The sequence below is a fragment of the Mustela nivalis genome (assembly GCF_964662115.1).
Source record: "Mustela nivalis genome assembly, chromosome: X".
Taxonomy (NCBI): domain Eukaryota; kingdom Metazoa; phylum Chordata; class Mammalia; order Carnivora; family Mustelidae; genus Mustela; species Mustela nivalis.
Window position 1 is genome coordinate 34,352,453 of NC_139040.1, and position 72,089 is coordinate 34,424,541.

Sequence of the window (72,089 nt, forward strand, 5' to 3'; positions counted from 1 at the left end):
ATCACTGTCTTTTGTTGCCTGATAAACAATGTCTTAACATTATTTCATAGGTTTTGTATTTCATTTTTGGTTATTTGAGTCAGGTGGGTTGATATGACCCCTCTTACTTCATCTTGTCTTGAAGAAGAAGTCTTCACATTATTTTTTGCAAGACATTTTAAAATATTTTCCATGGGTATAGATTTCTATTGATAAAATTGATGGTTTTTTTTCCCTTCAGAATGATGCTTTTCTAGTTTGCATAGTTCTGATAATAGGTGAGCTGGTATTTTTATCTTTGTCCTTATATATAATGTCTTCTTTTCCCTCTGGCTGCTTCTGAGACTTTTCTTTTTATTCCTTACTTTCATTCTTAATGCTTTGATTATGGTATGCTTGTGCATGTGTGGGTGTTTGTGTGTGTGTGTGCATGCAGAGGGGGTGTTTTAAGAGATATTATTTTTTAGAGCCATTTTAAGTTCACAGATCCTACAATGCATACCCTCTTCTATTACTAACATCCCCCACCAGAGTGATACATTTGTTATAATTGATGAGCCTACATTGACACATTACAATCACCCAAAGACCTTGGTTTACATTATAGTTCACTCTTGGTGTTGTACATTCTGAGTTTGGACAAATGTATAATGATATGTATTTCTCATTATAGTATTATGCACAGTATTTTCATTGGTCTTAAAATCCTCCATGTTCTGCCCATTCATCCTTGCTAGGGGCTTGTGGAAGATCAAGGCTTCTTTTATTTAGTAATATGCATTCAACCTTGGTGTGGTTTTCTTCCTGTGTATACTGGCTGAGAGTCTTTGAGTTGTATGCTTTCACAATTTTTCTAACCTCACATGCATTTCCTTTTTCTCACTTCAATTTGTCACCAATTCTCACACAAAGTGACCTAACTTTTTCCTGCTATTGGTATCTAGATTGGAAATGCTACCTAGTCAAATTAGTATGACATTATATACACAAAGGACACCAAATAAAATGTAAAAACTCAATTGCTCTTGAAAACATGTCATAAGGTAAAACCAGCATTTAGAAAATGGGGATAAAAAAAAAGAAAGTAACTAACATTAATTATATATTTAGCCCATCCCAAATATTGTGTCACAATATTATAGTTATTATATCATTTAATTCTTTTATTAAGACTTCATTAATTTAGGGCACCTGGGTGTTTCAGTCAGTTAAGCATCTGCCCTCAGTTCCAGTCATGATCCCAGGGTCTGGGGATCAAGCCCAGCATGGGGCACCATTCTTAGCGGGAAGCCTGCTTCTTCTTCCTCTCCCACTCCCCCTGCTTGTGTTCCCTCTCTCGTGTGTCTCTCTCTGTCAAATAAATGAACAAAATCTTTTTTTAGAAAAATGTTTTATTTATTTATTTGACAGATAGAGAGAGATAGCTAGAGAGGGAACACAAGCAGGGGGCGGTGGGAGAAGGAGAAGTAGGCTTCCTGCTGAGCAGGGTGCCCAGAACTGAAAGCACACACTTAATGACTGAGCCACCCAGGCACCCCATATCATTTAATTCTCATGACAATCTTATCAGACAGGGGGTATAATTTTTTTACAGGTCATCAATAAGATAATTGTGGTTTGGAAGGTTGAATAAAACCTAACTCATAAATTCAGAAGCCAAGTTTTGAATCTAGACCTATCTGATTTCAAAGTTCATACAATTTTTCTCTAAGTCATATTAACAAGTTCCTGTGTTCTGAAAGGGCATTTGTCCTTTCAAAAAAGTTTCTCAGACAATATAATGTCTTTACATATCTAAAACTTTAACATTTCCATGTGCAATTAGTCTTGACAAACCTGAGAATTATATTCTTACAAACTCTTTATGGAATCAGCACTTAGTTGATTTGCAGGTCAATGGTTTAGAAACCTATATAAACAGTCTCAAGGACTCTATTTAGGGGTGCCTGGGTGGCTCAGTGGGTTAAATCCTCTGCCTTCGGCTCAGGTCATGATCCCAGGGTCCTGGGATCGGGCCCCGCATCGGGCTCTCTGCTTGGCCGAAAGCCTGCTTCCCTTCCTCTCACTCTGCCTGTCTCTCTGCCTACTTGTGATCACTGTCTGTCAAATAAATAAAAAATTAAAATAAATAAATAAATAAAATAAAAATAAAAAAAGAACTCTATTTAAATAGCATCTGGGTTTTTTTCCCCCCAGACAAGATCAACTACAGTATAAAATGTTTAAATAATCCATTATAGGCATTTGCTTACAAAATTGTTGGAAAACCTGCAAAGACACACTCTGGCTGTATCCACAGAAATAAGTTCCAGAATATCTTAAAACTGAAGATAGAAGGTAGAAGGTAGCCTCTAGGATTACTGAATTCAAGGGCACACTATTACAACTCTGATACAGGAAATAGGAAGCCATTGGCACTACCACCACAACTCCACTTCAACTCCCTGGAGTTTGCAAATAGGCCCAGGAACTTGCACTTGGTCATAGCATCTATTGAAAGTCAGCATAGCCTGAGGGGTAATAGCCTATCCTAGAGCCCTGTAACTGAAAACAAATCTGGCTTCTACCACTTACTACTTCTCTAATCCTTTCCTTCCCTGTGGCCCAGATTCATCATCTGCAAGTTGAGGATATTAGCTCCTAGGATTACCAAGTATAGTGTAAGTGTCTGACATTAAGGTTTTGATTTTTCAGGTATCCATTTCAAAAGTCATCCATCTTGAAAAAACACATTGCCAGCTGCATGAAACAGCAAAACAACTAGATAAAGAGTTAGGTCACCCCAACCTATGAAGTTCCCTCTTTCAGAAACCCTGAGTAATTTAGATTATTGCTTACTGGCATGATCCTGCTTCTCACTTCCTCCATTCTAAATCCTACTCTTATACTTTAAATTAGACAATAAAGCATGAATCCCAAAACCTTGGAGATCCTACCTTCAAGCCCTAATAAACTCAGAGTTCTAGTTTGTTTGTTTGTTTGTTTCTTTCTTTCTTTCTTTCTTTCTTCCTTCCTTCCGTCCTTTCTTTCTTCCTTCTTTCCTTCCTCTCTCTCTCTCTCTCTCTCTCTTTTTCTCTTCCTATACAACTTCACTGTGTAGCCCACAGGTGTGCCATGTATCCTCCAAAACAAATAATAAATCTTGTTCTTCAAAGTTTCCTGATGATTTTTACTGAAGTGCATCCTGTAATTCTGGTAAAAACAAGCACCAGTCCAGCCCCAACATTAGCCACAGTGGGAGAAGTATCTCTGAGGGATTTCTGCGAGTAATATGGGCCAATACTTCAGGGATTCCCACCCAAAAGCATCACTATCAATAGCCTGGGACTGACACAACAACAAGACAACTATACATGTAAAGAAAATATCATAATAATTAAACCTTATATATATTTTTTTTCTTTTTTCAATTAACATATAATGTATTATTTGCCCCAGGGGTACAGGTCTGTAAATCATTAGGTTTACACACTTCACAGCACTCACCATAGCACATACCCTCCCTAATGTCCATAACCCAACCACCCTCTCCATAAGCCCCCTCCCCCTGGCAACTCTCATTTTGTTTTGTTAGATTAAGAGTCTCTTATGCAAACCTTATATATTTTTATCTTTTTCATATCTCACATCTAAGTAAGATATTTTTTTTAAAAAGTCAATTTTTTTTTCTTATCAGTACAGCACATTGAAAGCACACGTTTTTTTGGTTTAACTCACCTGGGTTTCCATATCAGCTGTGCTTCTTACTAGTTTTGTGTTCTTAAACAAGTCTCTTAATGTCTCTGAATCCAGATTACCATGCCTGTAAAAAGGAAATAATAATAGTACTTGTATCTAAAGTCTTTAGTGCAAGGCCTCAAAGATTATAATAATATAATAAATGTTAGCATCTAAAATTATTGAGTCTGTATAAACATTTTGCTTTGGATTTTAAACCAAAAAATTCTCTCAAATAAGTATTCTTAGATAAAAGTCCAGAAAGCTCTAAGATTTTGACTGCAATGTCTACTAGGGATACTTAGTATTCAGTTTAACAAAACACCAAATGTTGTTGCAATAACAAAGTCTAAATATAATTTTCCTACCAATTACCCTTGAGTGACACAAAATGAGAACTATTTCTACAAGAAAAATTCCAAGAGAAGGAATTGGCATCAGAAAATCCTGCAAATAGTGGTGCCTGTGTGTCTCAGTTGGTTAAGCATTGGACCATTGATTTTGGTTCAGATCCCCACCTTAGGGTTGTGGGATCGAGCCCCATGCCAGGCACTGCACTCATTCCAGAGTCTGCTTGAGATTCTCTCAAGTGTCCCTTTGAGCCCTCACATTTTATGAGCATGGTATGAATCGGAGTTCTGAGTTGAAAGCAACTGAATGATTTAAGCCAGAAAAGTAGCTTAAGAAAATAATTAGTTCACAGAATCTTAAAACAAAAGATGTTACAGGCTTAAAAAATAAACAACGATGTGGCTGTAATCACAGGCAAAATCCTTCACAGAACTTGTGCACTGAGGGCACCACTGTCACTGTCATTGACCATCAAAGCTTGTACTGATGCTGGCATCACTCTTGCTAATGCCCCTGGACACAGGCTGCTATTAATGTTACCATTAACATGTATTTCCCATTCTTTGTTGCATTACGTCCCTAGTGCTAAATACTAAATTCAAGGAAGATGCATTTAGTTGACTGAGTTTGTCTGCCATTAAGATTCATAAGATAAGGTTTTCCTCAAACACAGAAAGGATATTTGGATGCTGGGGACCCAAAAATTGCCCACTACAATGAGGATCTCCTTAAGTAAATATATGTATAGTTTCCTATGCCATTCTTGTTCTCAATACTGTTGTAATTCATGCAACTACCAACACAAGAAAATGGTAGAGCTTAAAAAAGAGGCTCTCCTTACATTAGAATAGGAGTAAGTAAAATAGATTTCTGAGCCTTCTTACCACCACAGTAATAGAAGTCTATTTACTTCCATTCCTTTTACCTAATACATCATATCTGGTTACTGTGAAAAAATTTTAAAGGCATACTGAAAGGCAAAAAATACAGTGTGAAGAGACAGAACAAGCGCCAGAACCACACTCAGATATGAAAAAGATAATGGAATTAGCAGAATGGGAATTAAAAAAAATAACTATGACAAAAAAACTAATGGCTCTAATGGATAAAGTAGCATTAAAGGTCAGATGGCAATGTAAGCAGAGGAATGAAAATTGTATGAAAAAAGAAGAAATAACAGAGATTAAAAATACTAACAGAAATGAATGCCTCTGATGGACTTATTGGTGTACTGGTCATGGCTGAGGAAAGAATCCCTGAGCTTGAGGAATGTCAATATAAACTGTTAAGAAGAGCAGAAAAGAAAAGGCTGAGAAACATGCCACAGAACTGAGGGACAACTCCAAGAGATATAACATATGCATAATGGGAATACCAGAAGGAGAGGGAAAAAATAGAACTAATATTTCCAGCAATAATGACCAAGAATTTCCCAAAGTAATGTCAGACACCAAAACACAGATACAGGAAGCTCAGAGAACACCAAAAATAACTGCACCCAGGCATATCACATTCAAATTATAGAAAATAAAAGATAAAGAAAAAATATTGAAAGAAGCCAGAGGTAAAAAATAATAATACTCATTATAATGTACTTTTAGAAGAGCAAAGACAAGAATATCTGACTTCTCAAAACCATGCCTTTAAGAAGAATGGAATGAAATAGTTAAAGTATTGAGAAAAAAAATCCATCAACCTAGAATTCTATACAGTGTGAAATTATCCTTCAAAAGCAAAGGAGAAATGGACTTCCTCAGACAAACAAAAACTGAGGGAATATGTTGCCAGTAGCCTGTCTTGCAACAAATATTAAAAATTCCTCAGAGAAAAGGAAAGTTATATATCACAAATGAATTAAAAATATCACTACAGACCCCATGAACATTAAATGTATATAAGTGAATATTATTAAAAGCTCTATGCTTAGATATTTGAAAATCTAGATTAAATGAACCAATTCCTTGAAAGACACAATCTGCCCAAACACAAAAATAGACAATATGAATGGGTCTATATATATTTAAAAATTGTACTAAGAATTAATAACTTCCCCAAGGTAAAAAACCAGGTCTAGATCAGCTTACTGATGAATTCTATCAAACATTTAAAGGAGAAATTATGCCAATTATCTACAATCTCTTTCAGAAGATAGAAACAAAGAGAATATATCATAATCATTCTATGAGGCCAGTGTTACTGTAATACCAAACTGAGATAAAGCCATTTCAAGACAAGAAGACTTCAGATCAGGGCTCTCTGGGTGACCTAGTCAGTTAAGCATCTGCCTTCAGCACAGGTCCTGGTCTCAGGGTTGGGAATGGAGACCCACATTGGGCTCCCTGCTTAGAGGGGAGTCTGCTTCTCCCTCTGTTCCCCCTACTTGTGTTCTCACACACTCTCTCTCCTTCTGTAGTTTTCTTCCTAAGATTTTATTTATTTATTCAAATAAATAATTTAATACATAATAAATATCAAATTATTATAAATTATCAAATAATAAATGTATTTGAATAAATAAAATCTTAAAAAGAAAACTACAAACCAGTATCTCTCATGAACATAGATGCAAAAATTCAACAAAATTTGATTTAATTGTACACAATGTATTAGAAGAATAACATACCACAACCAGGTGAATTTATCTCAGGTGTGCAAGGTTGGTTTAATGTTTAAAAGTCAATGTAATTAACCCTATCAACAGGCTAAAGAAAAAAAAATCATACGATCATATGAATACATAAAGAAAAGGCATTTGACAAAAATTCAACATTCATCAATGAATAAAAACTCTCCACAAACTAAGAAGGGAATTCCCTTAACATGGTAAAATAAAAATAAACTACCCCCAAACCTACTATTAACATCGTATGTAATTGTGAGAAACTAGAACCTTTCTCACTAAGATCAGGAACAAAAAACAAGAATGTCCCTTCTCTTATTTTCAACATCATACTGAAAGTTCTAACTAATGAAATAAGACAATAATAGAATATTAAATGTATACTGATTAGGAAGGATGAAATAAAATTGTCTTTATATTTAAAGTTGAATTTATAGCCTATTAGTCAGAAGTACTGATAATAACCTGGGACTGGCATCTGAAATGAGGGGAAGTCTATGAAATTAAGCTCTTTACTTGTGGAATCTACCACTAACTCCAGATTGATCGTGTCTGAATTGAATCGAGTTATAGGACACTCAGCTGTTGTCAGAGACTGAGAGAAGTGGTGTTAGAAAAGATACCATATATATGGTGTCAGACGTGTTGTAAGTAAAAGTATATACAATCCAGCAAACTATTTTGTGCATATCAACAAATTGATTCTAAAGGTTATGTGAAGAGTAAAAATCAGGAATACTAACACAATACTGAAGAAAAACAAAGTTGGAGAAATTACACTACTAGTCTTCATGACTTTCTAGAAAGCTATAGTAATCAAGATGACCTGGTACTTGTGAAGGAATAGACAAATAGATCAATGCAATAGAATAGAAAGGCTAGAAATAGACCTACATAAATATGGTCAACTAATTTTTGACTAAAAAGCAAAGTCAATACAATGGAGCAATGATGATCTCTTCAACAAATGATGCAGCCAGAAATGAACATCCACATAAAAAAATGAATCTAGACAGATTTCATACATTTGACAAAAATTAACTCAGAGTGGATAATAGATCTAAATGTAAAATACAAAACTACAAAGCTTCCAGAAGATAAAGAAAAAACCTAGAGGACCTTAATTATGGCAGTGAGTTCTTAGACACAACACTAAAGGTATGATTCATGAAAGAAATAAGTAATCAACTGGACTTCATTAAAATTTAAAACTTCTATGAATGACACTGTCAAGAGAATGAGAACACAAGCCAGGGCGCCTGGGTGGCTCAGTGGGTTAAGCCACTGCCTTCAGCTCAGGTCATGATCTCAGGGTCCTGGGATCGAGTCCCACATCGGGCTCTCTGCTCAGCAGGGAGCCTGCTTCCTCCTCTCTCTCTCTCTGGCTGCCTCTCTGCCTACTTGTGATCTCTATCTGTCAAATAAATAAATAAGATCTTTAAAAAAAAAAAAAAAGAAAAGAAAAAGAACACAAGCCAAAGGCTGGGAGAAATTATTTGCAAAAAATGTATCTGAAAAAGCACTGTTATCCAAAGTACACAAAAGAACTCTTAAAACTCAACAATTAGGAAACAGACAACCTGATTAAAAAATGGGCAAAAGGGGCGCCTGGGTGGCTCAGTGGGTTAAGCTGCTGCTTTTAGCTCAGGTCATGGTCTCAGGGTCCTGGGATCGAGTCCCGCATCGGGCTCTCAGCTTAGCAAGGAGCCTGCTTCCCTTCCTCTCTCTCTGCCTGCCTCTCTGCCTGCTTGTGATCTCTGTCTGACAAATAAATAAATAAAATCTTTCAATAAATAAATAAAATGGGCAAAAGACCCAAGTAGACACCTCACCAAAGCAGGTATACTAATGGCAAACAAGTATATGAAAAAATAAACAACAACATCAGATAGTATCAGGGAGCTGAAAATTAAAACAATGAGTTAAAACTATACAATTATTAGAATGGCCAAAACCCAAAACATTGACAATATCAAATGCTGGCAAGGACGTGAAGCAACAAGAACTCTCATTCATTGCTGGTGGGAAGGCACAATGGTACAGTCACTTTAGAGGAAAGACAATTTGGCACTTTATTATACAACTAAACATTCTCTTACCATATGTTCCAGCAATCACACTCCCTGGAATTTACTTAAATGGTCTGTAAATTTATGTCTACAAAAAAACCTGTGCATGAATGTTTATAACAGCTTTATTCATAACTGTCAAAACTTGGAAGCAGCTGAAATGTCCTTAATTAGGTGAATGGAAAATAAACTATAGTATATACAGATAATGGATTATTATTCAACAGTAAAAGGAAATGAGCTATCAAACCATAAAAAGAAGTGGAATCTTAAATGCATATTACTGAATGAAAGTGATTTTTTGCTCAAATTTTCAATCTCTGCTATTCTGAAGATGCATCATTTAGAAACAGGTTCTTAAAAAATTACCAAACACAATTTTAACAGTATCATTTATATTTGTAATAATGATAGCTCTTGCTCAACTACAAAAATACCATTTTTATTCATATAAACCAGTGATTCCATTTATTTGGACTTCTCTGGATTAAAGATAAAAAAACATTTTTCAACTAGTCATTTTTGGTTGGTGGAGAAAAAACAATAACTGCTTAATTTCATTTGAAAAGTCCTTTCTATTTTTCAAAGAACTTCCATATACATTAATCTCATTCGAATTTAAAACATTTCCATAAAGTATGCAAATAAACTATTACCACCATCATTATGTAGAGATTTCCAATGACTTCCAAGTCATATTGCAATTCATAACAAAGTCTATATGTAACCCAAGTCTAGTGCTTTTTTTTTTTTAACCGTAATAAAACCTGGTTTAGACTGGCAAGTTTCTTTTCTTTTCTTTTTTCTTTTCTTTTCTCAGTGATCCAAGATTCATTGTTTAGACTGGCAAGTTTCAAGAAACAGAAAGTTACAAAAAAGAAAAGTCTTCCAGATGCTATCTAAATCATAAAAACCCAAAGACGTGAACTTTAATGTGTAGCCTATTTGGATTCCTCATCACACCAAAAAAGAGTAGCTACTACAGATGTAATCCCTAGAGAGATCATTGTTGAAGCCATGAGGGTAGATACCTTCTCTAAGGAAGATGGAAAGAAATCAAAAAAGAAATTTAGAAAATATCCATCTTGCTTAATTTTGTTGATTTACTCTTCTTGCACCTAGATTAAATAGCTAGCAAATGTTAGAACTTCTTCAGTTAGTCTGAGGTTATGAATAATTTCATTTTTTGCTACTTAAATCTGCCATTTATTTAATACAGAATTTCCTTATTGAGCTCTATTTTAGGGTTTTATAGTCGGCAGACTTTTTCAGGTGTTCCCACAAGATTCCTATCTTCTGGGTATTCAATTAAACACTACACTAATGACAGCTATGAGGGAACCTTACATATTAATTAATATGTAACATATAAAATCAATGTTGCCAATCAATAGACCTTAAGTAGAGTATCCTAGATTATCCAGGTAAGCTCAATGGAATCAAAGGGGTCCTTAAAAACAAAGGAAGAAAAACAGAATACAGGCAAAAGATATGCCTCAAAGCAGATCATATAGGAGAGTCAAAGATATTTTAATCATGAGAAAGCCTCAATCCACTGTTACTGACACCAAAGGGGACAAAGAGATAGAGAATGTCAAGGTCTCAAGAAGCTGAGAACAACTGCCAGCCAGCAGCTAGGAAAGAAATGAGAACCTTAGTTTCCCAGCTGAATGAAATTGAATTTAGCCATCAACCTGAATGAGCTTAATGCATACTCCCTTAGAGCCTCCAGAAATGAAGACAGCATGGTCTGGCTCTTTTGTTACAGCTTCGTAAGTCTTCAAGTAGGAGAACTATCTTCTCCACACTGCACCTGAACTTTGGGCCTACAGAAGTGTGAGATAATTTTTGTTTGTTTGTTTAAAACTCCTAAATTGGGATGCCGGGGAGGCTCAGTCTGTTAAGTGCCTGCCTTCAGCTCAGGTCATGATCACAGGGTTTTGGGATGGAGTCCCATATCCGGCTCCTTGCTCAGCGTGGAGACTGCTTCTCCCACTACCTGATGCTTCCCCTACTTGCTCTCTCTCTCTCTCCACCCCCCCCCAACAAAATCTTAAAAAATAAAACCCTTAAATTTGTGGTACTAAAGCAACAATAGAACACTAAAAGAGCTGTGAATTCTATAGTAAGAGAGACATGGTCAGTTCCCTATATATTTTCCCCATGCATTACCCTCCTCATCTGCTCTCTGTGCTTGCTCTGACCCCTCCAAGAAGAGAACAATACTTATTTCATATAGTTATAATGTAGCATCAGTACCTGCATTAGTCAGCATTCTCCTGAGAAACAGAACCAATAAGATATATACAGATATATGTACATGGAGATTTATTATAGGAATTGGTTCACATGGTTGTAGAGGCTAAGTCCAATGATCCACAGTCTATAGTAAAGCTGGAGAACCAGGAAAGCTGGTGGTGTAATTTGGTCTGATTTCAAAGTGCTGAGAATTGCAGGGGTGGGAGGAGCAATGGTGTAAGTCACAACCTGAGTCTGAAAGTCCAAAGAATCAGGAAAACCGGTGTCTTAGGGCAGGTTTGTTCTGTTCATGCTCTCAACAGATTGGATAGTACCCATCCAGATGGATGAGGGTGATCTTTACTTAGTCTACTGCAAACACCTGGGAGATTTTTAAAACTCCTAAACTAACAGTTAAGTAGCACCCAGACCAATTAAATCAGAAACGCTGTGGTCAGTATATCTAGGGCACCCCAGGGAATCCAATATGCTGCCAAATTTGAGAACTACTGGCCTAGTGTTAATTTATGTATGTCTACTTGTTAAAATCAAATTCATTTCTTTGCAGGTCTACTACAAATACAACTTTTTCAAAGAAGTTTTTTCCTCAAGTTCTTAAGAGAATGTAGTATCTCATTATCACTGTTTATATTTTTTTTCTGAGGCATATTTTACTAAGCCACTTAGTAAATTTATTATCAATTTATTATTTATTTATTAACAATTTATTATCACAAAATTTCTATAGGTCTCTAGTATTATCACTCTGGTCCAAATTACAGTCACCCCCACCAGTCTGTTAACAATAGTTTCCAAAGTAATTTATCTTTTTTGCCCCTCACTCGACCCCCTCCATACTCTACCTGGCAAACTGAATCACCATTTCACCATGTAAATATGATTTTCACTCCCTTGGCTTTAAAAAACAAACAAGCAAAAACCTTTCGTTGGTTTATCATAGTTCACAGGTCCTTGCATAATTTTCCTCTCCTTGTCTACCATTTTACAGACATGCTGGCCTTCATTTAGGCAAAATTCTCTGCTCAGGTCTTCACATGTCAAAACTCAAGGTGTCAGTTGGGGCTGCATTTTCATATGTCAGTTGGGTCCTCTTCCAAGTTCATTCCAGTGGTTGCCACAATCCAAAACTTTGTGGTTGGAGGAGTAAAGTCCCTATTTTCTGGCTGTCAACCAAGGGTCACTCTCAACAACTAGAGACTGCTCACAGGTCATTTCCATGTGGATCCCTCCATCTTCAACCAAGCAGCAGTGCCTTCAATTCCCATGAGGTCTGAATCTCTGACTTCCTCTTCTGTTACTATTTATAAACAACTCTGCTTTTAAGGGACTCCAATAATTAGCCCACCTGGATAATACCCTTACTTTAGAGTCAGCTTATTAGAAACCTCAACTACATCTGCAAAATCTCTTTTGCCACATAACATAATTATGCCAGGGAGAGTAGCTCATGGGGGCCATCTTGGAATTCTTCCTAACATGCTTGGTATTACACATATTTATATATTTGTTTTTTAGTGGGAAGATGTTTAGCAGCAAAAAACCAAATTTTGTATTTCTTTTTATCCACAACTCAGTATGATTCTATGAACATAGCTGTTCAATAAATACTTGTTGACAAATAACAAATTATAGTCAACTAAACTAATGACAAATTATGGTCAACCTGCTAGCTTGTGAAATATGAACATATTCATTCTTGCAATAATCATTCCCCCAAATCATACGCTGTGTCAGATTAATTGTAGCAGCACATCTAAGATTTGCAATCCAAACAATCCAGTTACCAAATATGGTCACCAAGTTGAAAAATGGTGGTATGAATTCATTTGCAATCTATTTAGTAAATATATTCCCTGAGGAAAGCTATATTTTGATTATCTTATAAAAATAAATAACAAAAAAAAAGCTAGGCTGTCATTCATATTAAGTACATGCAATAAACCACTGTATTTATAAAATTATCAGCTATCCATTTTCCCAAATATAAACGATGCATGACTTTTATACATATTTGCATTGCATACTTCAAGGACACATGCTTTCATGTTCATGTATTACAGCTTAAATGGATTTACTTTAAACTATTATGCTAGCAACATAAGCTTACAATTTTAAAATTCAGAAACGTCAAACTTCTAAGAGGATCAACATTTGGAAAGGCAAATGCTTCAGAACAAGATTACCCTTGTCTCTTTACTCTCTCTGGGCAGTTGTTCTGCTTGCTTAGAAATCTGCATATATTTGAGAATTTTTATGGCACCACATTGCATTAAATGCTATCAAGGGATAACATTGACACCTGTTTATTCACAGTGGGATTTTTTAAAAACTTTAAATAGTAGCTTTTCATAAGTAACCTGATCTTCCAAGTAACCCGATCTTCCACAACCTGAAAATGAAATAAACCAAGAGGAGGCATTTTCCTAATTTGTTTTAAGCTACAAATTAAAATCATTACTCCCATTTGCCTATCACTCTCCTTTGTTATTTGGGACACCTTCAATGGTAAGGCCATACAAGTTAATGAACTTTTAATTTAAAGATTTAATTTAGAAAACAAAACTGTTAGTCTGTTTATCTCGTCTATTATAAAATGATTTTGTTGTCATGATGGTTTAAATACAATTGACATTAACTAGGTTTGGCTATACTCACAAAACTTGCAATTCCCACAGTGTGATACTATGGGGATTGGTTTTCAACAGACTGTGAAAAAACTCAAAACCAGTTTTTCTGTTTATTGATTTTTTTGATCCAAATTACGATTCTCTTATAATTTGGTTTCATACTTTATCAGCCTTCCTCACCTGCCCTCATTCTGAGTTTTACTTCTCTTCCTCCCTTCACTTTTTTTATGTTCAGAGCTCAACTTTGAATTCTTCCTGTTTCCACCCTGAAACCAGAAGAAAGATATCTATTTCTAATTTATAAGGCCATCTAATATCAAAATTTTTCATCCAAAAAGAGAACAACACTGTAACAAAATCTTGCATTTTCATTTAAAGTCATAGAAGTATTTGATATTATAGGTGTAATTTTTATAGTATCTGCCTAACTTCTTTTATTGTACTAGAATTTTTCTGCATTAAATAATGTACCAATAGCATACCAATGGTATTTGCTTGAAAAGCATTTTGACCGGAAAATGGGCTCAGGCCCATTGTAACATAGTATCATCTAAGTGCTTTATAAGCACTTCTCTAATTCCAACAATCCCACTAGGTAGATACTACATTAGTTATGTCCGTTTTACAGAATGGAAAACTGAGAATAGGGGAGAGAAGAATTTGTGGAGGTCACACAGCCAATAATAGTGAAACTAAAATTTGAACCCAGGCAGCTCACCATCAGAGCTAGTGCCACTACTATACATTGCGGCCTCCTAATTTTGTTGAGAGGTCAAATGCTTATAAGCATGCAGATAACTGTTTCCCCATAGTGAGGCAATAAAACTTCTGTGTTTACATAAATGTATACTTTGCCTCTGCAACTTTTTTCACATGAGGATGTTAGAACTACTCAAAGACATAAATCTTGCATTACTTATTGATAGTTGAATTAAGAAAATAACCCAGCAATTATCAGCTAAAATTTAACAATGTGGAATCATAATATAGACAGGAATGGCCATATTATATATCTTCATTGTCAATAAGAGCAATGAACGAACACTGGTGGTCATTTCCTTGAATTTATAATTGATTTCCAAAAACAGTTTTCTTGGAAGTTGCACAAAGCAGATGTATTGCTCTATGGGAATATGTTTCCTCTCTCAATGTGGGCATCTTACTAGTGGGGATGTAGGCTTTAAAGGTATTTTGGGGGGACACCTGGGTGGCTCAGTTGGTTAAGCATCTGCCCTGGTCATGATCCCAGGGTCCTGCATTGGGTTCCCTGTGTGGTGTGACACCTGCTTCTCCCTCTGCCTGCTCTGCCTGCCGCTCCCCCAGCTTGCGCTTGCTTGCTTGTCCACTCAGTCTCTCTCTCTCTGACAAATAAATAAAGAATAAGTAAATAAATCTTAAAAAAATAAGTGTTATTATATATATATGTATATATATATATGTGCACATTAATCACATATTTCCTGATATTTTATAGGTTCATGCTCCTATAGGAAATAGCTTCATCCTCATAATGCCTGAAATATCTCTAACAATTCTCCACCTTCACCTCATTACTAATCATACTAATCATAATTACAGCTGTGACTCTGTCACAGGCAGCTGTGAGAGAGTCAGAATGGTGAAACTAATCCATTCACAGCTGGTCTAAACTTGCTTACCAGATTCAGACAAAATTTATGGATTATACCAATCAAAAGCAATCTAAACAGCTTATCATAAAGTCTAAACAAAAATAAAAGAAGAGCCAAGTGAATGTAAATCAAATTAAAAATCTAAAATGAAAAAATCATTACTAGTGAACATATAAAATGTTAGTCATTATATGACTTATGAAAAACAGAAAATAACTAAAATGTCTTGAAAATATTAGAGTATTAAATGAGTTAAGCATGAGTGAAACATGGGGACTTTAAGTCCCAGAAGGCTGGAGTCCAAGTTTCCAAGTCTTTGACTAAATTTAGCTTTTCTGACATTGTTTTCTTATTGTTGCCAACATACAGAAAGTTACTGTGTGTAAAAATATGCAGAATTATAGAACTAAAAAGGGGTTCTCTAACAAATCTCTCATTTTTTAAAAGATTTTTTATGTGTTTATTTGACAGAGATCACAAGTAGGCAGAGAGGCATGCAGGGGTGGGGGGTTGCGGGGAAGCAGGCTCCCCGCCAAGCAGAGAGCCCGATGTGGGAACCATGACCTGAGCTGAAGGCAGAGGCATTAACCCACTGAGCCACCCAGGTGCCCCAAATATCTCATTTTAATGGCAGTTATTGACTTAAGTCAGTAACAGTCAATAGCAGAACGAAAACTAGGTTCTGTATCCTGTATCAGGATTAGTAGTAGTAGTAGTAGTAGTAGTAGTAGTAGTAGTAATATCCTGTACAGGATAGGATATTCTGTATCAGGACACTATTCCATTTCTCATGCATATCATGTCTTAGTTTTTAAAATGCATAAAACTAGCATCTTCAGGAAGAGAGTGCTTATTTCTCTGCTGCCAAGTTACTGGTTGTAAATTATGCAATTAAAAGGCATTTTCAGTAAAGCTTGAAATCAGGCAACATGATTCCCCCAGTTTTTTCTTTTTCAATATATCCTTAGCAATTTGGGGTCTCTTCTGGTTCTATACATATTTTAGGATTGTTTGCTCCAGCCCTTTGAAAAATGCCATTGGAATTTTGATTGGAATGGCATTGAAAGTATAGATTGCTCTAGGCAGTATAGACATTTTAACAAAGTTTATTCTTCTGAACCATGAGCATGGAATGGGCTTCCATCTTTTTGTGTCTTCTTCAATTTCCTTCATGAGTGTTCTGTAGTTCCTCAAGTACAGACCCTTTACCTCATTTGTTAGGTTTATTCCCAGGTCTCTTATGGTTCTTGGTGCTATAGTAAATGGAATCATTTCTCTAATTTCCCTTTCTGTATTTCCATTGTTAGTGTATAAGAAAGCAACTGATTTCTGTACATTGATTTTTTATCTTGTCACATTACTGAACTGCTATATGAGTTCTAGTAATTTAGTGGTGGAGTCTTTTGGGTTTTCCATATAAAGTATGATGTCATCTTCAAAGAGAGAGAGTTTGAATTCTTCATTGTCAATTTGAATACCTTTGAATACCTTTTCTTTTTGTTGTCTGATTGCTGTTTCTAGGACTTCTAATACTATGTTGAACAAGAGTGGCGAAAGTGGGCATCCTTGTCGTGTTCCTGATCTCAAAGGGAAAGCTGTCAGCTTTTCCCCATTGAGGATGATATTCGCTGTGTGTTTTTCATGGATAGATTTTATGAAGTTGAGGAATGTTCCCTGTTCCCTCTCTCCCTATACTTTGAAGGGTTTTAGTCAGGAACGGATGCTCTATCTTGTCAAATGCTTTTTTTTTTTTTTTTTTTGCATCAATTGAGAGGACCATGTGGTTCTTCTCTCTTCTCTTATTAATTTCTTCTATCACATCGATTGATTTACAAATGTTGAACCAACCCTGCATCCCATGGATAAATCCTACCTGGTCATGGTGGATAATCTTTTTAATGTACTGTAGGATCCTATCAGCTAGGATCTTGTTGAGAATCTTAGTGTCCATATTCAGCAGGTATATTGGTCTGCAATTCTCCTTTTTGGTGGGGTCTTTGCCTGGTTTGGGGATCAGGGTAATGCTGGCTTCATAAAGAGTCTGGAAGTTTTCCTTCTGCTTCAATTTTTTTGAAATAGCTTCAAGAAAATAGGTATTATTTCTTCTTTGAATGTTTGGTAAAATTCCCCAGGGAATCTGTCAGGTCCCAGGCTCTTGTTTTTTGGGAGGTTTATGATCACTTCTTCAATCTTGTTACTAGATATTGGTCTATTCAATTTGTCAATTTTTTCCTGATTCAGTTTTGGATGTTTATAGGTTTCTAAGAATGCATCCATTTCATCTAGGTTGCTCAACTTATTGGCATATAACTGTTGATAATAATTTCTGATGATTGTTTCTATTTCCTTGGTGTTAGTCATGATCTCTCCCTTTCATTCGTAATTCTATTAATTTGGGTCCTCTTTCTTTTCTTTTGGATTAGTTTGGCCAGTGGTTTATTGATCTTATTGAATCTTTCAAAAAAACCAGCTCCTAGTTTCGTTGATGCGTTCTACTTTATCTCTAGTTTCTATCTCATTGATCTCTGTTCTAATCCTGATTATTTCCCTTCTTGTGCATGGGGTTGGCTTAATTTGTTGTTGACTCTCCAGTTCTTTAAGGTATAAATACAGCTGATGTATTCTGGATTTTTTCAATTCTTTTGAGGGAGGCTTGGATGGTTATATATTTCTCCCTTAGGACTGCCTTTCTTGTATCCCATAGGTTTTGGACTGAAGCGTCTTCATTTTCATTGGTTTCCATGAATTGTTTAAGTTCTTTGATTTCCTGGTTGATCCAAACATTCTTAAGCAAGGTGATTTTTAGCTTCCAGGTGTTTGAATTCCTCCCAAACTTTTTCTTGTGGTTGAGTTCCAGTTTCAAAGCATTGTGGTCTGAGAATATGCAGGGAATAATCTCTATCTTTTGGTACCAGCTGAGTCCTGATTTGTGACCCAGTGTGTGATCTATTCTGGAGAAAGTTCCATGTGCACTTGAGAAGAATGAGTATTCTGTTGTTTTAGGGTAGAATGTTCTCTCTCTCTCTCTCTCTCTCTCTCTCTCTCTCTCTATATATATATATATATATATATATATATATCTACGAGGTCCGTCTGGTCCAATGTGTCATTCAATGCTCTTGTTTCTTTATTGATTTTCTGCTTGGATGATCTATTAGTGAGAGTGGCATGTTAAGATCCCCTGCTACTAATGTATTCATATCAATATGACTCCTTATCTTGATTAACTGTTGTCTTATGGAGTTGGCTGCTCCCGTATTGGGGACATAAATATTTACAATTGTTAGATCTTCTTGGTGGATAGACACTTTAGGAATGATGCATTTTGGGACCACAATGATGATCCTGTTCCCATAGGCTTTCCCCACCAGGGAGCGACTTCAGGAAGAGATAGGTCTGGGACATATTATTTGTGAAGGACAATAGTTCCATTCACAAATATATATGACTTAGCTTTGCAAATGTTATGATAAAATTCATTGGACATTTATGGTAAGTAAAAGCAGAAATTGTGGGAAATGTCTTTGGAGATCATCTAACCCAACTTCATTTTGGGGATATGGACAGCAGAGAAGAGGGGATAAAATTTGTTGTAATTGGCTGTAGTGATAATCTTGATGTGAAGAGTAGGTTTCCTGTACTTTTCTATGAAATAAAGTATTTTGCCTCAAAATATCTACCAATATTTGGTTATTGATATTCAAGATTGGTTCTCTAAGAAGTGAGAATCTCCAAGGATGGGTTATTTGTTTAGCAAAACACTGTCAAAAGAGAAATACTTCTAAGTTTTTATTTTTTTTTTAATTTAAGTAATCTCTACACCCAACATGCAGCTCAAACTCACAACCTTGAGATCAAGAGTCACCTGCTCTTCTGACTGAGCCAGTCAGGCATCCCAAGAGAAATATTTTAAAGTTTGTGATGATGAGATTAAATCATGCCCAATTACAGCACTTTATGAGTCCTATAAACTTCAAATGCATGATTTTACACACATGTGTTCTGAAAGAACTATATTGTACACCTGTCAAATAACTACATAACCTGGTGCTTTTGATTATTCTACAGTTGTGTTTTTTTATGGTTATAAAGCTATTTAGCTCTTCTTGAGCTTATGTTTACTGGAGGAGCAGCAGAAGAAATGACTTTAAGTGGCAGTTGCAAATGTTCTCTTAACATAAAGTCTGTTATTAGATTCCAAAGACAAATGGAGGGATTGAGATTATTCACACCCGTTTTAACATATGACCAAGTACTTAAAAAAATTCCTGTTCCCCCAGTAAAAGGCAGACATTAGTGAGAATGATGTTATTAATATAACTGCATGCTTCTTTTTTTCATTTAAAAAATTTTATTCATTTATTTGAGAGGGAAAGAGAGAGAGCATGAGTGGGGGAAGGAGCTGAGAGGTAGAGGCAGACTTCTTGATGAGCAGGGAGTGAGATCTGGGGCTTGATCCCAGGACTCTGAGAACATGACCTGAGCCAGTCAGATGCTTAATTGACTGAGCGCCCAGGCGCACTAACAGCATGCTTATTTGTAATTCGTTGATGAAATATTAAAAGAGATAATTGGTGGTGGTTTTCACTAGAATAGTGAAAATAAGTTCATGTTCTTAATATGAGAATTTTAAGGTGTGGTCATCTTTATGGTGTTAGATTCTGCCAGTTATGTCATATATATTCTGATTACTAGAGTAAAATCAGAAGAGTAAGGACTGAGGAAAGCCTAGAATAATGCTTTAAGAAGTAGGGAAGAGTGTCCTATATCAAATAATGGTGATAGATTGAGTAAGAAGATGACTGAAAATGGAATTAGCAACAGAGATCTTTTATAATGTAGAATTTTAGAGTAAGGATTATTAAGTTATTGTTCAAAAAGATTAGTTGCCTCTCCTTAGAGTTCTTCCCACAAGCTTTTCCTTGTGGGGTGGGAGGTTAAATATTCTCACACCATAGATATGAACAGAAGTATATGCTTCCTTTATTTGTTTTCTTCTGGTATAGGAATGACAATGTTTCACATAAGAGTTTTCCCTTTATTCTAGATAGATCTTAAAGAGGGCATGTTGACCAGCAATCAAAATACAATATGCAAAAGAAATACATGTTTGTTGTCAGCAAACCAATTAAATTTTGGAATTGTTTGTTACTGCAGCATAACCTATTCTAATTGCTATACTTTGTCAAGGCAATTTTAATGTAATGATATTGATGGGGAAAGATGAGAATGAGTTAAAGAATGAAGAGATGACTTACTGCACTAATAATAATTTATTAGAAGTTAGTGGGAAACCTTCCCAACTACAAATACATGAAAATGCCAAGTAAAACAAATTTTTGTTTTAAATAATATAGTTGGGCTCAGAAAAAACAACAACAACAACAACAACAACATAACAACAGATAAATGACCAAGAACAGAAAAAAGAGGAGAGATATATAGAGAGATAGACTGAAACTGAGAATAAACTGATGACCAGAGTTCTAGGCACCTAAGATGACACTGAAGCCACTTTGGTATTGGAAAGAAGGAGGGATGTGGGTTATCATAATGACAGAGTTTGAAAGTTTTAATGACCCTGTAATAAAAAGGTAGGGCTTGTCCATCCTTAGGAGGATAAATGAGAAAAAAGACCACTGTGTAAGTTGACACCAGAGCTTTTAAACTAGTGTGTGGTGGTGTATAGCTTAGTGTGCCTTACAGATGTTACAGTTGTATTTTTTTTTAAGATTTTTATTTATTTGAGAGAGAGCAAGAGCACAAGTGGAGTTAGGGGCAAAGGGAGAGGGAGAAGGAGGCTCCTGCTGAGCAGGGAGCCAGTTGTAGAACTCAATCCCAGGACCCCAGGGATCATGACATGAGCTGAAGGCAGATGCTTAACTGACTGAGCTATTCAGGCACCCCAGATGTTACAATTTTCAATGTACAGCATGATGTAAAGAGTTTAGGAAGCTTTAGATAGAAACATCATATACTTTAACATTAATAAAAGGATAAAATAGAAAATATCCATTCAATCTCAGTGGAAGACAAGAAAGGAGCTTGTTAGTCTAGGAGATTTTGGGAATACAGGCCTATACTACATGGGGTTTAGGGGTTAAAATATACATTATATGTATAAGAACCCCTAAACTGAGATATTAGCACAATCTATGCCTCCTATCTATGGTACACTTGTAAGACCCAAATCATAAAATCATCTGAGATACACATTCTCAATTCATATAACAAAGAATCATCACAGAAAATCTTACTATGGGGCGCCTGGGTGGCTCAGTTCATTAAGCCTCTGCCTTCGGCTCAGGTCATGTCTCAGGGTCCTGGGATCCAGTCCCATATCAGGCTCTCTGCTCAGCAGGGAGGTTACTTCCCCATGCTGCCCTCCCCCATGCCTGACTTTCTGCCAACTTGTGATCTCCATCTGTCAAATAAATAAGTTAAATCTTAAAGAAAAATCTCTTAGTAGATATATGGTTACAATGAAAAATTATAAAACAAATGAGAAAACAATCTAGCAGGGTGAAAAATTACCTGACATAAAAGCATAAGGATCAGACTCTCGAAAACAATATTATAGAAACTATAAAAATGCTTTAAAGAATTAAAGATATAGTAATAAAAGAGGTAATGTAAAAAGAAACACTATGTAAAAGAAGGAGATCTTAAAAATTGACCTTATAAAACTGAAAAATATAGTGATCACAGTACAAATAAAAATAGATTGTATAAATAATAACACAAGGAATTCAAGAAATGGAAAATATGTTTTCGAAAGTTGACAAAATTTAATACAGAGATAAACAAATAGAACATATGAAAAAGATATTAAGAGATGTGGGAAGCTGATTAGAACATTCAGTATACATTTCATAGGAGTTCTAGAAAGGATGAAGAGAAATATGGGGGAAAGACAATATTTTGAAGAGATAATAGCTGATACATTTCCAAAATTCAAAATATAAGAATTCTCACATTCAGAAGTCACAAAAAGTCCTAAAAGAAAATTTTAAGAATAGAGCTATCAGAAAGCTATATACAGAACAGCACACATAAAATGTTTCTTCCTGTGCCCATATACAGAATCTGGCATAAAATTAGAAACACATTATGTTCAAACACACATGGAACACTTATGAAAACTGAACATATGTGTGATCCAAAAACACAACATAGTACAAAATGTTGGTATGGACTATATTCTCTGAACACCATGTAATATAATTAGAAACCAAGGGCAAAAAGGTACCTAAAATATAAAGCCTGGACTTATTTGTAATATGTATGTTTTTATATATTTGAAATACACACACACACACACACATACACACACATATATATACACATATATATTTGCATTTATCAATATATCAATGGATATATATATATATATCCATTTTAATTTTCTTGTAAACCATTTCTTCCTTTTTTTGTAAAGATTTTATTTATTTATTTGACAGAGATCACAAGTGGGCAGAGAGGCAAACAGAAGTGGGGAGGGGGAAGCAGGCTCCCTGCTGAGCAGAGAGGCCAATGCGGGGCTTGATCCCAGGACCCTGAGATCATGACCTGAGCCAAAGGCAGAGGCTTAACCCACTGAGCCACCCAGGCACACTTGTTATCCATTTCTTGACCCATATAGTACTTGGAAGTATATCAGTTAATTTCCAACATTTGGGGATTTTCTAGATCTCATATTGTTAGACTTTTAATTTAATTCCATTGCATTAGAAGAACACATAACCTTCTGTATGGCTTCAAACATTATACATTTATTATGGTTTGTTCTATGGCTAAGCATATTATCTAAGTGAACATGCCATGTGCACTTAGAAATAATGTGTATTCTTCAATTTTAGGGTATAATATATAAACATTAGCATCAAGGCTGTTAGTGCTTTTAGATCATTTATGACTTTATTGATCTTTGGACTACTTACATCAATTAAAGACAGATTTTATTTTTTAATTTTTTTAATTTTGTTTTTTATAGATTTTTAAATTTATTTTTGTGACAGAGAATGAGAGAGAGAGAGAGAGAGTGAGCACAAGTGTGGAGAGGGGCAGAGGGAGAAGCAGACACCCTGCTGTGCAGGGAGCGGACTAGGGACTTGATTCCAGGACCCTGGAATCATGATCTGAGTGGAAGGCAGATGCTTTACCAACTGAGCCACCCAGGCTCCCTAAAGAGAAGTTTTAAAATTTTTTTTTTTAAAGATTTTATTTATTTATTTGACAGAGAGAAATCACAAGTAGACAGAGAGGCAGGCAGAGAGAGAGAGGAGGAAGCAGGCTCCCTGCTGAGCAGAGAGCCCGATGCGGGACTCGATCCCAGGACCCTGAGATCATGACCTGAGCCGAAGGCAGCGGCTTAATCCACTGAGCCACCCAGGCGCCCCCCTAAAGAGAAGTTTTAAAATCTCCAATGAAGTTTGTGACTTCCTCTATGTTTCCTTTAATTCTGTCAATTTCGGTTCATATATTTTGAGGCTGTTTTTAGGAACATGCATATGAAGATTATTCTATGTAAAATGCAGGGCTTTATCTCTATGGCTCTCTCCCCTTTCTTGGATTTTCCCCTAATTTTCTAGATCCTTTACAATTCTGTCCCTCAGGTTCTTCAATTTAGTTGACAAGGTTCCCTTTAGCCAAAAAAAATAGAGCCTAAAAAATAATGCACTGTATATATGTATTAGGGTAAACAACGCTAGCTACTGTGATTATACTTACATCAAAATTCCTTGCCAAAATAAATCTTTATTTTTTACTCATATAATCATAATCAGTTTAGATAACTCTCCTCCAAGAGTTGACAATAGATCCTACTTGATTCCATCTTGTGGTTTCAACATCTTGTAATTTCAACACTGCCTTTGTATCATTCAGTCTTAGACAAAGTGTGCTATAATGAAAAATATGTTTGATCTTTGTCTTTATTTCCTGACACAGAACTAAAAGCACTTCCTTGGAATTTCTGGAGCAATATAAATGTCTTTTGTCATTCATAGCAAACTTCTTTGTACTATATAAATATAAGCACGAAAGAAATTATATCAAAAATTTAAAACTATACCCAGCAAAAATCTTCCACTATGACAAAGCAGATTAATAGATGTGTTCTTATATATTTAAATGAGAGGAAGTATCAATCTTAGGGAATGTGTTAATCTATACAAAGGTTTAAAGTATAGAGAAAATGGCAAAGTACTCAATATCCTTTTGTGAGGCTGGTCTATAATTTTTGCCAAAAAAAACCTGACAAGTATAGTGATACAAAAGAACATTTAGAGTCAAATATATTTATGAACATAAATATATAAGTTTTATATAAGACATTAGCAATGTAAGACTATCAGTGTATTTTAAAAGTGACTTATGAATAAACTGGATTTCTTCCAGGAACTTAAGACTGGCTTATCATTAGAAAATATACTACTTTTTAATACTATATTAACATATTTAAAGAGAAAGTTATATGATAGTCTTAAAAAAGTCAAAACAATAGATCAAATTAAACATCCTGTCATGATAAAAACTCTCACCAAAATACAGATTAAGGAAATCTTTCTAATTCTATAATGTGTGTATACATTTTACAATAGACATCTAATTGTGAAATGTTAAAAAAAACCCTTTAATTTCAAAAATGTTTACTATACTACTTCTATTCACCACTAAAATGAAGTTATAGCAAGTCTAATTAAAAAGAAAAATTTAAAATTAAATTGAACATATAAAGAACAGAAGGAGGAAGCAAAGCTACCATCATTTGCTGTCTATATAATTATTCATACAGCAAATCCAGAAGAATTAAAATGCAAATGATGACAGATAACAATATTTCTGTATACAAAGTCAGTATAAAAAATTGCTCAAATCCAAAATACTGACAATAAAAAGTGCTGTGTGAATAAAGAAGAACAATAGCTCTCATTAATTGTTGATGGAAATGATACAGCACTTTGGAAGACAGTCTGGCAGTTTCTTACAAGACCAAGCATATTCTTATGATATAGTCCAGCAATAGTATTCCTTCAAATTTACCCAAATAAGGTGAAAATGTAGTCCATACAAAATCCTACACATGAAAGTTTATAGATTTATTTATAATCACAGAAAACTGGAAGCAGCCAAAAATGTCCTTCAATGGGCAAATGGATAAACAAATTGTGGTACATCCATATGATGGAATATTACACAACAAAAAAAAATAAGCCATCCACCCATTCAAAGACATGAATGGGTCCTAAAAGTATATTGGGTTTTTTAAAAAGCATTTTTAAATTTTTTAAAAGATTTTTATTTATTTGACAGAGAAAGAGACAGATCACAAGTAGGCAGAGAGGCAGGCAGAGAGAGAGGAATAAGCAGGCTCCCCACTGAGCAGAGAGCCCAATGTGGGGCTTGATCCCAGGACCCTGAGATCATGACCTGAGCTGAAGGCAGAGGTTTAAGTCATTGAGCCACCCAGGTGCCCCCTAAAAGTATATTGTTAACTGAGTCCATTTAAAAGCCTATATACTTGTATGATGGGAATTACAAGAGTGATCTGATTGTCAGCTCAAGGTGTGCATATTTTAGGAATGAAGAATAGGAAAAGCACAGGGAGTTCTTTAGGATATGAAACTATTCTGTAGATACTGTAATGATAAACATATTACACTATGCATTTATCAAAATTTACTGAACTTTAAAGGACAAAAAGTAGAGACTCAAAGACTAATGACAAAAACAACCATATACAAATACTGCACATTATTAGATAAACTTGTTTTTTCCCAGGGATTCTGGTTAACAATCCTGATACTGCTATATGCTGAATCTAAAGAAATAAGTGGGTAGCATATAGTTTGATCTAGGCTTCTTACTGTTGGAGTGGGAGTTTACAGACAGGCAAGGCTAAAATGATCCATATTGTAATGGATTAGAGTTGGATTCATCATTATGAACTCATGTTTATCTTACTATAAATACAGATGGGGGCATATAGAGATATTTATAAATATGTGTATATATATGGGTTAGTATACATATATATGTTTCACTGTTCTATCAGCTGTGTGGATCTAAAAACAACAACAACCCAGAAGCAATGATCTATTGCTCATTGCATTGAGAAGAATAAGCCAATCTCAGATGAAAGTAACCAGAAAGATCTTTGGAAAAATGACTGATTTAATGACTGTATCAAAAAACATACAAGGTTAGTTTAAAGTATCTTGTAATGCCAGAAAATAAGGAAGTGCTAAAAAATATCCATGATGATGGGGATATATCAGATGGACACAGAAACCAACTGAGAGAGCTCTAATGGCCCAAACTGGAATAATCTGAAAAAAAGTAAATAAAGTGGTATTGGATTATGATGTAAAGAATAAAATAAATGTCTATGAGCTCATACTGATATAAGTAAATGATTGAATAAATAAATGGGGGAAAAGACAGATCTCTCCTGTAGAATAATTCCAAATAATTTATGTAGCTGCTCTTCTCTCAAGAAAGTCGAGCAAAACTCCCCTCTCCTTAATTGAGGGTTGGCACATAGACTTCTTTCCAAAGAGTACAATATGGAAAGGGAAATGAAAAGAACAATTTTCCAGTAAAGAAACCTGACTGCCACTATATCAACCAAGTATTTGATGCCACCATCCTGCCATTTGCAACAACATGGACATACCTGGAGGACTTCAAGTTAAGTGAAACCAGCTAGACAAATACATCATGATCTCACATACATATGGAATCTAAAATAGTCAAACTCAAAAAGCTGAGAGTAGAACGGTGGTGGCCTGCCCCAGGAGGAAGGGGATGGTGGGGGAGGCATCGGTCACAAGATATAAAGGTCTCAGTTACACAAGATAGATGAGTTCTTGAGATCTACCATACAACATACAGTATATGATTAATAATGTTGAATTATATACTTAAAATTTCCTAAGAGAGTAGATGATATAAAATCCTCTTACCTCAAAACGTGGGGGGGGGGGACAGAGCAAAACCAAAGCAGGTGGGAGGAAACTTTTTTGGTGGTGGTGGGTAAATTTATCACATTAACTATGATGATGATTTCACAGGTTTATACTTTAAACACATCAAGTCATGTATATTAATTACAGTTTTTATATGTCAATCATACCTTAATCCAGTGGTTTTTAAAAAAAGTTTCACCAGTAGTACTCAAATTAAAAAAAATTCAAGATCTTTATTGTATGATTATAAACTTCATTAAAAGACATAAAATAATAAATAAGAGTATGGAAATGCACCATATCCACAAGTAGAAGAACGCCATATAATAATAATAATTCTTGCCAAACCAGTCAGTAAATTCAATGCAATTTTTTTATGAAAATACCAAAAGATTTTTAATGGAGCTTTTGAAGCTGACCCTAAAATCCCTCTGAACAACTAAAGAATTAGGGATATGAAAACAATATTGAAGAGGAAAAAGGTGGCATGGGACTTGTCCTACCAGTTATTAAGATTTATTATAAAGCTGTAAAAATGAAAATTCTGTGATAGTCATACAGGGATAAGCTAATAAACAAATGCAACAAAACTTATATAGAAATAGCTTCAAATATGCATCAAAAGTTGATATGTAATGAAGGTGGCATTAGGAAAAAATGGAGGGAAAATAAGCTTTAAAGTAAAAGGCACTGGGACAGTTATTAAACCTCACCTCCTCTTAATCTCACAATTCTTACTCTAGTCCAACCACTTTGACTCCCTTGCTGTTTTCCAGCTGCATTAAGCTGAACGTGCACTTGTCATTCTCTTTCATGGCTTTTCATGGCTAGCTCCCTCTTTTCCTGAGGTCTTTAACTAAAAGTCATCTTATCAGTGAGGCCCTTTGTCTCTATATTCCTCCACTAGAATTCCTCCATTTTGTACAGGACATGGTCTGTTTTGCTCACTGTTGTATCATCAGAAAAATAATACATGCACTACTACTAGTAATAGTAATTAGCATGATAGTAGGTACATGTTCCTGAGTGAATAATAGTTGCTGAGTTAATAAATGAATGAATAAATGATAATCCAAAAAAAAACCCTAAGATAATGTATACAAAAATCTTAATATGTATTTGAGATGACATGGAAAATAAGTAAAATTGAAAACTATTTTAAAAAGAGAGGAGACTACTATAAGATTTAAGAACATGATTTTTTAAAACATAAAAATGAGCAAAAGTGGGGATATGGAGCAAGATGGTGGAGGAGTAGGAGACCAAAATATCATCAAAAGGTCCCAGGAGTTTGGCTAAATATTTATCAAACCATTCTGAACACCTGCAAACTCAACAGGACATAGAAGAGAAGAAGAGCAGCAATTCCAGGAACAGAAAAGTGACCACTTTCTAGAAGGTAGGATGTGCAGAGAGGTGAATCCGAAATGACAGGAAGATAGAGTGTGGGGGCGGGGGTGAAGGAGGGACTGGCTCCTGGCAAGTGAGAGAGCAGCGGAGCACAATATCAGAACTTTCAGAAATCTGCTCCACTGAGGGATGTCACTCCAGAGGGTAAGTGGGGGATGGAGCCTTGCAGGGAGAGTGTGGTCTCAGGACCCACGAGGACACAAAAAGACCAGGGGAGTCTGAGTGTGCACCTGAGTGTGCACCAGGGGTGTCTGAGTGTGCAGAGCTCCGAGGTAACAGAGCAAGGAAGCCAGTTGCAGAGACAGAGCTGAGAAATGGGCTCTCAGCTCAGGGTTACTTTAAACCATGAGGCACAGTTGGGCCACTGCTCTTCAAGCAGGGACCCCACAAATGGCGGATCTGGAAAGACCCCCTCCTTCTTCTACCAGGAGAAGTGGCACAGGAGCATGCTGCAGGAATCAGCTGGGTTTGGAGACTCCAAATTGACCATGCACCAGTGATAGAAATGCTCAGTCACAGGCTGGATGAGCTCAGAGTACAGCTGGAGACCAGGGAGACAGGAGGGATTGACTGCTTTTCTCTGAGGGTGCATTGAGGAGTGGGGCCCTGAGTTCTTGGATCCTATGAGCCTGGAGATTGGGAGGCTGCCATTTTCATTCCTGCCCTCCAAAGCTATGGAAAGCATTCAGGGAACAAAAGCTCCAGAGACCAAAACCAAGCAGATTACTTAGCCTGGCTCCTGGCAAGGGCGGTACAATTCCACCTCAAGCAAAGACATTTGAGAATCACTGCAACAGGCCCCTCCCCCAGAAGTTCAGCAAGAACGTGCAGTCAAGACCAAGTTCACTGATCAATGAAAACTGAAGAACTCCCAATTTAGTCTTTCAAAATTAATTTTTTTAATTATATTTTTTCTTATTCTATTTTATTTAACTTTTCCTCTTTCCTATTATAATGTTTTAAACTATTTTATCTCATGAATACCTTTTTAAAACTCTTTTTAAATTTTCATCATTATAGGCATATTTTATCTGTCATTGTATTTTACCTTTATTTTTGTATACACATAGGGCTTTTTTTTTTAAATAAATTTGGGATACAATTTCTTCTAATACATCAAAATATAACTAACTCTAGCACATGGCTTTGTTCTAGACTCAAGCCTGCTCACATTCTTTCCTCTTTTTTTTTTTCTTTTTTCAACCAACTTCTTATAAATTACTTTCATAGAAACTTTTAAAATTTTCATCTTTACATTCATATTCTATCCCTTCATCGTGTTTATCCTTATTTTTGTGTATATGTGTGTGTGTGTGTGTATGTGTGTGTGTGTGTGTGTGTATTTTTCTTTCTTTAAAATTTTGGGAGGCAGTTTCTTCTAATGGGCCAAAAAACACCCAAAATCAAATGTGTGGTTGTGTCCTACTCACCTAATATATATATGTATACACACACACACACACACACACGTGTATATATACTTTTTATTTTTTATTTTTTCCCATTTCTTCTCTTGCTTAGTGTATATTTTTCTGGGGTAGTTGTTACCCTCTTAGCATTTTATTCTCTCATTCATCTAGTCTTACTTGGGTAAAATGACAAGGTGGAAAAACTCACACACACATACACAAAAAAAAGAACAAGAGGAACAACTGACAGGTAGGCACCTGATCATTATGGACATTACTAAGATGTCAGAACTAGAGTTCAGAATGATGATTATCAAAGCACTAGCTGGGCTGGGAAAAAGCATAAAAGATATTAGAGAATTCCTGTCTGAAGGAATAAAATCTCTTTCTGGAGAAACAAAAGAACTAAAATCTAACCTAACCAAGTTAAAATTTTTAAAAAGCTATTTATGAGGTGCAATCTAAAATGGAGGCTTTTATTGCTAGGATAAATGAGGCAGAAGAGATAAATAGTGATACAGAAGACCAAATGATGGAGAATAAAGAAGCTGAGCAAAGGAGAGACAAACAACTACTGGACCACGAGGGGAGAATTCAAGAGATAAGTGATACCATAAGATGAAACAGAATTAGAGTAGTTGCAATCCCAGAAGAAGAAGAAAGAGATAGAAGGGGGCAGAAGGTATACTGGAGCAAATTATAGCAGAGAATTTCCATAATTTGGCAAAGGGAACAAGTATCAAAATCCAGGGGGGGTACAGAGAACCCCCCTCAAAATCAATAAAATAAGTTCACACCCCATCATCTTATAGTAAAATTTACAAGTCTCAGTGACAGAGAGAAAATCCTGAAAGCTGCTTGGGACAAGAGGTCTGTAACATACAATGGTAGAAATATTAGATTGGCAGCAGACCTACCCACAGACACCTGACAGACCAGATAGGACTGGCATGATATATTCAGAGCACTAAACGAGAAAAATATACAGCCAAGAATACTATATCCAGCTAGGCTGTCATTGAAAATAGAAGGAGAGAAAAATCTTCCAGGTCAAACAAAACATAGAAGAATTTTCAAACACCAAACTAACCCTACACGAAATACTGAAAGGGGTCCTCTAAGCAAAGAGAGAGCCTAAAAGTAATAGACCAGAAAGGAACAAAGACAATATACAGTAATACAATGTATTTACAGGCAATACAATGACACTAAACTCATATCTTTCAATAGATACTCTGAATGTAAATGGGCTAAATGCCCCAATCAAAAGACACAGGGTATCAGAATGGATAAAAAAACAAGACTTATTGATGTGCTGTCTATGAGAAATTCATTTTAGACTCAAAGACACCTCCAGATTTAAAGTGAGGGGGTAGAAAACAATTTACCATGCTAATGTACATCAAAAGAAAACTGGTGTGGCAGTCCTTATATCAGACAAATTAGATTTTAAGCCAAAGACTATCATAAGAGATGAGGAAGGATATTATATCATACTTAAAGGGTCTGTCCAACAGGAAGATATAAAATTTTTAAATATCTATGCCCCTAACATGGGAGCAGCCAGTTGTATAAACCAGTTAATTACAAAATCAAAGAAGGACATCAACAATCATACAATAATAGTAGGGGACTGTAACACCCCCCCTCACTGAAATGCACAGACGATCTAGGCAAAAGATCAACAAGCAAATAAAAGCCTTAAATGACACACTGGACTAGATGGGCATCACAGATATATTTAGAACATTCATTTCATCCCAAAACAACAGCATACCCATTCTTCTCTAGTGTACATGGAACATTCTCCAGAAAAGATCACATCCTGGGTCACAAATCAGGTCTTAACTGGTACCAAAACAGTGGGATCATTCCCGGCATATTTTCAGACCGCAACGGTCTGAAACTAGAACTCAGTCACCAGAGGAGAGTTGGAAAGAGCTCAAATACATGGAGGCTAAAGTGCATGCTACTGAAAAATGAATGGGTCAACCAGGAATTAAAGAAGAATTGAAAAAATTCATGGAAACAAATGAAAATGAAAACACAGCTCTTCAAAATCTTTGGGATATGGCAAAGGCAGTCGTGAGAGGAAAGTATATACCAATACAAGCCTTTGTCAAGAAATAAGAAAGGTCTCAAGTACACAACCTAACCTTACACATAAAGGAGCTGGAGAAAGAACAGAAAAGAAAGTGTAAACCCAGCAGGAGAAGAGAAATGATAAAGATCAAAACAGAAATCTATGAAATAGAAACCAAAAGAACAGTAGAACAAATCAACAAAACTAGGAGCTTGTTCTTTGAAAAAATTAATAAGATTGATAACCTCTGGCCAGACTTATCAAAAAGAAAAGAAAAAAGATCCAAATTAATAAAATCATAAATGAAAGAAGAGAGATCACAAACACAAAAGAAATACACTTATGAGAACATATTATGAGCAACTATACACCTTCAAGTTTGACAATTTGGAAGAAATGAATGATTCCTAGAGATATATAAATCACCAAAACTGAACCAGGAAGAAATAGAAAACCTGAACAGACACATAACCAGTAAGGAGATTAAAGCAGTCATCAAAAATCTCCCAACAAACAAGAGTCCAGGGCCAGATGGCTTCCCAGGGGAATTCTACCAAATATTTAAAGAAGTAGTACCTATTTTCCTGAAATTGTTCCAAAAAATAGAAATGGAAGGAAAACATTCAAACTCATTTTATGAGACCAGCATTACCTTGATCCAAAACCAGACAAAGACCCCACCCAAAAGGAAAATTATAGATCAATATCCTTGATGAACACAGATGCAAAAATTCTCACCAGAATACTAGCTAATAGGATCCAACAGTACATTAAAAGGATTATTCACCACAAACAAGTGGGATTTATTCCTGGGCTGCAAGTTTGGTTCAATATCTGCAAATCAATTAATGTGATATAATGCATTAATAAAAGAAAGAAGAAGAACCATATGATACTCTTAATAGATGCTGAAAAAGCATTTGACAAAGTACATCATCCTTTCTTGATCAAAACTCTTCATAGTGTAGGCATAGAGAATACATACCTTAATATCATCAAAGCCATCTATGAAAAATCCACAGTGAATATCATTCTCAATGGGGAAAATCTGAGAGCTTTTCCCTTAAGGTCAGGAACACAGCAGGAATGTCCACTGTCACTACTGCTATTCAACATAAGTGCTAGAAGTCCTTGCCTCAGCAATCAGACAACAAAAAGCAATAAAAGGCATCCTTATTGGAAAAGAAGAAGTCAAACTCTCACTCTTTGCAGATGATATGATGCTTTATGTCAAAAGCCCAAAAGACTCCATTCCAAAACTGCTAGAACTCACGTAAGAATTCAATAAAGTGTCAGGATATAAAATCAATGCACAGAAATCAGTTGTATTTCTATACACCAACAGCAAGACAGAAGATAGAGAAACTGAGGAGTTGATCCCATTTACAATTGCACCCCAAACCATAAGATACCTAGGAATAAACCTAACCAAAGAGGCAATGAGTCTGTACTCAGCAAATTGTAAACTACTCATGATAGAAATTGAGGGAGACACAAAGAAATGGAAAAATGTTCCATGCTCATGGATTGGAAGAAGAAATATTGTAAAAATGTCTATGCTACCTAAAGCAATCTACATGTTTAATGCAATCCCTATCAAAATACCATGATTTTTTTTTCAAAGAAATGGTACAGATAATCCTAAAATGTATATGGAACCAGAAAAGACTCCAAATAGCTAGAGGAATGTTGAAAAAGAAAACCGAAGTTGGAGGCATCACAATTCCAGACTTCAAACTCTATTACAAAGTTGTGATCATCAAGACAGTATGGTACTGGCACAAAAGCAGACACATAGATCAATGCAACAGAACAGTCAGCCCAGAAATGGACCCCCAATTCTATGGTCAACTAATCTTTTCCAATGGAAAAAAGACAGTCTCTTCAACAAACAGTGTTGGGAAAATTGGACAGCCACATGCAGAAAAATGAAACTGGACCATTTCTTTACACCACACACAGAAATAGACTCAAAATGGATGAAAGACCTCTATGTGAGACAGGAATCCATCAAAATCCTTGAGGAGAACACAGGCAGCAACTTCTTCGACTTCAGCCGCAGCAAATCCGTCCTAGAAACATTGCCAAGGCAAGGGAAGCAAGGGCAAAAATGAACTATTGGGACTTTGTCAAGATCAAAAGCTTTTGCACAGCAAAGGAAACAGTCAACAAAACCAAAATAAAACTGACAGAATGGGAGAAGATATTTGTAAATGACATATGAGATAAAGGGCTTATAAACAAAATCTATGAAGAACTTATTAAACTCAACACCCAAAGAGCAAATAATCTAATCAAGAAATGGGCAGAAGACATGAGCAGACATTTCTGCAAAGAAGACATCGAAATGGCCGACAGACACATGAAAAAGTGTTCAACATCACTTGGCATCAGGGAAATACAAATCAAAACCACAGTGAGATACCACCTCACACCAGTCAGAATGGCTAAAATTAACAAGTCAGGGAACAGCAGACATTGGCAAGGATGTGGAGAAAGGGGAACCCTCCTACACTTTTGGTGGGAATGCAAGCCGGGGCAGCCACTCTGGAAAACAGCATGGATGTTCCTCAGAAAGTTGAAAATAGATCTGCCCTATGACCCAGCAATAGCGCTACTGGGTATTTACCCTAAAGATACAAATATAGTGATCTGAAAGGGCACGAGTAGCCAAATATTCATAGCAGCAATGTCCATAATAGCCAAACTATGGAAAGAACCTAGGTATCCATCAACAGATGAATGGATAAAGAAGGTATGGTGCACACACACACACACACACACACACACACACTGGAATACTATGCAGCCATAAAAAACCAAAATCTTGCCATTTGCAATGATGTGGATAGAACTAGAAGGTATTATGCTAAGCGAAATAAATCAGAGAAAGATAATTATCATATGATCTCTCTGATGTGAGGTATTTAAGAGGTTGGGTGGAGGGTCATGGTGGGTAAGGAGGGAAAAAATGAAACAAGATAGGATTGGGAAGGTGAGGAACCATAAGAAAAACTCTTAATCTCAGGAAACAAACTGAAGGTTGTTGGGGTTGGGGGGTAGCGATAGGGTGGGTGGATTACGGACAGTGGGGAGGGTATGTGCTATGGTGAGTGCTGTGAATGTGTAAGCCTGATGATTCAAAGACCTGTACCCCTGGGGCAAATAATACATTATATGTTAATAATAAAAAATGAACACAAGTACAGGACATTCAGAGAATTATAAACTGATGGGTTCAATATGTGTATGAAAAGGTACTCACTAATAAGGTGAATCAAAACATAAAGTCAATATAATTTTACCCATAAATTTAAAAATATATATTCTTCCACACTGTGTAAGCAAAAGTGTGGAAATACTGTAACACTCATATGCTGATGGTAGGTAAAATATGCATATATTTTGATCCATCAATTTCACTACCTAATGGATACACTCTATCAATGGGTAAAAGGAGATCTATGCAAGAATGATTATTTAATGTTAACTATACTGGAATAAAAATTTTAAAAATGGTTATTTAACATTGCATCTAATAGAAAATTAATTAAGTAATTAACTGAATTGATATACAGTCATACAATAGAGTATTACACAACAGTGAAGCTAAATCAACTAGAACTATATTTACCAGTAAGGATAGATACAAATACAAAGTTGAGGAAAAATAATGAGCTTCAGAATACTAAGAACAGTGTGACACCATGCACATAATTTTAAAAGCCTCAGAAATATTTATATACAGATAGAAAGGTAAATAGCCATTACACACATGTACACATTATAGCTGCATATATATATATATATATATATATATATAGTAAAAATTGAAAAAAATTAACCATATTAATATAAGATCACAGTAGTGACTATTTGTTTTAAATGAAGGAGAGAATGGGAGAAGGACACATAGGCTTAAAATCAACTTCCTAGAAGTACCTGGGTGGCTCAATTGGTTAAGCCTTTGGCTCAGGTCATGGTCCTAGAGTCCCAGGGTTGAGCCCCATTACTGGGTCTCTGCTCAGCGGGGAGTTTGCTTCTCCCTCTTCCGCTAGCTCCCCCCACCAACTCCTTTTCTCTGTCTCTCTTTCTCTCTTTCACTCTTTCCAATAAATCTTAAAAAAAAAAAAAAGATTTAAAAAATCTTTAAAAAAAATCAATCTCCTAAATTTAGTTCTGAAAAAACAGGAGAGAAAAAGATTAATCTGGAGCAAATACAGCACAATATTAAGCTTTGATAAGCTGTGTGATAAATGCATGGTTATGTACATTGTGCTATTTACTATAGGTTTCTGTGCACATCATATTTCATAATAAAAAAATTATGTGAACTGTGAGGAAGTGGAGACCAAACATACCACTTGCCATTAAAGAGAGGAGAGAAATAGTATGGTAGCTGAAGGTGTAAGAGGAGTCAAGAGAGATTTACTTATTTTGCTGTTTTAATCCTGAAAGTTAATAGAGCATTTAGTGCCTTTAACTTGAAGGATCCAGCGGTCAATGAGAGATTGATGATGCAACAGAAAGGAAAAATTGAAAAGCAAAATTCTCAAGGTGTGAGGGAAGAGGATGCAGAGCCCATTTGGAGGGGTTTGCCTTCCAAAGGAGCATAGTTCATTGTCTCTGTACTATAGGACTTTGTAAAAAGGCTATGACTCAGTTTTTCTTTGTCCTATAAGGCTATGACTCAGTTTTTCTTTGTCCTATAATGCCCAGTGTTCTATTGCATGCTTAAGTGGCTAAACTTGCCAAGGTTTGCAGAATCGCACCCTTTATCATTAGAGATGTAATGCAGCTTAAAAGTGCTTTTGCCAAGCTTCCTGTTTTGTTCCCTCCACAGTTCTCTGGATCAACCTAGACAAAAGGTTGTAACCTGATTTATGTGCCAAATACCAGTGCACAGTTTGATTTTTTTTCTGATGACAAAGTTATTTCCCACATTATCTGTAAACACAGGGCACATCCTCAACAGCCTGGCATTATGTTTAGATACGCCCTGCATGATATTGCGTGACATATTCTCTCCTGTTCAGACTCAAGAAGCAGAATACAAAAAAGAATCAAGAACCAAGCACCATTTAAAAAATCGCTTTCTAAGACAAATACAGTATTTGTACTTGGAACCTAAATTAAGTAATAGAAAGAGAATATATTTGTGGTTACCAGAGGTGGGGGTTTGGGGATTGAGGGAATTGGATGAAGGTGGTCAAAAGTACAAAACTTCTAGTTATAAGATAAATAAGTACTAGGGGTTTAATGTCCAGCATCATCACTGTAGTTAACACCAATGTATAGTACATTTGAAAGTGGTTAAGAGAGTAGATCCTAAGACTTCTCACTACACAGAGAAAAACATTTTTTTTTGTATTTGCATGAGATGATGGATGTTATCTTATTATGGAAGTCATTTCACAACATATGTAAATCAAATCATTGTGGTACAACTTAAACTTGTACAGTATTGTATGTCAATTACATCTCAATAAAACTAGAAAAAAAAAAGCCAACTTTTACTAGAAACCAAGATGAGTATGAGCTTCAGGACATTATCTGTTCTTTCACTTGCATCCACCAGACAGTAAGATACTACCGCATCTCAATGTGCATGGTGCCATGTTAAGTGTTCATAGAATTAGGGAATAGAAATTTACCCACATAGGAAATTAGAAATCACTTTCTCCAAACCTACTCATTTCCATACAAACCAACCCAGGCTTCCCCAACCTGGAGATACAAATGACATTCATTTTCAAATTACAAAGAATTTGTCAAACAGGAAATTACTCTTCCTCAGATTAACCTCCCATTATTTCTGAAAAGCCACAAAATGGTTCTCATGGGAAGTTGACAATGAGTCTGATGGCTTTAGTTACCTCTCCTTTCCCTATCCCATTAACTCCAATTCCATTCACTAGCACTTCCACTTATTGAAATCCAAGGCAAGGAGGTAGTATGGCTAAGCAATTGAGCATGTAAACTCTGAAACCTGACTCCTGGGGTCAAATAAGCCTGACTTCCCTAACTGCACAACATGAGCAAGTAATCTAACCTCTCTATGCCTTGAGATCCACATCTACAGGGAGCTGAACAGGGAAAAGATGCCATCTGCTTCAGAACAAAAGGTGGAAATGCTTATTGTGTTGTATACACCATGGAAAGTGTTCTAAAGTTGTTCTAGAGGGAAATTTATTGTTGTTGGAGCAGAAACTGAAAGAAAGGGAAATAAGGATGATAAAGGGAATTAGATAAACTAATGCATAGAAGATGTCTGATGAATATTTAGTACTCGATATACATTTCTTCTTCTTTTGTTTCTTCTACATCTTCTGCTGCTGCTGCTTCTTCTCTTCTTCTTCTTCTTATTATTATTACTACTATTTGTAAAACCACTATTAGGTAGGGAAGGTGTTTTTATTATCTCCAGTTAACAGACCAAAGAACGTATTTACTTCATCTGATAGAGTAAGCACTTAATAAATGTTTGCTATTTTTATTTACAAACTGCCACGGGAAGCTTCACATCTGTCATTTCTGATAGTGCTTCTTCATAGAAATGCCAACATCAATACCAAGGGTGTTCATACATGATGCCTCAAAACCTCAAGGTGACAGAGCAGTACTGAAAGGGGAAGGGTAGCTTCCACTAAGTTTGTGACCTACTTTGAGACTTGGGTTAAAAAGGGGCACCTGGATGGCTCAGTGGGTAAATGTCTGACTCTTGGTTTCATCTCACGTCCTGATCGCAAGGTTGTGGGATCGAGCCCTGCATCAGGCTCTATTCTCAGTGCAGAGTCTGCTGCAGATTCTTTCTTCCACTCTCAATCTCTCTCTCTCAAATAAATAAAATCTTTAAAAAAAAAAAAGTCGCAAGCAGTTCTGACCCTCAGGCTGCAGCTTTTGAAGTCTATAAATAGGCCTCTTTCTGGGGGACCTCTGGGCCAAACCCTGAGGGAATAACCAGAAGAAATCCTTGTGTTATTATTCCTTTGTTATAGTCTTGTGGGTATCATGTATCAAGCTCTGTTGGCTTTCAGAGCTAGATGTTTTGGGGACCCATCCCTCAGGTGACAGTCTTAAAAGATGAGGCATTACATCCAAATCTCTGTAGCTGTGCTGAGCATAGGGTATCTGGCTAGAGTGTGTCTCAGTCCTTCTTCCCTACATCAATGTGGGTATGTGTTCATTTGTCTGATGTGTAGAAGTCACTTAGCTGATTTCTGGATTTTGTTCAGCAGGAACTGTTGTTTGAAGCTGAAGATCTGGTATGTCCATGGGAGGAGGAATGTTTAATAGCCTCCTACATCACCACTGGTACCAGAGCTCAAGCTTTTCCTTCTTTTTTTTTTTTTTTTTTAAGATTTGATTTATTTATTTGACAGAGAAAGAGAGAGAGACGAGGGAGAGGGAGAAGCAGGCTCCCCACTCAGTGGGAGCCTGATGTGGGGGCTCGATCCCAGGACCCGGGGATCACGACCTGAGCCAAATGCAGACACATAACTGACTGAGCCACCCAGGTGCCCCACAAGCTCTCATTTTCTTAGCCATCTTTAAACCAAAGTATGACATATTTCATATAAAATAATATAGGGGTTTTCATTTTGCAATAAAACACTAAAAAACCCCACACCCTTTGCCTTTTGCTATATTATCTTGGCTAATGCTTTGTGAAAACAACAAGAAAACAGAAAATATAACTGTACTGCAATTTCCAGAATAGCGTTAGATGGTATCTTCATGTTTCTTCATACTTCTATCCCATAAAATGATTTAATTGCCCTTGCATTTAAACATTTCTGTCTACAGCATGAATCACAAACTGTTGATGTTTGCTCATTCTCTGTGTCAGAAAATCTATTTTTATATTAAGATGCTTTGAGGAAAGAAATTAATTTCATTGCCTAAAATCACCCTTTTAAATTCACAAAAGAATAGAAGTAAACTTCACTGGGAGCTTTTTTCCCCTTAATGAAAGGATATGCTCTATTCCCAACTTTGCTAATGAGCTACTGGAAAGTAAACACATTTATTCTTATTGAAAGTGGGAAATCAGTCCTTTTCTTCAGCTAATTAACTCATCTATCTCCGAAATTTTGATGACTGATTTATTTAGTAAACATGCAGTAGAATTTGTCCAAACACTTTATTTTAAACTAAATGAACCAATTCCATCCCAAATATGATGCCGTTTAGGAAAATAGCAGCAAATACAATAGATTTGTCCATCTTTCTTCTCTGTTAAATGTTTTATCTAAGGACAAAATGAGAATGTTAAAGTCGTTATTAATTTTAGGTGTCACATTTGAACACCAGGATTTCAGTTTTACATTTCAAAGAACCTCAAAACAATATTCCGATTTTATTTTACAAATGATCAAATTTTTGAAGGAATTAATTGACCATGGTATTATTTAATGTGTTTAGCCTTATGTAAATTGCCCTTTAAATTTTATGTATGTTTAGATTTCTTTTTCGATCCCAGATCTTTTAAGCTCCTGGATTAAAAAATCCATTTATTTAAAAAAAGAGCCATAGTGAAGTTTGTTTTTAAATAATGTACATATAACCAAAATAAAAATCTCAGGCCATAAACATCTGCTAATAATCAAATGAAGAAAAAAATACATGTATTTATTATGGTTTTGTTTGTATTTCTTTATATGCTGTCACATTTTATCCTTACTCCATACACCATATCTATTTGACAAAGAAGTAAAGTATGAACTACATTATGAAAAGTTAGCAAATCAATTCAGATATTCAAGGTAAACACTCTAATCTATTATCATTCATAATATTAGGACTAGAAATGCCACTTTGAATTATGAAAAGTTCTTACAGAAAGGAAATAATAATGGGATTTATCTAGGATACAATATTTCATATAAAGTCCAATTTAAGTGTGCTTTGTAAGAAATAAATTTCATGCAGGCTTATTCATTCTAGTGAACTGTTATCTCTACCTTGAGTTGTCAGTAATGTAAAAGCATTGTAGCAATCGATAATAGCCATCCATGTGGAGTTTCGTGATGATAGTTTTGCTAAGTAGCTGAGTGACATTGAATAAGATAGCCTCTCTGATTCTGAGTTTCTCCATCCAGCAATAAGATTCCATGATTCCATAAAAAAGACACGAAAATATAAGATAGCTCTATTCTGCTTGAAGAAACTATAACAACATACAAATTAAAATTATAAAAAAAAATAATCACAGACAAGTTGTTTACACAGGGTTTTCATTTTATCAAAACATTTACTACTGGGTTATCTTAAACATGATCTCTTCTGGTGCAGTTCAGTGTTTACACACCATTCATACATAATAAAGAGGCTAGAATATAGCACTATCTCTCTAGAAGAGTTTGCTTGGGAGAAGTCGGAGGTATTTGACACAATATATCCATTATATGTCATAGAATATCAAAGGTTATTAAAAACCTCCAATGCATCACAGTTTAGTCAAACAAAGCACTTTTTAAGGAACACACACAAAATATAAAAAATAAGAGTAAATGCAAATTCTGTTTAGGAGAAGGAAGGAAGGATTAACACGACATGGGAAAGCTAGGATGTTATTTTGATAGAAACGTTTTCTGTCTTCATTCTTCCAGTAAAATTGTTGTATCCTGAATATGTGCTGTGTTTTACTTTTTGCTGAGGTACCGTAGGATACCACTATGTTGTATGAAATTTCCTTTTCAGATGTGGAAATGGAGATGCAGAATGGCTAACGACAAAATGGTATTCCAAGACCACCCAGGAAAAGTCACTCATTTCCCCCTTTTTATGGACCAAAAAAAATGAGGTTGGAAAATATTTTCAAACCATATATCAAATCAAAACATACAAAGGACTTGTTTCTAGAATATATAAAGAACTCTTACATCATAGCGATAAGAGTACAAATAACCTGGTTTAAATATATGGACAAAGGACCTGAATAGACATTTCTCTAAAGTAGATGTGTTAGTGGACAATTAACATACAAAAAGGTAATTAACATCCTAGCCATTAGGGAAATGAAAACCCAAACCACAAGGAGATACTACTTCACACCCAGGAGGATGGCTGTAATAAAAATGACTGATAATAAAAATTATTGATAAGGTTATAGAAAACCTAGAAACCTTAGATTTTTCTGGTGGAAATATACAATGGTTCAGCTGCTTTGGAAGACAGTCAAACAGGCTTTTGAAAGGTTAAACATAGAGTTACCATATCACCCAGCAATTACACTTCTGTTCCTAAGTACATACCTAAAAAAAAGAAAGCATTTACACAGATTTGTACATGACTATTCATAGCCGCATTATTCATAATAACAAAAATAGAAACAATTCAAATGTCCCTCAACTGAGAATGGATAAATAAAATTTGGTAAATATCCATACAATGGAATACTATTTAGTCATATAAGAGATGACATACTGATACATGCTACAATGTAGCTGAATCTTGAAAACCTTACACTGAGTGAAACAATTCAGACATTAAAAAACACATATTGCATAATTTCATTTGTATTAAGTGTCCAGAAAAGACAAATCTATAGAGGTGGAAACAAGATAAGTGGTTTGGGGGGGGGGTGGAGATAGGGATTGATGGCCAAGTGGGTGACAGAAATATTTTAGAACAGATTGCAGTGACTACTGAACAACTCTGTAAATTTACTCAAAATCCTTGAATTAAGCATTTACAATGGCCGAATACTATGGTGCATAAATTAGATGTCAGTAAAATAGAATTTCATATATATATATAATATTAAGATATTACATATATAAACATACTTTCATAAAATATTTAATATTATATATATCTGTATAATTGTTAACCTTCTACAAAAATCTATGACCCTGTGCTGGTATGCTGCATAAATCAATACTTTGTTAAAAAAGCAAAGAATGATGTTTTGGGTACTCTATAGTAGAAAGTATATTGCTTGAAACTTTGGTGAAATTTGATATTTTTCTTCTTTGTAAAATTATGCACAGAACTTTGAAGCCTCAAAACTACTTTTAGAAAAAAATTAAAGAAAATTTCTACTTGCCTATAGATCAGAGAAACAATTTGCAATAAACCTCCTAAAGAATTTAGCTAAAACATGAACAATTAATGTCAAACGCAAATAATCCACACTTGAAAGCTGTGACTCTAAACAGTTCAAGCTAGAGAAGATATTGACAGTCACAATCTCCAAAGACAGGCTGTTGCTCAGTGATTCTTTTAAGAAGAATAGAGTTAAATAATTGAGAAAAATTATTTAAACATTCATTATTTCAAGTAATTTTGCATGATTCAAGTTGATTAACTAATAAAAGTAATTATGATAATGAAAGCTTTCAGTCCAACATATTTCAAAAATTCAGATTAGAGAATCTCTAAAAACTCTAAGTACATTATCAGAAAACAAATCGCACAAGAATTCTTATAGTTCTTGTCTGTAAGAGGCTTAAAACATATTGATATTAAATATTAAACATATTTCTCTCTCTTCCTAATATTTATAATGCTAAAACATAATTTCTTTAAATTGCTTCCAGATTGAATTTTGGAATAACAATAGTTATATCTTTTCATGGTGTATAAATTACATTTACATGCATACATCAGTTAATAGAGCAGAGCAGCAATGAAGAACACTTTGGAATCTAATAGGCTATCACATATTAGCTGTACATCCTTATACAATTAACTTCATCTCTTTGAACTTCAATTTCCTTATATATAACATGGGAATAATATTAAGATATAACACATAGAATATTATATGTTAAGTGCAAGCACATAAATATTAATTAAAACTGTAGTCACATCTTATACATTATGTATAATATTACATACAATTACACTGTGAGTTATTTATAAAAGATGGGAGTTTCAATTATATATATATCTCCAAAGGAAATTATATCCTCTGAGTTCCATTTTACTTATATCTAAAATATCCTCACGTTGTAAAATATACGATAAGAGCTTCTTCACAGTGTTATTGTAAGAATACTTGGTATGACATACGCAGCCTTAAATAGTTCCCCTGATGGAGTAAACACTTGCATTGAGTTCTCTCCTTTCTAGTCTGAATGACTGAGGTAGTCCCTGAAGAATCTGCAAAATATTATAATGGCATAAGGCTGAAATTTAATGGCAACAAATTTCCTTAGAACCCACAATCAGGGCTGCCAGGATAGCCAGGGCAAAAATTAATGCTAAGAAATGGCTGAAGGCGGGGCGCCTGGGTGGCTCAGTGGGTTAAGCCGCTGCCTTCGGCTCAGGTCATGATCTCAGGGTCCTGGGATCGAGTCCCACGTCGGGTTCTCTGCTCAGCAGGGAGCCTGCTTCCTCCTCACTCTCTCTGCCTGCCTCTCTGCCTACTTGTGATCTCTCTCTGTCAAATAAATAAATAAAATCTTAAAAAAAAAAAAAAAAGAAATGGCTGAAGGCTTTTTTCACCTTCTCAGACTGAGCACTGATTTAAGTCATTTTGTGTAGCTATTCCCTCTAGTCTACAAATTCTTGCTGATTTCCAACCAGGTCCCCTCAGTTCTCTCATTATCTTTATTCATTTATTTATTTATTTTTATTCTTAGTACTTGAAATTTTATTTTTTGCTTATTTGTTTCAAGGTTTTATTTACAATTTTTTTTTTAATTTTTATTAAATTCTAGTTAGGAGGTGCTTGGCTCAGTGGCTCAGTGGGTTAAGCCTCTGCCTTCAGCTCAGGTCATGATCTCAGGGTCCTGGGATGAGCCCTCTATCAGGTTCTCTGCTCAGCAGGGAGCCTGCTTCCCCTCTCTCTCTCTCTGCCTGCCTCTCCGCTACTTGTGATCTCTGTCTGCCAAATAAATAAATAAAATCTTACAAAAGAATAAATAATTTCTAGTCAGTTATCATATAGAGTTATCATATAGTGTCATACTGTTTCAGGAGTCTCATCTTTAAAACAGGCTTTCACAATAATTGTACTTTTGACATTTGGGGCTGGGTAATTCTTTGCTATGGAAAAGTATCCTGTGAATTATAGTGTGATGTTAGTAGCACTCCTCCCAGTTAATGTGACACTGGATCCCTAACCTCCTCCTTTGCCCCAATCCCTTCAAAGAGATCAGCATTTTGTTATTGTTATTCAGAACATTTATAGTGGGTCAGACCAATAGATATATTTGCTTGGTGTTGCCAAATGTTTTCTATTTCTTCTAATAGCATTCTGTATAATCTAATATACATTAGAAAGAGATAAAATTCTATGAATTGAAAATTTTGAAATTTTTCAAATAAAACCTTCAAAAAACATCAAAAAAATTAAAGTTGAAAGTTCAGAGCTGACCTCCAAATTTGGCACATTTGGCATAAATTGTCATAGTATTTGAACATACAGTAGCAGGTGTTTGGAAAAGACATGTTTTAATGTGTCTGTCATGTAAAACTCATTCACTTACTTAGTCTGTGTTGATGGTTATAAACAAAACAAAACAGAAAGAGATCAACAAAACTGGAGGATTTAAACTTTCAGATACCAAGGGACATTATAAAGCTACAGTAAGACAATGTGATATTAGCAAAAGCTTATGCAAACTAACCAACTGAACAAAAGAGTCCAGAAAAAGTCCCACACATATATGGTCATCTGATTTATGCAAGTGTCACAAGAGTGCAGTGAGCCAAGGAAGACCTTTTCAATAAGTAGTGCAGGAGCAAGTGGATAGTCAAATAAGAAAAAATATCTAGATCCCTGTATCTTATACTATAAATAAAAATCAACTTCAAATATATTGCAAATCAAATTTAAAATAAATCCAGCTTTGTGAACTTGGAGTAGCCAAAGATTTCTGAAATGGAATCTAAAAAGCATTCATCATAAAATAAAACAATGATAATTTGGACTATATTGAAATTTAGAATTCCTATTTATCAAAAGTCACCATTAAAAAAGTGAAAACAGGGGTGCCTGGGTGGCTCAGTGGCTTAAAGCCTCTGCCTTCAGCTCAGGTCATGATCTCAGGGTCCTGGGATCGAGCCCCGCATCGGGCTCTCTGCTCAGCAGGGAGCCTGCTTCCTCCTCTTTCTCTCTGCCTGCCTCTCTGCCTACTTGTAATTTCTGTCTGTCAAATAAATAAATAAATAAATAAAATCTTTTAAAAAAATAAATAAAATTTTTTTTAAAAAGTGAAAACTATATATATATATATATATATTTTTTTTTTTTTTTTTAAAGTGAAAACAGGGGTGCCTCGGTGACTTCTGACTTCAGCTCAGATCATGACCTTAGAGTCCTGGGATCAAGCTCTGCATCAAGCTCTCCACTTAGCGGCAAGTTGGCTTCTCCCTCTCCCTCTATGAATTCTCTCTCACTTTTGCTCTCTCTTAAATAAATAAATAAAATCTTTTTTAAAAAAGAGTGGAAAGGAACTCACAGAATAAAGGATATTTATAATACTTATATTCAAGAAAAGACTTCTGGGGACGCCTGGGTGGCTCAGTTGGTTAAGCAGCTGCCTTCGGCTCAGGTCATGATCCCAGCATCCTGGGATCGAGTCCCACATCGGGCTCCTTGCTCAGCCTCTGCCTGCCATTCTGTCTGCCTGTGCTTGCTCTCTCCCCCCCCTCTCTCTCTGATAAATAAATAAAATCTTTAAAAAAAAAAAAAAAAAAGAAAAGACTTCTGTCCAGACTATTTGTAGGATATCAATAATGAAAAGACAAGAGGGAAAGAGAGAAAAAAAAAGACTAGAATGAGAACTTTACAAAAAAAGATGTGCAAGTGACTCTAAAACATGTGGAAAGGAACTCACCTACATTAATCAATTAACTACTACTACACATCTACCAGAACTGCAAATGCTACAAAGAATAATACCAAGTATGAGCATATGGAATTCAGAGTCTCACGCTGCTGGCAAGAGTGAAGCTGATATAGCCACTTAGGAAAAATCTTTGTCAGTCATTACTAAATGGATGCATTCCCAAGGCCCATCAAATATCCACCTGAGTCTATATCCAACAGAAATAAGCATACATATTGACCAAAAGACAGGTACTAAAATGTTCATAATAACTCCCTCCATAATGACTCCAGATTATATAAACAACCCAATCATCCATCAACAGTAGGTTATATAGTCACACAAGAATGTTATACAGCAATAAGCATAAATTACAACTCTATACAATAGTTTGTATGAATCTCCTATGCAAAATTTTGAATAAAAGCCAGAAACCACAAAGTTTATGAGGTATAATCCCTTTTATATCAAGTAAAAAAAAAAACATGAAAGCTGTCAGAAGACAGGTTTTTTACCTTCTGTGGGAATATGGGGGTTGTGACCAGTAGAGATTATGTGGAAGTTTTCTGGAGTTTTGATAACATTCTATGCATTGTTCTAGGTGCTCCTTACTTAGATAAGTTCATGTTATGAAAAATGTTCTAGTTATTTTGTATGTTATTTAGACTCTATATGAAGATGAAAGAGATACCTCTCTTGCTTCAGATTTTATCTGCAACTTCCATTCTATATGCCAATAATGCTTTCAGCCATTTATTTTTTCAATCTAGGGCCAAATCTACACTCTTCCCCGCTTGGGTTCCCCAGTTGCCTTGGTACACGGAAAAGGCCAACTTTTCTTCTACCTCTGCTCATTTCTTTGCTCTAGTTCAGCCTTGGAAAATTTTAATATCCTACCTACATTTCTGTTCACAACTAAATTCTAAATTTTTGACTAAATATAATAGTTGCTATTCTCTTCTCTGAATGGTTGCTTCTCATCCCTGTAGAAAATACCCACAAGTAATAAGGCTGAGCTGTTAATACAAATAAGCTCTAAGGCACAGTGGGTAGCCACCTTTCTTTTATTTATTAATACAGATATAAACTCTTTCATTTGCAGAGTGTTCGAGGACAATGGTCACAACAAGATGCTTTAAATTATATAAATCCAAATGAACTTTCCAGGGGCTTGTTATATTGTTCCAAAAATATATAACTTTATCAAGACAGTATGTGTGTGTGAGAGAGAAAGTCTGTTTCCTATTAATTCTCATCATAAGAAGAGATAATCAAAGACTTTGCTTCAGAGATAATTTCCCATTATTAAATACTTTGTTATCTTTTAATTAGATGAATTTAACAACATTAGGGAATATTAAGTCTGAAGTGCTATCTTGTTTGCTGTTTGAAATTCACTGTGCCAGGAATAAAGTTGAGTTAATATAACTGAAATTTATAATGCTAATATTTCCCCTTACACAAAGTGGAGACACAAAATTATTCTGATGTAATGGTCCAAAAAGTATATCCATACCTAATGTACTTCTACATGGCTCTTGCATTTATGTACTATAAAATTTGGACTGTGATTTCAGCATACTATTCAGAATACCACTCTTTTCTCAGAAATATGGCAAAGAATAAAATGCATTTATATAATAGTTACTTCTAAGTCTTCTATCCCCTAAAGCATAAACAATATATTCTTGGGCTTCCAGGCTCAGAACTTTTAGTCATTCACTCCAGATATTCCAACAATCACCAAGTTATGCTCACTGATCTGTAGGAATATTCCTTTAAATTTTTTTTTTAAGTAGGCTCCATTTTGGGTGTGAGCCCAATGTGGGCCTTGAACTCACAACCCTAGATCAGATCTGAGCTGAGATCAAGAATTGAATGCTTAGCCATCTGAGCCACCCAGATGCAACTTTAGGAATATTTTACTTGTATTTCTGTTTCTAGAACAACTACCACCTCACTTCATGCCAAAATGCCTGTAATTTCCTTCTCCTGAGGTCATGACCATCATTATACCCATGCTCTAGACAATAGATAATTCCTATCTCTTTAAGTAGCCATTCACCATTTTTAATCATTTATATTTAAGCCACACAAATTACAACTTCGCAGCTTCAGTTATTTCAGCTGTCCCTTCTGGTATAATTCATCTTTCCTGTTCTCTTCAAAAATCGCTCTTGTGATTTTGTTTTCCAGAGTCCTCAGGTACACTTCCCTCCTACTTGATAAGAATTCCCTCAGTTTGCATCCTGTACACTTTAAAATTTCTGTCTTCATCCTGCTGCTCCTTTGCTCCTCTCTCCAAAGATAACCTTTCCTTTTGTGGTCAGCTGGTATTGGGATTCAACATACATGCCAAAGGATTTGGTTCTGCTACCAACTCTATCACCTAAAAGCTGCTTGTTATTGGGCAAGTCCCTTATCTATTCTTTTTTTTTTTTTTGAAGATTTTATTTATTTATTTGACAGACAGAGATTACAAATAGCCTGAGAGGCAGGCAGAGAAAGAGAGGAGGAAGCAGGCAGAGAAACAGGAGGGAAGCAGGCTCCCCGCTGAGCAGAGAGCCAGATGCGGGGCTTGATCCCAGGACCCTGGGATCATGACCTGAGCCGAAGGCAGAGACTTTAACCCACTGAGCCAACCAGGCACCCCCCTCCCTTATCTATTCTACCCTGTTTCTTTGTTCATCAAATGGAGAGATGGGATAAAGATCATTAGATCACCATTTGTCCTCCTCACCTCACAGGATTGTTTGGGGCATCACTTCATTCATTTACTCAATAAATGTTTACTTAGCATCTACTATATGCTAGACATTATTATGGATTCTAAGGATGTATTAATAAGTGGACTGTTTTCATGGAGCTTACTTTCTAGTGAGGCCTAACAATAAACATATAAAAAAAGAATTTAGTATATAATTTCAGATAGTGACATTTTCTCTGAATAAGATGAAGCAGGGTACGGTAAGAAAGTGACCATATGTGAACAGGGAAGGCCTTGAAGACAAGATGGCATGTGAGTACAGGCCTATGGGAAGTGAGAAATTAAGTCATGATTACTTTTTGAGGATGAGCATTCCAGCAGAATGAGCAGCAAGAATAACAATATTCAAGTAGGAGCTTAATTGGTGTGTCTGGGGAACAGCCAGGAGGTCAATGTTGCTAGAAGAGAGTGAGTGAGGGGGAATAGGAGAAAACAGAGTATGACCTCAGAAAAGAAGGTAGGGCAGAACAGGTTCTGTAAAAAAGTCATATAAATCATGACACACACACACACACACACACACACACACACACACACAAATTTTATAGATGCAAAGGAGCTTCATATTATACCAAATATCACTACTATTAACTTTATTCAATATGAAAATGATTTTATTCCTTAAATGATCAAGGTTTTACTTGATATGTTCAGTCATTGGCTTTTCTTCCTTTTCTGCCAGCCTGCTCCTATTTTTCTCAGTCTAATAACATTTTCTTCTGCTCCTATGTCCTCATTCTCTTCTCATTGCCATTAACACCAAACTTCTAAGACAAAACAGTTTAAACTTCCTATTTCACCAACTACACCCTTCTTAAATCATTTACAATCTGCCTACTTTCTCTACTGTTCTGAAAGTGTACTACTGTAAACATCTTTGACTTTCCCTTTCCACTTGACTTGCTCACTCCCCCACATCTTATACCTCTTTAGATTTCTATATGTGAACTCTCGATTTTTTATGGTGCTGAAGCCTTCTTCTCTGCCTTATTACTGTGAGTCTGGTCCAAGTCCCCACAACCTCTCTTCTAGGTCCTAATATTTCTTTACTTATCTCAACCAGTTTATTTCATATATCAAAGATGAATTAATTCTCCTAGAGGATAGCCCTGATTTCAATTATCTTTTATTTTCTTTGTGGCAGAAGCATAAAACATCACAAAGAGAAAGATAACCTGTAATATCACCACTTTTAAAACAATTTATTCTATGATTATCTTCTCTGGTTCTTACTCATATGAATAACAATTTTTCTGAGTTAATAAAACATAAATACAATGTTTCCCTTGTTTATTTACTTTATTCATTTTCATTGTTGTTGCTTGGTATATTTTTTTACCAGTTTGAGAAATAATTGGCATACATTACTATAGAATTTTAAGGTATACAGCATGATGGTTTGATTTACATACATTGTGAAATGATTGTCATAAAACTTCAGCTAGCATAAATATAACTTTGTATTCTGTTCAGTTCACTTATTTCCTCTTAAGAACCTGTGGATATTACATGGTCTCCAAATGATCTAATCTAATGGTTACATAATAGTCCACTGATTTAATGTTCTATAATTTACTAAAGTGTTCTCCTACTGTTAGACATTAGGTCACCAAATGACTTTCATTTGCCTATTTAATTAAGAGCAAACTTCTTTGCCTGGCATCAGAATTACTTCAAACTCTCCCTCCAGCTTTCTATAAATCTACTTTCATACTTTTGCTTCATATTCCTGCCAAATCATGCTATTTCTGCTATTTTGTGCTATTTCCAGTCTCTCAGATCATTCTCTTGTTTCGAAATTTTATTCATGCTCTTTACATAAATTGCCCCTGTCCATGTTATCTCCTTCTTGAAAACCTATCCAAAGTATTCATCAGTCTTAATGGTCTAGTTCAAATGTCACATATTCTATAAAGCCTTAGTGATCCCCCTAACTAAATAACTTCTCTCCTTCTCTTCAACTATTATTTGCTTTGAGAAAACCTATGCCATAGCAGTTATCCATCCTGTCTGACATTTCACCACATTATGTATTCATATTTATTGGATGTGTAAAAGATGAAAAGAAGTCAGTTGACTAGTCATTAGTAAGAAGAGTCTTGCAATGTAAAGTATTTCATTTTACAAACACTACTAAATGACTCATTTTCAGGTACTAGTTTAAGCACTTTTTATATATTGATCCATTTATTTCATATATCAACACCTTGAAGTACTTGCTTTTATAATCCCATCTTTATTGATGAGAAAAAAGAAGCCTGGAGAAATTAAGTAAACTTCCCAACAAAACAAAGCTACTAAGTGGCAGAACTGAGATTTAAACTTAGGTAGCCAGAGTCCAGACACTGTATTCTTAATAAATTATTCAGCTTCTCATTGTATAACCTCTAGAGGAAACTTTATAAAGAAAAGAAAGAGCATTTAACAATGATGAATATAATAACATAAAATTATATTTTCCAGTTCCTCTAATGGAGGACTAACATTTTGCAGAATGAATTTCTTGCTGCAAACAAGTAGAACAGTTGTTAAAATATGTTTAAGAATTTTTTGAAGTCATTAAGAAGCTACCATAATAGTGAACTTGCGGGGCCAGAGCTTGGGAGAAACACACACACATACACAAACATGTACACACAGACGAGTCTGACAATTCTCTTGAAACGCTTACAAATATTCAACCAGTAGCTGAGAGGAAAATTATATCTATGCACTTCCTAGTCAAATTGCTGAAGACCAATGACAGAGAAAATCTTTGACAGAAAAAATCTTTGACAGAGAAAATTAACACATTATACTCAAAGAAATAATTCACAAGAAACTAATGTGGGCAGAAAACAATGGAATATCATCTTTAAAGCACTGGAGAGAAGAAAAAAAAAACCTCTTAACCCCAAATTCTGTACACAAAGAAAATACCATTAAAGAATGAAGAAGAAATATAGACATTTTAAGGTAACAGTATCTTAAGATAAGTCACTGATGATAAACTTGAACTATGAAAAATGCTAAAAAATTTATTCAAATTGAAAGGAAATGATATGAAGGAAACTCAGTTCTTCAGGGAGGAATAAAGAGCATCAAAAAATAGTAAATAGGTAATTATAAAAGTCTACATTTTCTTAAGTTTTCTAAAATATATGTAACAACTTAAAGCCCAAACCATAACATTTCATTGTGACTTATATATGGAGAAGCTATACACATAACAAGTATAGCATAAAGGATGACAGAGGCAAATGGATACATATGGTTGCAAGATTTCAACTTTCTATGTGAAGTGGCATATTATTACCTATGAGTCTCAGCAACCAATAAAAAATATATAAGCAAGTACAGAAAAATTACCAATAGATAAAATGAAATTCAATCAACAGAGATTACTCAAGTAATCAAAAAAAGAGGAAAGAATAAAATAAAGAGAACACAAAGAAATAACAAATATTAAAATGGTAAACCTAAATATCTAAATACAGCCATATCAATGAGAATATAAGATGTTGGTGGATTAAATGCTCCAATTAGAAGCCACACATTATCAGAATAGATTTTTTTTTAACTTTTTAAAAAATATTTTACTTATTTATTTATTTTTGAAAGAGAGAGAGAGAATGCATGCCCTCATGAATTTGGGAAGGGGCAGAAGGAGAGGAGAGGGAAAGAATCCCAAGCAGCCTCCAGGGAAGGCATGGAGCCAATCACAGGGCCTGATTCCAAACCACTAAGATTATGAACCACTTAAAAAACCGAGAGTCAGATGCCCAATCAACAAAGTCACCCAGGTGCCCCAGAATGGATTTTTTTTTTCTTTTTTGAGAAATAGCATGCATGAGATGGAGGGGAAGAAGGGGAAGAAGAGAGAGAATCTTAAATAGGCTCCACACCCAGCATGAGGCCCTACTTGAGGCTGGATATCATGACTCTGAGATCATGACCTGAGCCAAAATCAAGAGTCAGCTGTTTAACAAACTGAGCCATGCAGGTGCCCCCAGAATAGAATTTTTTTTTAAAAAAAAGTTCAACTTCATGCTGTCTACAAGAGAAGCAATTAAAAATAAAAGAAGTAAAATGCAACAGGAAGGATGAAAAATAGTACACCATGCATACAGCAAGTTAAAGAAGGCTGGAATTGCTTTATTAATATCAAATAAAATAGATTTCAAGATAGAGTGTCACTAAAGATATAGACATCACAATAATTAAAAGATTAATCCATCAGGAAAAGACATGAATCACAAAGCAGAACTTCAAAATACATGAGGGGAAAACTGATGGAATTTGAAGGGGAAGTATACAATTCTACAATTATATTAGGAGATGTTAACATGACTTTCTTAGCAAATTATTGAACAACTAGACAAAACAACTTAGTCAACCAGACAAAACAAAAACAAAAGCAAATCTTAAGATTTGGACAGTACTATTTCCTTGACCAATTTGACATATTGAAGAGGACCCCTACCAAACAGAGAGTACATCCTAGACCATAAATCAAGGTTCAATAAATTGGAAGGACTGAAAGCATACAGAGTATATCCTCAGTCCACAACAAGAATTAAATTGGAAATCAATAACAATAAGATATCAAGGAAAACCTAAAATATTTAAAAATTAACTAAGTTAATTTTTGATTAACCAAGTTAATTTTGATTAACCAAGTTAAAAATTAACCAAGTTAATTTTTGATTCTTTAGGAACCAAGTTTCTAAATAATCAAAAGCAAAGGAACTCTCAAAGAAAATTAGAAAATACTGTGTATCACAGTTTGTGGGAAGAAGCTAAAGCAGTTATAAGGGGGGAAATTAGAGGTTTAAATGTTTATATTGGCAAAACTTAAGATGAAATAAAAAACATTTTTAGATAAATAAACACCAAGGGAATTTTTCACAAGCAGAGCCTCACTAAAGTAAATATTAAATGGAGTTATTTATGTATGAAAACATCATCTGAGATGCAAGCAATAACAGTTAAGAATGATATACACCAAAATAGATAAATACAACTCTATAAAAAAAATTAATACTTTGTAAGTTTTGAATATATGCAGAACTAAAATGCATAAAAACAACAAAATTGTGGAGTAGAACTTATGGATTTAATATGTTGTACAGGAATTAAAATGTCCATTTTGGTAAAAGTACTTTTGATATCAGAATTTAATGGATATGCTATAATTTTGTTGATAATCACCATAAGAGAGTAAAATAGTGTCTATATATATAAAAAACAACCTAGCACAAAAATAAAAAGTAGCTGATAAAAAAGGATAGAAAATAAAAAGGACATAGAAATGTTCAGGCAAATGGAACAGAAGTAGGAAGAATATATTTTTAATATAAATAGATGATTATTTACATTAAATATAAGTGGATTATATACTGCAGTTAACATATAAAAATTATCTAACTGGATAAAAAATTATATGCTTCTTAGAAGAGACATACTTCAAATGTAAGAATACAAATTGGTTGAGAGTTAAAAGACAGGAAAATATAGATTCTAAAAGCTCTAACCGAAATTAAGTTGTTTCAATTAAATATTAATATAGGATGAAATAGACTTCAGCATGAAAAACATCACTGGTGATAAAGAGGGACATTTAGTAATTATAAAATGATTTAATTATAAGAAGGTATAATTAAGTACAACATTATAACATTGCTTCAAAATAAATGAAGCAAAACTGACAAAGGAAAAAAAATCATAATCATAATGAGAGTTTTAATACAACTTTCTCAGTAACTAGAAAATTACACAGGCTACAAAGACAATGACCAATTTGATATATATGGAGCACTACACCCAATAACTGCAAAAAAACCATTCTTTTCAAGTACAAAGGGAGCATTTACCAAATCTTAACATATAGTAGGCTGTAAATTTCAATACAATTCTTTATATTTAAATCATACCGAATTTTTTTCTGACCACAGTGTGATTAAGCTAGAAATATTTAAAAAAAAACTAGAAAATATTTCCAAATACTTAAAAATTAAGCACCATACCTCTAAAGAAGTCAAGGATCACAGAAGAAACTGCAATGGAAATGAAAATATATTTTGAATAAATGACAATGTGAGTACATAATTTCAAAAACCTGTAGAAAGCATCAGATGTTATTCTTATAGAGAATGTATGTCCTCAATTCCATATATTAAAAGATAAGAAACATTGAAAATCATCAATCCCTTCAAGAAGTTAGAAATGTACTTGAAGAAAGAAAAAAATGAAATAAAAACATAGAAACTAATAAAATTAAGCAAAATGCTAACAAGGAGAAACCTACTCAAAACTGACATCTGAAATGAGTTATGAAATTAATAAAAGACTGGTAAGAATGAATTAATAAAAGAGAGGAGGTGCAAGAAGTCAATATGAAAAATGACATATGGGATGTTATTGAAGATGGTAATAAGTATGTACAGTATGTGCAGGACAACTTTATTGGAAAAATTTATATGAAATGTACCACTTCCTACAAACTTACAATATTCAGATTAACCCAAGAAAACTTGGTTTAACACTTGAATAGTCCCATATTTATTAAAATAATCTTAGGAAAAAAATCTTTAAATTGTCTAGAAAAGCCTTCCCATAAAGAAAATTCCAGATCCAAACAGCTTTATTTTTGGAATTTTTGGAAACATTTTTTGTAGTCAGATATACATGATATAAAATGTATCATTTTAACCATTTTATATGTAAGTTTAATGGATTAAATACATTCACATTTTTGTGCCATCACCGTCATCCATTGCAGAACATTTTCTATCTGCCCAAACTGAAACTCCATTCTTACTAAAGGTAACTTCCCAGTTCATCCTGTGTCACCAACACCTGGCAACCACCATTCTACTTTGTCTCTTTGTGAATTTCATTACTTTAGGTACTTCAAGTAAGTGGAATTACATAATATTTTTCCTTTTGTGACAGGATTAGTTCCTTAGCCTTATGTCTTTCAGTGTGATCCATGTTGTAGCAGTGTCAGAATATTCTTCATTTAAAGGTTAAATAATATTTCATTGTCTATGGATGCAACATATTGATTATTTGTCCATTGATAGACACTCCGGTTGGCTTCCACCTTTTGGCTGTGGTAAATAATGCTGCTATAAACATGGGTGTATAAATACATGTTCAAATCTTTGTCTCAATTATTTTGGGTATCCATATAAAAGTGAGATTTCTGGATCAGGAGGTAATTTTATTTTTAATTTTTTGAGGAACAGCCATAATATTTTCCATAGCAGCTATACCATTTTACATTGCCACTATCAATGCATAAAGGTTTCAATTTCTCCATATCTTCACCAACATTTGTTATTTTCTGTTGTTTTAATAGCCATCTTAGTGGGTGTGAAGTGATATTTCATTGTGGTTTTGATTTGCATTTCACTAATTATTAGTGATATTGAGCATCTTTGGATGTGCTTGTTGGCCATTTGTATTTTTGCTTTAGAAAAATGTCAGTTCAAGTTGTTTCACCATTTATTAATTGGATTGTTTTTTTCTTGTTAAGTTGTAGGAATACTTTACATATATTCTGAATATTAACCCCTTATCAGATTTGTGATTTGCAAATATTTTCCTTAATCCATAAGTTGCCTTTTCTCTCTGTTGATAATGTTCTTTGATGCACAAAAATTTAAAATTTTGATGAAATCCAATTTAACAAGTTTTTCTTTTGTTGCCTGTGCTTCTGGTGTCATATCCAACAAATCATTGCCAAACACAATGTTATGAAACTTCCTCTTATTTTTTCTTCTAAGAGCATTCTAGTTTTAGCACTTACATTTAGGACTTCCAACCATTTTGAGTTAATTTTTGTACATTACTTTTACCAACATCACTCTTTTGCATATTGCTATACAGTTTTCTGAATATTAAATGATCTTGGCACCCTTGTCAAGAATCATTTGATTATAGAAGTGAGGGTTTATTTCTGTTCTCTCTCTTCTATTACATCAGTCTATATGTTTGTCTTTATACCAGTAACACATTGTTTTGATTTGTGTAGCTTTGTAGTAAATTTTGAAAAAAGAGGTGTGAGATCTCCAATTTTGTTCTTATATTTCAAGATTGTTTTGTTGCTGGGTGTCCTTTGAGATTTCAGATGATTTTAGGGAAGATTTTTCTATTACATTTTGATAGAGGTTGCATTGAATCTGCACATTTCTTTGTGATTACCATGGAGATTATATATAACATTTTAAAGGTCTATTTTATATCAAAACTATCTTAATTGCATATAAAAATCCTACTCCTGGGGTGCCTGCCTAGCTCAGTAGGTAGAGAATAGTGACTCTTGATTTTTGGGGTTGTGAGTTTGAGCCCCACATTGAGTGTAGAGATTACTTAAAAATAAAATCTTAAGAAAAAACTCTACTCCTTTACAGCTGTAAGCTACAATTCATGTTACTGATGTCACAAATTATATCTTTGCATGTTGTGTACCCATTAACATAGTTTCATAATAATTTGCATGCTTTTGTCTTTGAAATTCTACAAAATATAAAGTTATAAAAAGTTATAAACCAATATCATAAAACACAAGTTTTTAATTTGTTTTATGTATTTACCAGTAATAGAGAATTTAATATTTTTATATGGCTTTGAGTTACTGTCTATTTTTCTTTTATTTCATCTTGAAGGACTCCCTGTAGCACTTTTTGTAGGGCAAGTCTACTCATAATGAACTCCTTCAGCTTTTGTTTATCTGGGAATGTCTTAATTTTCCATCAATTTTCAAACGGGTTTTCCAGATATAAAAGTATCAGTTGATTGTTTGTTTGTTTCATTCGGCACTTTATTTTTTTATTATGTTATGTTAGTCAACATTCAATACTTCATTAGTTTTTTACATAGTGTTCCATAATTCATTATTTGCATATAACACCCAGTGTTCATTGAAATACATACCTTCCTTAATACCCATCACCTGGCTAACCCATCCGCTACCACCCTCCCCTCTGAAACACTCAGTTTGTTTCCTGGAGTCCATGTTCTCTCATGGTTTGTATCTTGCTCTGATTTCCCTTTCTTCAGTTTCCTTTCCTTCTCCTAATGTCCTCCATACTATTCCCTTTGTTCCACATGTGAGTGAAGCCATATAACTGTCTTTCTTTGCTTAACTTATTTCACTTAGCACAATCCCCTCCAGTTCCAACCATGTTGATGCAAATAGTGGGTATTCATCCTTTCTGATAGCTGAGTAATATTCCATTGTATATATGAACTATACCTTCTTTATCCATTCATCTGTCGAAGGGCATCTCAGCTCCTTCTATAGTTTGGCTACTGTGGACATTGTTGCTATGAACATAGGGATACATGTGACCCTTCTTTTCACTACACCTATATCTTTGGGGTAAATACCCAGTAGTGCAAATGCTGGGTAGTAAGGTAGCTCTATTTTTCATATCTTGAGGAACCTCCATATTCTTTTCCAAAGTAGCTGCACCAACTTGCATTCCCACCAAGAGGGTATGAGGGTTCCCCTTTCTCCACATCCTCTCCAAATTTGTTGTTTCTTGTTAATTTTTCCCATTTTAACTGGTGCGAGGTAGTATCTCAACGTGGTTTTGATTTGAATTTCCTTGATGGTTAATGATGTTGAACATTTTTTCATGTGTCTGTTAGCCTTTGTATGTCTTCTTTGGAGAAGCGACTGTTCATGTCTTCTGCCCATTCTAAAATTTGTATGGAACCAGAAAAGACCCTGAATCACCAAGGAAATGTTGAAAAAGAAAAACAAACCTGAGGCCATCATGTTGCCTGATTTCAAGCTATATTAAAAAGTTATGATCACCAAGACAGCATGGTATTGGCACAAAAACAGACATATAGATCAAGGTAACAGAATAGATTGAGAGTCCAGATATGGACCCTCAACTCTATGGTCAACTAATTTTTGACAACTTGAGAAAAAATATCCAATTGGAAAAAAACAAAAACAAAACAGGGTCTTCAATAAACGGTGCTGGGAAAATTGGACAGCTATATGCAGAAGAATGAAACTCAACCATTCACTTACAACAGACACAAAGATAAACTATAAATGGATGCTGGGGCACCTGGGTGGCTCAGTTGGTTAAGTGCCTGCCTTTGGCTTAGGACATGCTCTTCAGGGCCTGGGATCAAGCCCTGCACCAGGCTCCCTACTCAGCAGAGAGCCTGATTCTCCCTCTTCCTTGGCTGCTCCCTCTGCTTTTTTCTCTCTAGCTCTCAAATAAATCAATAAAAATCTTAAAAAAAAAAAACTCCAAATGAATGAAAGACCTCAATGTGAGACAGAAATCCATCAAAATCTTAGAGGAGGGGGAGGGGCAAGATGACGGTGAAGTACGAAACCCTGTTCCAACTGGCCCCCTAAAGTGAACTAAATATCTACCAGAACATTCTGAACATCCATGAAATCAGCCTGAGATGTAAGATTATACACTTCTGGATCTTTACAGGGGCAGAAGACATCAGTGGAGAGGGAAAACTCAGACTGATACTGGAGGATAAACAGGACGGGGAGGGAGCCACCAGAAGCAACCCATTGGAAAGTAATACCCCAATATGAAAGTGCTCTGTGATTGGGGACCAGCATTAACTCACAATCTGGTTAAAAGCACTCAAAAGGAGCAAGAGGTCTTAATGGGCAAGTGGTGGTATTGGGTGGTCATGGGCACGGGCCTACGCCCATGGTCCCAAGATGGTCACCACCAGTAATGACCCATGTCAGAACATGTCCAGCAGGGCCTCCATTCTGTGGTCCCTAAGCCTCCAGCTTTCTGCTGCTTGCACTACCGCTCAGGCTGAGTGCACTCCTGCCCATGCCCCAGAGAGCCCAGTGGGGGTGCCAGCTGGTAATCTCTAGGCCTGCACCCTTCCACCACCTCGGTGGCCCTGGGATGTGAGTGTGCCCAGCCTGTGCCTGAGAGAAGCTGGTGTGTACTCTGGTTGGGGTCCCTCAGCCCACATCCTTCTGCAACCTACATTGCCAAGGGGTCTGAGCACACCCAGCTCATGCCTGAGAGAACCTGGCACAAACTACAGTTGGAGTCCCTGGGCCCACAGCCTTATGTACCTGCACAGCCACTGGGTGTGAGTGCACTTAGCATGGGCCTGAACTCTGGACAACAATTCCAGCAATGGCAGAATCAGGCTCCTGGACCAATAGCACTCGTGGTTTTAGTGGCATGGGAGTGCAGAGACAAGTGGGGGCCTCAGGTGACCACTGGGATAGTGGCTATGGCTATGCACCACCTGTGGGAGGTTGTGGTGTTCAGCAAAGTTTGCAGAGGGGTAGTCTGTGTATTCTGGACCACCCAGAGGGGAGAAGACTTAGGCTTCCCTCTGAGGCAGAGTTCTGGGTGCAGACAGTTTACTTTCCACTAACCCTCTGAAAAGACACAACAAGCCACCAAAGAACAAAAACCTCCAGAGAACAAAAGCCTGAAAAACCAGTTTCCACAGAGCCCAAACCCTTGGTAGGGGGCAGGAAAACTCAACCAAAGCAAGATTGACTGAAAAACAATGCAGTAAGCCTCTCCCCAAGAAGACAAGCCAAAAGAACAAAAGGACAACCACCATAAGGTCCCCATAAAACCGTAAAACAATATCAGGGAAAAATAATATATTAAGCTCCCAGTATTGCCCACAAACCTGTATATTTCATAGATACAACTTTTCTTTCTTTCTTTTTAAAAAATTTTATTCTCATGATTCTTGTTCCTTTAATTTTTTTAACCTATTTACCATTACAACTAGCAGTTTAATACAACATGTTCCATAATAACTTTTTAACTTGAAATTTTTTCATATATATACCTCTGTTTCATTTTCATTTTCTTTTTTACTATACACAGAGATATAAGCTTTAAGGTAATTCTTTTTCCCTATTTAGTACTACCACTATATATAAGCCACTTTTAATTTCCCTGTATCTCTGGAAATTTGAGTCCTTTAACAAAGATAACAAGATACACCCAGGAAGAAACAAAATAACTTTCCCCACCCACATTGAGGGTTTATAACCACGCTCCCATCTTATTCTTCTGTTAGTGTTTCTGTGTATTTGCTTTTGTTCTGCTACTATATAAATCTTATTATCGGGGTTCATTTTGGCTGGGTTTTTCTTCTTTTTTTTTTTCCTTTTTTTAAAATTAAATTTATTTATTTTCAGCATAACAGTACTCATTTTTTCACCACACCCAGTGCTCCATGCAATCCGTGCCCTCTATAATACCCACCACCTGGTACCCCAGCCTCCCACCCCCCCGCCACTTCAAACCCCTCAGATTGTTTTTCAGAGTCCATAGTCTCTCATGGTTCACCTCCCCTTCCAATTTACCCCAACTCCCTTCTCCTCTCTATCTCCCCATGTCCTCCATGCTATTTGTTATGCTCCACAAATAAGTGAAACCATATGATAATTGACTCTCTCTGCTTGACTTATTTCACTCAGCATAATCTCTTCCAGTCCTGTCCATGTTGCTACAAAAGTTGGGTATTCATCCTTTCTGATGGAGGCATCATACTCCATAGTGTATATGAACCACATTTTCCTTATCCATTCGTCCGTTGAAGGGCATCTTGGTTCTTTCCACAGTTTGGCGACGTGGCCATTGCTGCTATAAACATTGGGGTACAGATGGCCCTTCTTTTCACGACATCTGTATCTTTGGGGTAAATACCCAGTAGTGCAATGGCAGGGTCATAAGGAAGTTCTATTTTTAATTTCTTGAGGAATCTCCACACTGTTCTCCAAAGAAGCTGCACCAACTTGCATTCCCACCAACAGTGGAAGAGGGTTCCCCTTTCTCCACATCCCCTCCAACACATGTTGTTTCCTGTCTTGCTAATTTTGGCCATTCTAATTGGTGTAAGGTGATATCTCAATGTGGTTTTAATTTGAATCTCCCTAATGGCTAGTGATGATGAACATTTTTTCATGTGTCTGATAGCCATTTGTATGTCTTCATTGGAGAAGTTTCTGTTCATATCTTCTGCCCATTTTTTTATATGATTGCCTGTTTTGTGTGTGTTGAGTTTGAGGAGTTCTTTATAGATGCTGAATATCAACCTTTTGTCTGTACTGTCATTTGCAAATATCTTCTCCCATTCTGTGGGTTGCCTCTTTGTTTTCTTGACTGTTTCCTTTGCTGTGCAGAAGCTTTTGATTTTGATGAAATCCCAAAAGTTTATTTTCACTTTTGTTTCCTTTGCCTTTGGAGACAGATCTTGAAAGAAGTTGCTGTGGCTGATATCGAAGAGATTACTGCCTATGTTCTCCTCTAGGATTCTGATGGATTCCTGTCTCACATTGAGGTCTTTTATCCATTTTGAGTTTATCTTTGTGTATGGTGTAAGAGAATGGTCGACTTTCATTCTTCTACATATAGCTGTCCAGTTTTCCCAGCACCATTTATTGAAGAGACTGTCTTTTTTCCACTGTATATTTTTTCCTGTTTTGTCGAAGATTAATTGACCATAGACTTGAGGGTCCATATCTGGGCTCTTTACTCTGTTCCACTGGTCTATGTGTCTGTTTTTATGCCAGTACCATGCTGTCTTGGTGACCACAGCTTTGTAATAAAGCTTGAAATCAGGTAACATGATGTCCCCAGTTTTATCTTTGTTTTTCAACATTTCCTTGGTGATTTGGGGTCTCTTCTGATTCCATACAAATTTCTGCATTATTTGCTCCAGCTCTTTGAAGAATACTGGTGGAATTTTGATCGGAATGGCATTAAAAGTATAGATTGCTCTAGGCAGTATAGACATTTTAACAATGTTTATTCTTCCAATCCAAGGGCATGGAATGGTCTTCCATCTTTTTGTGTTTTCTTCAATTTCATTCATGAATGCTCTGTAGTTCCTCAAGTACAGATCCTTTACCTCTTTGGTTAGGTTTATTCCCAGGTATCTTATGGTTCTTGGTGCTACAGTAAATGGAATTGATTCTCTAATTTCCCTTTCTGTATTTTCATTGTTAGTGTATAAGAAAGCCACTGATTTCTGCACATTGACTTTGTATCCTGCCACGTTGCTGAATTGTTGTATGAGTTCTAGTAGTTTGGGGGTGGAGTCTTTTGGGTTTTCCGTATAAAGAATCATGTCATCTGTGAAGAGAGAGAGTTTTACTTCTTCATTGCCAATTTGGATACCTTTTATTTCTCTTTGTTGTCTGATTGCTGTTGCTAGGACTTCTAATACTATGTGAACAAAAGTGGTGAAAGTGGGCATCCTTGTCTTGTTCCTGATCTCAACAGGAAGGCTGCAAGCTTTTTCCCATTGAGGATGATATTTGCTGTGGGTCTTTCATAGATAGATTTGATGAAGTTCAGGAATGTTCCCTCTATCCCTATACTTTGAAGCGTTTTAATCAGGAATGGATGCTGGATTTTGTCAAATGCCTTTTCTGCATCAATTGAGAGGACCATGTGGTTCTTCTCTCTCCTCATATTAATTTGTCTATCACATTGATTGATTTGTGAATGTTGAACCATCCTTGTAGCCCAGGGATGAATCCAACATGGTCATAGTGGATAATCTTTTTAATGTACTGTTGGATCCTGTTTGCTAGGATCTTGTTGAGAATCTTAGCATTCATATTCATCAGTGATATTGTTCTGAAATTCTCCTTTTTGTTAGGGTCTTTGCCTGGTTTGGGGATCAGGCTAATGCTGGCTTCATAGAAAGAGTCTGAAAGTTTTCCTTCTGCTTCAATTTTTTGAAACAGCTTCAGGAGAATTATCTGTTACTGAGAGTGGCTTTTTAAGATCCCCTACAATTAATGTATCCATATCAATATGACTCTTTATTTGATTAAGAGTTGGCTTATGTAGTTGGCTCCTCCCATAGCAGGGACACAAATATTTACAGTTGTTAGATCTTGGTGAGTAGACACTTGAAGAATAATGCAGTGTCCTTCTACATCTCTGACTACAGTCTTTAGCTTAAAATCTAATTTATCTGATATGAGAATCACTACCCCCAGATATTTTTTAAAGCCCTTTGACATGAAAGATGGTTCTCCATCCCTTCACTTGAAACTGGAGCTCAATCACAAGGAAAAGTTCAGAAGGAACTCAAACACCTGGAAGCGAAATACCACCTTGCTTAAGAATGCTTGGATCAACCAGGAGATCAAAGAAGAACTGAAACAATTCATGGAAACCAATGAGAATGAAGACACTTTGGTCCAAAACCTATGGGATACAGAAAAGGTGGTCCTAAGGGGAAAATACATAGCCGTCCAAGCCTCCCTGAAAAAATTTGAAAAATCCAGAACACAGAAGCTGTGTCTATACCTTAAAGAACTGGAGAATCAACAACAAATCAAACCAACTCCACACATAAGAAGGGAAATCATCAAGATTAGAGCTGAGATCAATGAGGTAGAAACCAAAGATACAGTAGAACGTATCAATGAAACTAGAAGTTGGTTTTTTGAAAGAATCAATAAGATCGATAAGCCACTGGCCACACTAATCCAAAAGAAAAGAGAGAAAGCCCAAATTCATAAAATTATGAATGAAAAGGGAGAGATCACAACTAATAGCAAGGAAGTAGAAACAATCATCAGAAGTATAATCAACAGTTATATGCCAATAAGCTTAGCAACCTTGATGAAATGGATGCATTCCTGGAAAACTATAAACTCCCAAAATTGAACCAGGAAGAAATCAATAACCTGAATAGACCAATATCTAGTAACGAGATTGAAGCAGTGATCAAAAACCTCCCAAAAAACAAGAGCCCAGGACCTGACGGATTCTTTTTTTTTTCTTGTATTTTACTTTTGCTAGTCTTTTTGTTTCTTTTGTTTATGTACCTTATAAATCTCACTTTGGGGGCTCATTTTGGCAGGGTTTTATCTTCTTTTTCTCTTTCTCTCTTTTTCCTTTTTTCTTTCTTTTTGGTGGTGATTTCGAATTGCTTTGAAACTTTCCAGGATGCACCTTGCCTGGATCATGGTTGATGAATTCAGCTATATATCCTCTCAACAACCTCTCACCAAAATGACTAGGAGGAGGAACACCCAATAGAGGAAAAACTCAGCAACTCTGCACTCTGCCACAGAACTATTGGATATGGACATAAACAGTATGTCAGAAAGGGCATTAAGGGTAAAAATTATCTAGGCAATGAATAGGTTTGAGAAGACCATTAATTACAACATAGAATCTCTAAGGGCAGAAGTGAGAGATGATCGGCCGAAGTTAAAAATCTATCAATGAGATCCAATCTAATCTAAATACTCCTAACAGCTAGGGTAACCAAGGCAGAAGATAGAATTAGTGATCTAGAAGACAAACCAATAGAAAGGAAGGATCAGGAGGAGGCCTGGAACAAACAGCTAAGAAGCCATGAAAATAGAATTAGGGAAATAAATGATGCCATGAAACATTTCAACCTCAGGATTAATGGGATCCATGAGGGGGATGTAGAAAGAGAGAAGACTAGAAGATATAGTTGAACAAATTCTGGATGAAAATTTCCCTAATCTGGGGAATAAAACTAGTGTTCATGTCCTAGAAGCAAAAAATAAAAATAAAACAAAACAAAAACCCCCAAGTTCAATGAGTCTAGAAAGACATCCAGACACTTAATTGTGAAATTCAGAAATCACAATTTCAGAGATGAGGTCTTGAGGGCTGCTAAGGGGAGGAGATTCCTTTTGTATAGAGGAAGGACCATCAGAATAATGTCAGACCTGTCCACAGAAACCTGGCAATCCAGAAAGGGCTGGGAAGACATATTCAGGGCACTAAATGAGAACATGCAGCCAGGAATACTTTATCCAGCAAGGCTAACATTCAAAATGGATGGAGAGATAAAGAGCTTCCAAGATTGGCAAGGTTTAAAAGAGTATGTGACCACCAAGCCAGCACTATAAGAAATATTATGGGGGGGGCCTCTATAAAAGAAGAAAGAGCCCAAGACTGACATAGAACAGAAAATTACAGAGACAATCTATAGAAATAAGGACTTCACAGGCAACATAAAAACTTATCTTTCAATAATCATTCTCAATGTGAATGGCCTAAATGCTCCCATAAAACAGCACAGGGTTGCAGACTGGATAAAACAACAGGACCCATCCATATGCTGTCTACAAGAGATACATTTAGGACTTAAAGATACATCCAGACTGAAAGTGAAGGGGTGGAGAACCATCTTTCATGTCAAAGGGCCTTAAAAAAAATCTGAGGTAGTGATTCTCATATCAGATAAATTAGATTTTAAGCTAAAGACTGTAGTCAGAGATATAGAAGGACACTGCATTATTCTTCAAGTGTCTACTCACCAAGATCTAACAACTGTAAATATTTGTGTCCCTGCTATGGGAGGAGCCAACTACATAAGCCAACTCTTAATCAAATAAAGAGTCATATTGATATGAATACATTAATTGTAGGGGATCTTAACATGCCACTCTCAGTAACAGATAATCCAAGCAGAAAATCAATAAAGAAACAAGAGCATTGAATGACACATTGGACCAGATGGTCCTCATAGATATATACAGAACATTCCACCCTAAAACAACACAATATTCATTCTTCTTGAGCACACATACAACTTTCTCCAGAACAGATGAGATACTGGGTCACAAATCAGGGCTCAACCAATGCCAAAAGACTGAGATTATTCCCTGCATATTCTCAGAGCACAATGCTTTGAAACTGGAACTCAACCACAAGAAAAAGTTTGGAAGGAATTCAAACACTTGGAAGCTAAAGACCATTCTACTCAAGAATGTTTGGATCAACCAGGAAATCAAAGAAGAACTTAAACAATTCATGGGAACCAATGAGAATGAAGACATTGGTCCCAAACCTATGGGATACAGCAAAGGTGGTCCTAAGAGGAAAATGCATAGCCATCAAAGCCTCACTCAAAAAAATGAAAAAAATCCCAAATATACTAATTCTCTTTACACCTTAAAGAACTGGAAAATCAACAACAAATTAAAGCAACCCCATGCACAAGAAGGGAAATAATCAAGATTAGAGCAGAGATCAATGAGTTAGAAAGTAGAGATACAGCAGAGAACATCAAGGAAACTAGAAACTGGTTCTTTAAAAGAAGAACCAATAAGATCAATAAACCACTGGCCAAACTACTCCAAAAGAAAAGAGAGAGGACCCAAATTAATAAAATTATGAATGAAAGGTTAGAGATCATGACTAATACCAAAGAAACAGAAAAATCATTAGAAAGTATTATCAACAGTTACATGTCAATAAGTTAAGCAACCTAGATGAACAGTTATATGCCAATAAGTTAAGCAACCTAGATGAAATGCTTGCATTCCTGGAAACCTATAAACTTCTAAGACTGAAACAGGGAAAAATGGACAACCTGAATAGACCAATATCTAGTAAAGAGATTGAAGCAGTGATCAAAGACCTCCCAAAAAACAAGAGCCCAGGACCTGACAGATTCCCTAGGGAATTCTACAAAACATTCAAAGAAGAACTAATACCTATTATTCTGAAGCTGTTTCAAAAAATAGAAAGAGAAGGAAAACTTCCAGACTCTTTCTATGAAGTCTGCATTACGCTGATCCTCAAACCAGGCAAAGACCCCACCAAAAAGAATTTCAGACCAGTATCCTTGCTGAATATGGATGCCAAGGTTCTCAATAAGATCCTAGCTAATAGGATCCAATAGTACATTAAAAAGATTATCCACCATGATCAGGTGGGATTTATCCATGGGATGCAAGGGTGCCTCAACATTCGCAAATCAATCAATGTGATAGAACAAATCAATAAGAGAAGACAGAAGAATCACATGGTCCTCTCAATTGATACAGAAAAAGCGTTTGACAAGATACAGTATCCGTTCCTGATATAAACGCTTCAATGTATAGGGATAGAGGTAACATTCCTCAACTTCATAAAATCTATCTATAAAAAACACACAGTAAATATCATTCTCAATGGGGAGAAGCTCACAGCCTTCTCCTTGAGATCAGGAACACAACAGCATGCCTACTATTTCCACTGTTGTTCTACATAGTATTAGAAGTCCTAGCAAGAGTAATCAGACAAAAACAACAACAAAATAAAATAAAAGATATTCAAATTGGCAAAGAAGAAGTCCAACTCTCTCTCTTCGCAGATGACATGATACTTTATATGGAAAACTTAAAAGACACCACCCCAAACTACTAGAACTCATATAGCACAGAACTCATACAACAAATCAGTAATGTGGCAGGATACAAAATCAATCCACAGAAATCAGTTGCTTTCTTATGCACTTACAAATGGAAATGTAGAAAAGAAAATTAGATACTCGATTCCATGTACAATAACGCCATGAACCATAAGATAACTGGGAATAAACCTAACCAAGGAGGTAAAGGATCTGTACTTGAGAAACTACAAAACACTCATGAAAGAAATTGAAGAAGACACAAAAAGATGGAAAAGGATTCCATGCTCATGGACTGGAAGAATAAACATTGTTAAAATGTCTATACTGTCTAGAGCAATCTATACTTTCAATGCCATCCCAATTCAAGTTCCACAAGCATTTTTCAAAGTACTAGAACAAAAAAATCTTAAAATTTGTAAGGAACAAGAAAAGACCTGGAATTGCTAAGGAAACGTTGAAAAACAAAAACAAAGCTGGGGCATCACATTGCCTGATTTCAAGCTTTATTACAAAGCTGTGATAAGCAAGACAGCATGGTACTGGCACAAAAACAGACACATAGACTAGTGGAACAGAGTAGAGAGTCCAGATATGGACATACAACTCTATGGTCAAATAATGTTTGACAGAGCAGGAAAAAATATACAGTTGAAAAAAGTATCTTCAATAAATGTGTTGGGAAAATTGGACAGTTATGTATAGAAGAATGAAACTTGACCATTCTCTTACACCACACACAAAGACAATCTCAAAATGGATAAAAGACTTCAACATGAGGCAGGAATCTATCAAAATCCTAGAGGAGAATATAGGCAGTAACTTCAAAATTGGCCACAGCAACTTTATTCAAGACATGTCTCCAAAGGCAAAAGAAACAAAAGCGAAAATGAACTTTTGGGACTCATCAAGATGAAAAGCTTCTGCACAGCAAAGGAAACAGTCAACAAAACAGAGGCAACCCACCGAATGGGAGAATATATTTGCAAATGACACTACAGACAAAGGGATGATATCCAAGACCTATAAAGAACTCCTCAAACTCAACATTCAAAAAACAGATATGTTGAAAAATGGGCAGAAGACGTGAACAGACATTTCTCCAAAGAAGACATACAAATTGCTAACAGACACATGAAAAAATGTTCATCATTGTTATCCATCAGGGAGATTCAAATCAAAACCATACAGAGATACCATCTTACACCAGTCTGGATGGCCAAAATTAATAAGACAAGGAACAACAAGTGTTGGAGAGTATGTGGAGAAAGGGGAACCCTCTTACATTGTTGGTGGGAATGCAACTTGGTACAGCCACTTTGGAAAACAGTGTGGAGATTCCTTAAGAAATTAAAAGTAGAGCTACCCTATGACCCTGCAATTGCACTACTGGGTATTTACTCCAAAGATATAGATGTTGTGAAAAGAAGGGCCATCATACCCCAATATTCATAGCAACAATGGGCACAGTCATTAAACTGTGGAAAAAGCCAAGATGCCCTTCAACAAACAAATGAATAAAGAAGATATGGTCCATATATATAGTGGAATATTACTCCGCCTTCAGAAAGGATGAATACTCAATGTTTGTATCAACATGGATGGGACTGGGGGAGAGTATGCTGAGTGAAATAAGTCAAGCAGAAAGAATCAATTATCATATGGTTTCACTTACTTGTGGAGCATAAGGAATAACATGAAGGACATTAGGAGAAGGAAAGGAAAAGTGAATTGGGGGAAATCAGAGGGGGGAGAAGAACCATCAGAGACTGTGGACTCTGAGAAACAAACTGAGGGTTTTGTAGGGGAGAGGGGTGGGGGGCTTGGGTGAGCCTGGTGGTGGGTATTAAGGAGGGCACATATTGCATGGAGCACTGGGTGTGGTGCATAAAAAATGAATGTTGGAACACTGAAAAAAACTAAATTACATTTTTAAAAAATCTTAGAGGATTACATAGGTAGTAACCTCTTCACATCAGCCACAGCAGCTTCCTTCATGACACATGTCCAAAGGCAAGGGAAACAAAAGCAAAAATGAACTTTTGGGACTTTATCAAGATAAAAAGCTTCTGCACAGCTAAGGAAACAGTCAACAGAACTAAGAGGCAATGGAAGAATGGGAGAAGATACAGATAAAGGGCTGGCATCCAAGTTCTTTAAGAACTTCTCAAACTCCATACCCAAAAAGCAAATAATCAAGTTAGGTAATAGGCAGAAGGCATGAACAGACACTTCTCCAAAGAAAACATGCAAATGGCTAACAGACACATAAAAAATGTTCAACATCATTAGCCATCAGGGAAATTCAAATCAATACCACATTGTTTGAGCACTTTAAATATATTATCCCACTGGTTTCACTTCTCTACAGTAGAAAAATCCATCATTAATCTAATTGAGGAGCCCTTGTATGTGACAATTTTTCTCTTGCTGCTTTCATGATTCTCAGTCTTTGACTCTTGATAATTTTATTATAATGCATCTCATTGTGAGTCTCTTTCATTTTATTCTTTTATTCTACTTGTAGTTCCTTCACCTTCTGGATTTGTATATCCATGTCTTTTTAAAATTTGGAAAGTTTGAGACCATTATTTCTTCAATTATCTCTCTGGTCCTTCTCAGTTTCTGGAATTCTTATAAAGGGTATACTTGTCTGTTTGATGATTTCCTTTCAATCTTCTAAACTTTGATTACATTTCTTCATTCCTTTTTTCTTTTTGCTCCTCAGATTCATTAATTTCAAGTGACCTGTTTTTTAGTGTGTTAATTTTGTCCTCTTCCTGTTTGAGTCTGCTATTAAACCCTTCTAGTAACTTTTTCAATTCAGTCTTTATATTTTTCAGCTCCATAATTTCTGTTTGGTTCTTTTTTTTTTTTTTTTTTTTTCAAAAAATTTCTATCCCTCTGACATTCTCATTTTGTTCATATATCATTTCCCTGATTTCCTTTAATTCTTTGTCCTTGTTTACCTTTAGCTCTTTAAGCATATTTAAGACAGTTGTTGTAATGGCTTTGTCGGATAATTCCCATGCCTATGTTTCTTAGTGATGGGTTGTGAAGATTTATTTTGTTTCTTTGAAAGAGCCATCTTTTTTGTTTGTTTCTATACCTTGTAATTTTTGTTAAGAATTTGGCATGTGATAAAAGAGACACCTCTCCCAGTCTTTGTAGACTGACCGAGAAGGCCTTCATTAATTAGTAAGGTGTGTTCTGAGTGCTGGGATCAGCCCAGAGCAAAAGCTTAAGATCTTCTC